We start from the raw sequence: 72,089 nt of genomic DNA on the forward strand, positions 1-72,089 counted from the left end.
GAAGTTGATGGTTTAAAAAACACCTCCCTGTTTAGTTTACCAGATGCTCCACTGAGGAACCTTGTCTTGGAGGCGGTTGGCCGGAAGACGGCGGAGGCTTGCGATGTGACGGTGGCCATTTGGGAGGTATCAAGAAAATGGAATGGGAGTTTAGGTGAGCTAAAGAAATTGTATCTTTTGTGTATGTGTTTTCTATTTGATTGGTATTTATTATGGCCTTTGGTTCAATCTTGGAGAGTGAAAAGTTGGTATGCAAGATTTTTGGAACTCAACGGTTGAGATTGGGTTGTGAATTTGAGAGTAGCCAATGAGAAGAAATGCCTCTTATCCTTATCTTTGGGGCCATATCCAGAGAATCTATTTCTTAATTGCTGTTGTTTTAGAAGATTGTAAAGATTGTAGGGAACCCAAATATTTGCCATGTTGGAAAAAGAAAACACATAAAAGAAATGGATATCTGGGTCTTGCCAAATGGAATCGTTCATGTCCAATTAAAATGTGACACTTGGTTCACTATGGGGTGAAGAATCCACATCGGTATAATCCATCAGGAGATAAGAAATGTATTTATTTTTTTGGTCGAAACAAATGTATCTGGTTGCATTGATCTGTGGTGTTGCATGGATTTAGTTGCAGTTTAGTTATTTGATTGCATTAACTTAATAATTAGAGCGAAATTTTGCATATATAATAAAGGCCAAATACATATGCAGCCCTCCAAACTTGTCACATATTTTCACTTAGACACTCAACTAAAGCTTGTCCCTGTTGAACACTTGAATTCAAGCGTTATGTCATGAGCTGCTTTCCAGACACGCCCCATGACCCCTTGGTCGCGCCCTATGGCGGCCTAGCAAGCCTCACAATGCCTAGCACCATGGTCGGCCCCGTGGTCTTGGCTGCGCCAAGTGACAAGCGCGCATGCGCCTCTGTCGCCCCACCGATGCCTCTCGCCAGCGCCCAGTGGCTGGCCAATGACAACAGCGTCGCGCGCCCTGACAATGCCGCGCGCGCAGATCCTGATGCCTCGCCAGGGCCCAGCTGCAAGCCCATTCCAGTAGCGCCTCGCGCACAGACCCTGATGACAAGCACCAGCGCCCAGCCTCAGGCCAACACAACAAGTGTCGCGTGCGCCCACAGCACCGCGCACGCAGACCCTGACTCGCAAGACAAAGTTACTACCATCGGACTTGGTTCTACCTTGTAATAAACTATGTCCTTTTCATTGTAATTATAGGCTAGTTTACATCATTTTCATTCAGTGTGCTTCTACAGCTTTATTAGGACTAGTCATGCAACTTTGGTTTATTTTTTTTTAAGTATTATTAAGGGGGATCAAACAATCAAACATTTTCAAGCAAGCAATTTTCTGTACTGATGTCTCTGCCCCTCGACACCGCATCTTTTGTAATCAGCATTTCATTCATCAATAAAACCATCATCATCATTCAAAACCCAATTCTCTCTCAGCTTCCGCAATTGCTCGTGACATTGGTTTTCCCGCACGACACTGACAATCTAGTCAAGCGTGTGGAGGGGACCTCATTGGCGAACAGCAACCGCACTGACATCGGTTGCTTAGCCTTACGTTGCCCTTCCAAAGAACATCAGGAAGGCGTTGCGTAACAGTTGGTATCAGAGCCTAGGTTCGACATCGGACGAGGGGACACATTTGCCATCATCACCATTTCTGACCATGGTGAATCATAGGGAGCGTCTAGCATCCCTAGAAGAGACGGTTGACCGATTACGACCCATCGTGGATACGGTGCCTGATCAAAACAACAACCTAGTGCAAAGGTTGGACGACCTGGACCGCCGAATGCGGCAGGCCGAAAATGACATTGCAAACATCAGTCGTGACTCTGACGACGACCGACAAACGGCAGCCATCGAAACTGCCAATATTCATGGCAAATTTGAGGACCTCCAATAGGAGCGTGCCGACGATTTAGCCCATCGGCAACAAGAGGCAGACAGACTAACTTCCATGCAGCAAACCATAGACGACTTGACAAGCAAGCTCAATGTTGTCAATGTTGCCCTACAGAGCCTGCTTCGAGAAGGCGACCATCACATCAGGGGTGCAGCAAACCTCACCCCCATTCCACAAAAGCTTAAGATACCGGAGCCAAAGCCATACGACGGATCCCGGGATGCTAAAGAAGTGGAAAACTTCATCTTCGACATCGAACAATACTTCGATGCCGTGGGCCATTTGGAGGAATCCAAAAAGGTAGCGACTGCTGCCATGTATCTTCAGGGCGATGCCAAACTTTGGTGGCGGGTCAAACACGAAGCCATCAAGGCCGGTGAAGATACTCTTCAGACATGGGACGAATTGAAGGTAGCCATACGCCTGCAGTTCTTTCCCGAAAATGTGGAATACAATGCAAGGAGAAAGCTACGGGACCTCCGCCACACCAGATCAGTGAGGGAGTACGTGCGCGAATTCTCCGCACTCATGCTAAACATACGCGACATGGGGGACAAAGACAAACTCTTCGCATTCATAGAAGGTTTGAAACCTCATGCCCGTATGGAACTACAGCGACAACGGGTAGACACCCTGCCCAAGGCCATTCAAGCTGCAGAATGCCTTGGCGATTATCATTTGGGAACTCAGAACGACAGGCCCCAGCCGTCTGTCCGAGGGGGATTCAACGGGCACCATCCCAGCAATGGTGGCCCAAGCAAAAGTGGGGGAGATCGGAGTGCATCCAAAACTAAGACTCCTCCCTCCAACAGCAACAGTGCTGCATCCATCAACAACAATCAGGGGAGAAAGCCTCCCTCAGAATGCCGTCATTGCGGCGGGGCACATTGGAACAATGAATGCCCAAACATCAAGGTCAATGCTCATCAGACTGTCGAGGATGAGACAGATGCATCAGACACATCAGAAGACAACCAGGTAGGCGCCTTCAATGCAATTGTTGGCTCTATCCCTCATGCCTTAGCGGGGACCAGTGCATGTCCTCCTAAGAAAACATCAGTCCCGATCACCAGGAAAGGGAAAGAAAAGATGGACGAAGGACCTCCTAAGCAAGCGAGGACCCTAATGTTCGTCGAATTGAAAGTGAACGGCAAGCCCCTTCACGCATTGATAGACACGGGTGCCACCCATAACTACTTGTCATCAACGCAAGTAGAGCGCCTAGGTCTTGTGGTACAAAAGAGCAAAGGCCGCGTCAAGGCTATCAACTCACCACCTCAGACATTGGGTGGAACAGCTACAAATGTCCCAGTGAAACTTGGCCCATACAAAGGAAGCATCGACCTGCGCATCGCAATCATAGATGACTTCGACATCATAGTGGGTTTAGAGTTCATGAGGCCAACCAATACCATACCGGTACCATATGCCAACGTGCTCCTGATGTTGGGAGAAGACGGGGCCAACCCCTACACCATAACATGCTTTCTCATAAAGATGGCCGTTGAAAACATCTTGGCCAAGCAGTTGGAGAAGGTAGTCAATAGACATGAGCCCCTAGTTCCGCCTACCCTTCGCAGCAACAATCAGCCATCATGTCATCGACCTCAAAAGACTGGTGACGTGCCTCAGCGTGTGAAGACTTGTCAGTCATGCCACAAGGACAAGTCGGATCACTCATCACAGATGGGAACCTTGCAGCCATTACATGTCTCTCAAAGACCATGGGAAAGTGTTTCCCTCAGGTTCATCACGAGATTGCCCCAAGTCGGTAATCTTGCATCCATCTTGGTTGTCATAGATTAGTTTTCAAACTATGCAACCTTTATAGCAGCCCCGTAGAACATCTCAGCAGAAGATACAGCTCGACTCTTCTTCTCGCATATTGTCAAACATTGGGGCCTTCCCAAAGACCTGGTTAGTAGGCGCGACTCACGCTTCACTAGAAGCTTTTGGACCTATCTCTTCAGGTGCTTTGGGTCAACATTGAGTCACAATTCAGACATCCATCCATCATCGGATGGCCAGACAGACTAGTTCGATGACATGCTGGAGGAATATCTTCGCAACTTTGCAACCGAATCACAAAAGCATTGGGTGAAGCTCTTGGATGCTGCTCAATTGTGTTTCAATTCTCAAAAGAGCCATCATACAAACAAAAGCCCTTTTGAAATTGTTACTGGACAGCAACCGCTTCTCTAGCAAACGGTGAATGCATCAACCATGCCGAAATCTCCTCGAGCTGCCAACTTCTCGAGCGAATGGGAGCACAACATGGGGATAGTGCGGAGCTATCTCGTCAAAGCCCAAGAGCGGGCAAAAAGATTCACCGAATAAAATCTTTGTTTTGCCCAACATCAAACAGAGGACAAAGTAATGATATGCATCCCAAAGCGATACTTGTTTGCAGAGAGGACCCATGACCCTCGCCTGCAACAAAAATACATCGGGCCTCTGCCCATTGAAAAACGCATTGGGAAGTCCACATACCAGGTGAAAACTCCATCCTGGTGGAAGATCCAGTCTTCCATGTCAGCCACATAAAATCATTGCATCGCTATAACAACAAGCTCAAAGAACAGAGGGGCGCAGACCTCCCAACCATCAACCACCAGAACAATCATCATCATCATCATCATAAGGCTCTGAGGACGGCGCCAACTCAGGTGGGGGAGAATGTCATGGGCTGCTTTCCAGACACGCCCCATGACCCCTTGGTCGCGCCCCATGGCGGCCTAGCAATACTCATAATGCCTAGCACCATGGTTGGCCCTGTGGTCTTGGTTGCGCCAAGTGACAAGCGCGCATGCACCTCTATCGCCACAGCGATGCCTCTCGCCAGCGCCCAGTGGCTGGGCAATGACAACAGCGTCGCGCGCCCTGATAATGCCGTGCGTGCAGATCCTGATGCCTCGCCAGTGCCCAGCTGCAGGCCCATTCCAGTAGTGCCTCACGCACAGACCCTGATGCCAAGCACCAGCGCCCAGCCTCAGGCCAACACAACAAGTGTCGCGCGCGCCCACAGCACCGCGCGCGCAGACCCTAACCCGCAAGACAAAGTTGTTGCCATCGGACTTGGTTCTACCTTGTAATAAACTAAGTCCTTTTCATTGTAATTATAGGCTAGTTTACATCATTTTCATTAAGTGTGCTTCTACAACTTTATTAGGACTAGTCATGCAACTTTGGTTTATTTTTTTTAAGTATTATTAGGGGGATCAAACAATCAAACATTTTCAAGCAAGCAATTTTCTGTACTGGTGTCTCTCCCCCTCGACACCGCATCTTTTGTAATCAGCATTTCATTCATCAATAAAATCATCATCATCATTCAAAACCCAATTCTCTCTCAACTTCCGCAATTGCTCGCGACATTGGTTTTACCGCACGGCACTGATAATCTAGTCTAGCATGCGGAGGGGACCTCATTGGCGGACAACAACCGCACTGATATCGGTTACTTAGCCTTACGTTTCCCTTCCAAAGAACATCAGGAAGGCGTTGCGTAACAGTTAGTGTGCCTATTAAACACACGTTGCTGACATGATAACGTGCGTGTAACTCACTTCAAAAGAAAGCATGATGGACCAAATTTTTTTTTCTCTTTCCCTTCATCTTCTCATTTCGCTTCGCAACCACTTCCACTACAAAATTTGTTGGATTTTGTTATTAATAACAAAAGAAGTGTGAATGAAAAATGGTGGGAAAAGAAATTGAGGGAAGTGAAATTTTGAATGAGTTCACTTTATTAATGCATTTTGTCTCTCATTGGTAGAAGGAAAGAAAATCTTTGTGTATATATAGAGAAGCTCATCGTTTAGCTCTTAAAGAGCTAAGAAGAAGGCAAGCCTCGCGTCGTCGGCATCGCTCGGCTCGGCTTTGGATTTGATCGATTGATTAATCTTTTTGGACAAAATTCTTTTCAAATATTTAATTAATTAATTAACAAAAATTCAAATCACCCATGACCCGTGACTCGGTCTGGTCCGGTCTAATTTTTTCTTTCCCGTTTATTTTAAATCCGTTTAATTTTTCTGCAATATTTCCAACAGCTATGGCTGTTCTGAAACAGTGTCAAACCTGTTCCAACAGCAATGGCTGTTCTGAAAGGTTGCAAACCTTTTCAGAAACAGTACCAAATTGTCTATAAATGTTCCTTCAAATCCTAGAATATTTACTTACGAAATTTTCTGATAATCTTCTTCAGCACAAAAATTCCAGTGTGTTTTGTAGCCTTCGAGTGGTTTGCTGTTCATCGGCGTTTTTGGTGCCAATACTCCGGTGAGTTAAATCGTTCTTGAGTGGACTCGATTTGTTCCTATACCATTTTCAAAATTTATTTTGAAGTTCAAATACTATTTTCAGAATTTATTTCTAGTTACTTTCTGTTTCTATTTTTCAGAAAGATTATTGTTTAATTTATTTACAACAATACAGATTAGTAACAATCTTAAGGAAATTATTTTTATATTCTGTATTCTTTTTGTGGAGATTAAAACCTGTGTGGTTTTCTACTCCGTCTGAATTTTACTATTCTAATTTGAAGATATAAAAACTTCATTAGAGTATTAACATTCAGAAAACGATTTGAAGAACATAAAAACTTCATCGTTTTTCTATAAAACAGTATATAAAAACTTCGGTTGTTTTCTTATTACGTAATATTTATTGATTACAGTATTATTTATTGTTCTAGTTTTGCCATTAATTGAACTCTTCTATTGTTGACAGTGAGAAATGGCAATTGATAATGGAAATCCTTCTACGGCTGTTGGTGCAACGATGATAGCCTCGTCAAGCCACATTGTTGTTCCTTCGGCCGAGAAATCGGGGAAATTTTCTGGAGCCAACTTCAAAGGATGGCAGCAAAGGGTGTTCTTCTGGCTTACCACACTTGGTATGTAGAAATTCACTAGTGAAGAGCCTTTAGTGCCTGCTGCGGACATGCCGGACAATGAAAAGTTCATGGTTGTTGAGACATGGAAGCAGACAGATTTTCTTTGCAAAGGGAAGTGCAAGACAGAAGATGCATGCTTGAAGAAGTTCGTGGTTGCCAAGTTTCTAGACTATAAAATTATAGACAGCAAAACTATGGGAACCTAAGTTCAGGAGCTTCAACTTATTTTTCACGACCTTATTGCTGAAGGTATGGTCGTGAATGAAGCATTTCAAGTGGCTGGAATGATTGAAAAATTGCCTCATTCGTGGAGAGATTTCAAGAACTATCTTAAGCACAAACGCAAAGAAATAAAGTTGGAAGATCTTGTGGCACGTCTAAAGATTGAGGAAGACAACAAAATATCCAAAAAGAAGTCCCGCGGAAATTCAACGATCATGGGAGCTAATATCATTGAGGAGACTGCTCCAAAAAGTAAGAAGAGGAAGAGGTCTTCTGGACAGACTAAGGAGCAAAACAAAAAGAAATTTAAGGGCAACTGCTACAATTGTGGAAAAGTTGGTCACAAAAGCCCTGATTGTCGTCTCCCGAAAAAGGATAAGAAGAAGGGGCAAGCCAACATAGTGGAGAAGAATGATGACATTGATGATCTTTGTGCAATGCTTTCGGAATGCAACCTAGTTGGAAATTTGAAGGAGTGGTGGATTGACTTTGGAGCCACTCGACATGTTTGTGTTGTCAAAGAAGCATTTGCAACTTACTCTACTGTTGGTCCCGAAGAAGAAATTTCCATGGGAAATAATGCAACAGCCAAGATTGAAGGTTATGGGAAGATATTCCTGAAGATGACTTCCGGCAAGGTGTTAACGCTCAACAACGTTCTTCATGCTCCTACTATTAGGAAGAATTTAGTTTCTACTTCTTTACTTGTAAAGAATGGATTCAAATGTGTATTTGTTTCTGATAAAGTTGTTGTAAGCAAGAATAAAATGTATGTTGGAAAAGGCTACCTCACGGAGGGCCTTTTCAAACTCAATGTAATGGTTGTTGACAGTATGAATAAAATTTTAGCTTCTTCTTATTTATTGGAGTCAAATGATTTATGGCATATTCGTTTAGGACATGTCAATTATAAAACCTTGCGGAAGTTAATTAATTTAGAAGTATTGCCTAAACTCGAGTGTAACAAATCGAAATGTCAAATATGTGTTGAATCTAAGTTTGTAAAACATCCTTATAAGTCTGTTGAAAGGAATTCAAATCCTTTAGACTTAATTCATACTGACATTTGCGATATGATGTTGACACCATCTCGAGGTGGAAAAAAGTATTTTATTACTTTTATTGATGATTGCACTCGATATTGTTATGTTTATTTGCTTAATAGTAAGGATGAAGCAATTAAAGCATTTAAGCAATACAAGAATGAGGTAGAAAATCAATTGAATAAAAAGATCAAAATGATTAGAAGTGATAGAGGTGGAGAATATGAATCTTCGTTTGCAGAAATATGTTCGGAATATGGAATTATCCATCAAACTACTGCACCTTACGCACCTCAATCCAACGGAATTGCGAAAAGGAAAAATCGGACATTAAAAGAAATGATAAATTCTTTATTAATAAGTTCCGGATTACCGCAGAGTTTGTGGGAGGAAGCTATCCTTACAGCTAACCGAATACTCAACAGGGTACCCCACAGCATAATGCAATCTATTCCATATGAAAAATGAAAAGGAAGAAAACCCAACTTGAAATATTTCAAAGTTGTGGGGGTGTCTAGCAAAGGTACAAGTTCCTTTACCTAAAAGGGTTAAAATCTGACCAAAAACAGTAGATTGCATTTTCATTGGATATGCTACAAACAGTAAGGCATGTCGATTTTTGGTTCATAAATCTGATAATCCCGGGATTCAAGTTAATACGGTAATGGAATCGGATAATGCTGAATTCTTTGAAAGCATTTATCCATATAAAACTGAATGCGAGTCATTAAGTGAAAGACCTAAATGACCTCGGGAAGAACCAAAGAAAAATACTCCAAGTATAGAAGATCCAAGACACAGTAAACGTCAAAGAACATCTACTTCCTTTGGACCAGGTTTTGTGACATTTTTGCTTGAAAATGAGCCTCAAACTTTTAAAGTAGCTATATCATCTTCTGATTCAATGTTTTGGAAAGATGAGTCATGTTGATACCCAAATTTTTCCTGTATTTTTATGTACAAAATACCTTTCAAAATAGCATGTATATGCATATATAGGTATGTCCCAAGGTCTAATTATTTTTCCCTAATTTTTCAAGGATTTTTAAATCAATTTACTGCCCTATTTTATCAAGAAAAACCCAATAATTATCTCCAAAATTATTATTTTGGTGATTCATTAATTGGAGTCTCATGTTTACACTGAAATATGGCTAATATATTTTTTATATATTTTTTTTACAAATTTATTTGGTATTTTAAGGAAAAACATGCATAATTGTAATATTAGCCATTTTTAGGTTTAAATTCGTCTCGTGTTTAGAAAATAGGGTCTTATATTTTTAAATTGTTAATTTTATATTATAAACCATTTTAGCACTTTCAATTTGTTTTTAGAAATTCATTTACTATTTTTATAAATTAAATGGGAAAAAGGGGCTATTTAACTTATAACTAGATTTGGCTTTATAATCTAGCCTAAATTACACCAGACCCCAACCCCAAATTAAACCATCCCAAAGACCCAAGCCCAATACCTAAATCTACCCGACCCAAACCGGATTAAATCTTGGTCGTTGATCAAAATTGATCAACGACCCAGATTCACTCTTACCAAATTAAACCCAAACGACCCCCCCCCCCAAACCCCTCTCATTCCTCACTCAACTGACTCTCTTCTCTCTCTCTCTCTATCTCTGGTTCTCTCTAGAACCCTCCCCCTTCCCCTCCGCTCCGATGAGCTCCACTCGCCTTCTCTGGCCACCTCCTGGCCTGAATCCATGGTGGTCTAACCACCTACCAGCTTGCTATGGTTCCTACACGCTTGGTTACTAAAGATTCATGACTTGACCACAAAGAAGTTGGGTCCAGAGTTGTTTGATTCGAGTTCCATGGCTATCTCTGGCAAGCCATGTCTGTTCGAGCCTGGCCTCGATTCCTCCTGTTTAGATCAACGACGATCCAAGTCTTTCTCACTGTTTGGGTTCCTCTGAAACCCTAGCTTTTGAGGTTCTTCTGATTTCCTTAGATCTATTCTAGATCCATGTTTTCCCTAAGCTATTAAACGATTTTCGGATATTTCTTTCAAAAGTTATGCTTTCAAAGCCTTTATTTTTCGATATAGGGTTTTTAGATGTTTCTCTGATTTTTCTTTTTCTTTTGTGTGCTTCTTCTACTATATTTCTTCTACTGTGTTCTTTGTGTTTCTTCTACAGTGTTATCATTAAGTTTTTGCTGCCATGTTCTTATCAGTTTCCTCTACTGTATTCTTAAGTTTCTGCTACTGTATTCTTAATCAGTTTCTTCTACTATGTTTCCCATTAGCTTCTTCTACTATGTTTCTTTTACTATGTCTCGCATGTTGTTCTTTTACTATGCTTCTCATGAGTTTCTACTACTAAGAGAGCATGTTAAAGGTCTCAGTTCCTTTTTGAGACCTCTGAACCTGTTTCAATTAGTATCTTTTCCTTTAATCACTTGCCATTTTGTCTCTGCATTCGGTTAATGGCAAGAACCCTAAATTTGGGGGTTCATCCGAGTTTTGAGACCTTGGCTATGGGATTTGCTTGCTTTTCATCTTTGAACTTGTTTGATTTCAGAAAACCTAACTCTTCTGGACCTATTTCAAGTTTTCTAAATTTGTTAACTAAGTCTTGAAATCTCTGTTTCTTTAAGCGATTCTGATTTTTATAGTAAAACTCTTCTAAAGTCCTTATACTGGACCCTTTGTATGCTATTTGATACTATCTATTCTAACCTATGTGACTACCTACTGATATTGCAATGACATGATATTTTCTTTGCTCTAAATTCAACCTAGCATATTTGTGTGCTCTTTATATGTGCTGAATTTCCTTCTAAAAATGGCTTTCAAATTTTATTGATTTCAGACTTCCCTTGTATAAGTTTGATTGATTTCTTTCCTTATTTGTTGATTTCCCTATTACTTGATTTGAGTCGAAAACCTTCCTTAGCCCATTCATGAGCCAGTAATTTCCAACCTATGTCCCCTTGATTTACTGTATACTGATTGATCCTTACCTTATTTGTTTTAGCCGTGTATTTTAAAATTCTTCCCTTAATTAAAACTCCTATGTATTTACCCCTAATTGCCTACTTTGCACAAGATGTTCATTTGATTTCTTTCCTTAAATAGTTTTACCATTTGAATCTGAATTCCTTAATTAAAGGAAGTCTTGTATTGATTGATTTTTAATTGATAACCAGTTCGTTAATTTTTTTCTTACCTTATTTCTGCCTGTTTTTCACACTATAAATATCGACTCTTTCATTGACACAAAGACATCAATCTATCACTCGTAGTCTTTCTGAACTTATACTTATACTCAAAGTATTCTCTCTTATTGCTTGAACTGTGGCCTATTTACAAGACCTACTGCCTGCTTTTCTCTATTTACTTCTTTGAAACTGGTATGTCCTGATTTAAGATTTTAACTTCACAACAATGTGTTTATTTATTACTTTTTGTATCCCTGTCTATTTACTGCTTCTGTATAGTTCAACACTTGCTCTAGAATATTGATTTCTTTATGCCTGCTCTATTATGAATCCCAAACTCCTACCCCCCAATGTGTTTAAGATAAGGTTTGAGGCATGGCAATACTTCAAGTTATTGTCCATGAATCAAACTCGATCCCTTGGGATCCTAGCCTCTAAATAGTGTGTTCTGGTAGATTTGAGAGTCTGCTAGCATCCTCCATTTCTAAGCATGCTTGAAGCCTGCCCTTGCTTAAGCAATAGGCTCATTACAGTCTCCCTATTCCTTATTCCCCTATGTGTACTTATTTGTAGTTGTTTCCCTCTCCCTTTCCCCTTTCAGAATTCTGTTTCTGCACTTGCACCCTCTCTTAGTCTTTAAGTTATGTCCCCCTCTTGTGAGCCTTGCCTTGGGACCCTTTGAGCTCCCTTTGAACTTGGACACTTGAGGGCTAGCCCTTCCATACTATACTTGTCCTAATCTGATAATACATTTGGGTGTGAGCATTGTCCGGAGTCCCATTGAGGCTCTTAGGGAACTTTGACACATTCAAATGGGAGAAAGGCTTTGGATCATGATCTTTTGGAGTTGGTTTACCTCATATTTCAGACATGAAGTCTGAATCAGGCTCTCCTTTGGTTGTACTTTTATATTTTCTGATGTATTTTTTTACTTTATTCCGGGCTGTAATACGTTGTAATAAACTCTTGGGGTGGCTAGTGAAAAGGGCGGGTAACTATGTATACAAAGGGTAGATACCATGCCTATAGGTCATTTTAAATTCTGCATTCTCACGTAGATACTATGCCTATAGGTCATTCTAAATTCTACATTCTTACATAGATACCATGTCTATAGGTATTTTGAATTCTGCACATTCAAATGCATATTGAAAGCATGCCTATAGGGGATTCTGAATGTCCATTTTCACATAGAAATCATGATCATAGGATTACTACATTCGTATAGATATTATGCTCATAGGTTTTAAACAAATGCTCCACCTAGATATCATGCTCATGGGTTGTTCTGCCAGCTAGATACCATGTTTATAGGTTAAAACCAGTCCTATGCATTTTAGATATCATGTCTCTAAGGCTTCTACATTTTTACCATGTCTACAAAACGCTTAAAATCAACTACGCATAGAAAGCATGTCTATAGGAATTCCTAATCGAATCTGAATTGCTTCATTCACGTATAGAGCTAAAACCAGTAATAATAAGTACCATTAGTTGCAGAACTTATAACCTTCATTAAAACTTGCCTTTTCTTTTGACTGCCATATTCAGTTAATTTTTTTAGACCTTGTTATTTCATTGCTTTCTGAATTCAGTAGATGTCATGTTGATAGGATCCTTGTCCAACACTTAGGCAAGCCTTAGGGTAAAGTTATAAACTGAATCTGTTCTATTAACTACAACCAGCAGGCAAGCCTAATTTAGGCTTCTTATCTGAATTATGTAATAAATCAGTCTGCCTCAACCTTTAAGTCCTCTCATGTTAGTATTTAATCAGGCCCTAAAGAGTATGTGTAAGTCATGCTAATTACGTGCTTCTTTGTTTAAAGGAGGTGTATCTAAGCCCTTTTTGCTTGTTATGTGCTTTCCCCCAATTTGATATACATGTTTTGTGTGTCGCCTTAGAATTTTGCCTTTGAAACTACAAATAAGCCTAATACCCCTCCCCTTTAGGATTAGTAGTCCTAAATACCTCCGGGGCTGATAGGATTGGGACGGGTAATAGCATGCAATAAGTAAAACGAGACCATTCCGCGCTTTAATACCTTAATGGGGTGGGAAGGGTAGATATGGATATGATGACCACGCGATAATGTCACGTGTAGCCCCTCATTGAGGACTGATTACCGGACATTGTGTGGGGTGATCCATATTATTAATAAACCTAGGACCCCCTTTTCCTTTGTTTCTTCTAAAGATTTCAAACTATGTCTTTAAGGAAAATCAGCTTTCTTTTAGTTCTTTCCAACTTTATTTATTTGTCAACCATTATGTGAAAATCCCCTCTTATTTGAAGTTTCATTTGCTTACATGTTATTTGCACCTAAAGTCACAACAATAGTCTGGTCGGTAACCACAGTAGTGGATCCTGAGGGGTGCCTAACACCTTCCCCTTGGGATAATTTCAAGCCCTTACCCAATCTCTGGTTACTCAAATCAAAACCCTCTTGGTCTCCTAATATACCTTAATCATTAGGTGGCGACTCTTCAATTCAAACCCAAATTCCCAAAAGGGAATGAGTTGCCCTCCCAAATGTCATAAACCCGATTTTGTGAGAAAAAGAGTGCTCGACAACATGACGACTCTGCTGGGGATCTTTTAGGCTTTTACCATTTCAGACTATTAATGTGGCTTGACATTTTCTTTATATGCCTTTATTTGTTTAATACCTTTAATCATTCAATTCCTCTTTTCAACTGCAAAACTGACTTATCTTTTGTTTCTTTCCTTTATTTCTTTTACTGCTTTCCTTTACTGTTTTTCTTTATTACTGCTTTAAATTATGAAGAACTGTTGTATTTATTGTTTTCTCAACGTGCAAATACATGATAACCTGCTTTAGTTATTGCATAAACATGTTTTCAACATCATATTCCACTCGTGCCAAACAAAATACCATAGCAACGCTTATAATGAGTGGTTGCGCTCTTCCGATGTTATCACCCCTAAATCCGGTAAAGGCATATTTGCGGTAAAACTAATCGATCAACGGTGTAGTCGACGGTTCCGCGCCTTTTTCTCTTGAGTTGCCGCACAAGGGTACCAGTTTAAAACCCTATAGAAACTTTACTCTGTTTAATTGTACATGCATCATGGTCAAACCTAGCCGAATCAGTTATGTTGTCCGTATAATGACTCTTTAAGATAGCCTTGTCCAAAGTCCATTGAGTTTCCCTAAAACCCAAACGGACACTACCATGTTTTATGCATTTATTTGGAGAACTAAATATTTTATGTCAATTATTAATATTTAATAGTCGAGTCTGGTGGGGGTAAGGGCCTAACCCTTTTGTCTTACAGAAATATGAGGCACGAAGTCCCCAAATAACACCCAAAATTGCTAAGTTGGTGGGAGGATTTTCATTCTAGTGATCAGACTCTTGTCTGGAAATACATAGGAAATCTACCTTTTCTCCTAGAAATCCAACCTAACAACAAGATCATAGAAGCTGCTACTCTATTCTGGGATTGTGATAGGTCTGTGTTCCACTACGTAGACATTCAGATGACACCCCTGTTGGAAAAAATAGGAGGATTAGCCGGTATACCATGGGAAACTCCGGGTTTGTTAATGCCGGAAAATCGCAAGGGTAGATGTTTTTTCAAAATGATGGGTCTGAAGAAGAATCCAGAATTGACATGTCTGAAGGAATCTTATGTCCCTTTCGACTACTTGTATGAGAGGTACGGTCACAACAAGTCCTACCATACCTATCCTGACGAATTTGCCATCATATCGTTAGGGCATATTCACCGAAGGGTCTTTGTATTTATGTTTTGTTTTTTGGGGTTGATAGTGTTCCCAAGGAAGAAAGCAAGGATCCATACCAGGCTAACTATGGTAACTAAAACTCTGATGGAGGGAATTAGTGAGAAACCATTCAGCATAGTACCCATGATCATTGCAAAGATATACCGAGCCTTGGAGAAGTGTTAATAAGGAGCTGGACACTTCGAGGGCTTCAATTTGCTACTCCAGCTCTGGCTCATAGAACACCTCCAAAAGGGTGAATACCGGCAAGAGATTCAGCGAAGGGACTGGGATGATCATATAACTTTCCATCATCCAAGGCGAATGAATTACATGCCCAACAAATTTGCCCAACTAGAAGACGCTAAGGGATGGTTAGAGCTATTTGAAAACCTAACTGAGGATTAAATACAATGGTTGTTCGAATGGTTCCCTACCGAGGAGTTTATCGCCCGATCAAGGGACGCGCCGTTTCTAATATTAATCGGTCTGAGAGGAACCTACCCTTATGTCCCTCTCCGAGTTATGAGACAGGCTGGTAAGAAGCAGGTTACACCAAGGGTCGATAAGATGAGTCACTTACGGGTCGACTTCCAAGCTGATGACAATCCTTATAAGTGCCAAGCTCAGCATATGTGGCATTGCAAGATCATCATGGGAAGAGATATTATCGAACTAGACAGATACCATGATTGTTGTGCTCCCTACTATTCAGGTTGGTTAGAATCTAATCACGATGATCTAGGTCAGCTAGGACTTGCTAGGGGCCATAGGATCATAGACGAGAAGGCCGAGGCACATGTCAAATACAATCAACTGCGCAAGAGGATTCAGGAATGTGAAAGCGAGCGCCGTGAGATACAAGAAGCTTACCAAAGGCTGATTGAAGAGTGGAAAGACATGGTTGTTAGTGCCAACAAGTGACTAGGATACTTGGAGCGGGGTTTAGTAGAGCTGGAAAGGAAATTTCTCAAAAGAATCGAGGATTGCCAGAACACTGAAGGAAACAGGGGCGGACACCTAGCCAGAGCTTACCTATTGCTGGGACTTTGTGAGTTGGTGAAGCTGTTCGATGGAGCCAAAGATGCTGAGTCTAGGGAAGGTCCTTCTGGGACCAAGTAGATAGGAGTTTTTCCTTTTTTGCTTTACAAAATGTAATAAGGCCAATGGCCATTAGTAATTTTTCATTTATTGTTTATTTAGTGTCAAGTTGGGATTCGTCTACTTTTTATCAATAAAATGAGGCATTTAGTATCCTAAGTTCTCCAAATCAATTTGTCGCTAGGCCTACCTCGGGAACAAAGAGGTCCCCAAATTAGGACACGATTTAAATTCCCGCACTATGTGTTTTAAATTCCCACACTATGTGTTTAAATACCGCAATACTTTTTATGATCCTCACTAACTTGGTTACCTTTTATTTTATTCTTTGTTTTATTTTTATTATTCCCTCCCCAAAGGTTAGTTCGTGCACTCTGGCATCATCATCCTATTCAACAAGATCCAGGGGCCCTCTACCCACTCCTCTTCTTAGTCCTATCAGAAACAAGAACAAAGGGAAGATGGAAGATTCGAACAACACCAGAAAGGAAAACTCAACTGAACGGGTAGAGGTCACTCATGGTACTCAGGTTTCCAAAGAAAGTGCATCCCAACTCGAGCATAAACTATTGAAGTTCCAGGAGGAACTTGATCAAGTTCGGAATCTGGCGAATTACTCATTTTCCCTCACCGCTCCAGATGTCAACTTCCCAAATGCTCAAGACCCCACACCTCCACAAAATATCCCAAAGCCACTAAACCATCCCGCTCCTCACCGCCACTGCAACACCTGCCATACTTCCAACATTACTCCACCGCCCATCCCTCAACCCCAAAACTCTACAAATGACCACTTTCACACCCATCATAACACCCCCATCAACGTGGAAACCATGTCACACTCCACCCAACCCATCTCAAGCGCACCCGAGTATGATAAGAAAGACTTGCTCATCAGGAATCTGGCTGAAGAACTCAAAAAATTGACTAGCCGAATTCAGAGCATCGAAGGAAGTAAGGGGATTGAAGGGTTGAACTACGAAGATCTTTACATACAACCCGATGTCGAACTGCCTGAGAGGTACAAACCTCCTAAGTTCGAGATGTTTGATGGTACAGGGGATCCAAGAGTTCATTTGAGAACATACTGCGACAAGGTGGTCGGGGTAGGAAAGGACGAGAGGATCCGCGAGAAACTTTTCATGAGGAGTCTGAAAGGAGATGCTCTGTCTTGGTACATTAGCCAAGACCCGAAGAAATGGTCGAACTGGGTGAGTATGACATCCGACTTTATGGACAGATTCAAGTTTAACACAGAAAATGCACCAGATGTGTTCTACATCCAGAACCTAAAGTAGAAGCCCACGGAAACATTCTGCGAGTATGCTACTCGCTAGAGATCAGAAACTGCTAAGGTCATGCCTGCTTTAGAGGAGGAACAAATGAACAAGTTTTTCGTCCGGGCCAAGGACCCGCAGTATTATGAAAGGCTAATGTTGATTGAGAACCATAAATTTTCTGACATCATCAAGCTGGGAGAAAGGATCGAAGAAGGCATCAAAGGTGGTATGGTTACAAACTTTGAAGCCTTACAAGCCACCAATAAGGCTTTACAGTCTGGTGGTACGTCCAAGAAAAGGGACGTAGGCGCCGTAATGGTGGCATAGAAAACCAAATCCCCTATCAAATACCAAACCTATCCAATGCCTTTACTCACATATCAGCCTACTCCGAACTACCAGACACCCTCACCCTCTTACCAAACTCCACCACCCACTTATCAATCACCTCCACCTCCCATATATCAACCTACCTCACCAAGATATTCCCAACCTGCACATGCCTACCAAGCCTACAATGCTCAACCATCCCACTATCAATCGCCTCCCACATATCACAACTTTCCTAGACTTCGACCAAATCTTGACCAAAGACCTCCCAAACAGTATACCGCCATTGCTAAACCCATTGACCAACTGTACGAAAGGCTCAAAGTTGCTGGTTATGTCACCCTTATCCCTGCCATAACCCCTGAGAACCCTCCTCAATGGGTCAACCCAAACAAATCCTGTGCATACCATTCTAGCATGAAAGGACATACCCTCGACGAATGTCGCTCCCTGAAAGACAAGTTCCAGACCCTAATTGATAACAAGATTATTGTGGCAAAGGAGCCTGCTTCGAATATCCGCAATAACCCTCTACCAGACCACAAGGGTGGAGGTGTTCACATGATTGAAATAGAGGATGATTGGGACCCCAAGGGATCGATCGGTTTGATCACAGAAGGCGACGATCCAAAAAAGCCAATAGTCACCCTTAATCCAATTGTAGTCCAGATTCAGCCTTCTAGGGATGCCTAGATAAAAATGTTCATGTCACTTGAGTTTGAAGCACCATCCTCTGCAAAGACGCCAATGCCTATTGAGGTCGAATTTATGTCACCAGCAAATGCATCTACACCTTTCAAAATTGCAGTTTTACCGCCTAAGGTGCATGCTCCGTTCGGAGTAAAGATAGTCACGCCAATTTCGGTGGCAATGTCTGCCGTAACACCATTCCATGCAAATGCCATACCTTGGGACTACACCCGAGGCAAGAAGAAAAGGGAAGGTCAAGTTCAGGGAAGCCGTTGCGGCACAGGATATGACAAGAACCGATAGGGTTTATGCCCCGAAACATTTGGCTAAGTCAAGCAAGCAGGCCTCTGGTCGGCCAACCATCACTGAAACCAGGCCTGATGATCTCTGGAGAAAGATACAAGCCAAGGCATACGCGGTCATTGATCAGCTGAACAAAACGCCGACACAAATTTCTATCCTAGCTTTGCTACAAAATTCCAACGCACACAAGAATGCCTTGTTAAGAGTGCTGAGTGAGGCATATGTACCAAGCAACATCACCAGAGGAGATATAGCAAACATGGTGGGGCAGGTATTGGAAAGTCACAAGATCACTTTCCATAAAGATGAGCTGCCATCCGAAGGGTTGAGTCATAACAAGGTGTTGCACATCATTGTGCAATACGAAGATTATTTTATCACTAGAATCCTAATCGATGGAGGGTCCAGCCTCAACATTTGTTCGTTGGTAACACTCAGGAGATTGGGAAAGGGGCTGCATGAGATCAAGGACGGGGCCATCAATGTCAAAGCTTTCGACAGTTCCCAAAGGTCCACCATTGGGGAAATCGGCCTGTGTTTGCAAATGGGGCCTACTAGGTTCGATGTTGATTTTCAAGTGATAGACGTACCACATCTTACAATCTGTTGTTGGGATGACTATGGATTCATGTCGTTGGGGCCGTCGCATTAACACTACATCAGGTAGTGAAGTTTGAGTGGAACTACCAAGAGGTGATCATTCACGGCGACGGTAGCAATCCCATATACAGTCGCTAGACCATCCCAGCAATCGAAGGCAGAAGAAAGATAGGCGGGGAGACCTATCACCACATTGAGCGAGTCAACGCCGTTGACAAGGACAAATAGTGGGACAACAAAATTGAAAGCATATTGAACTGGAGCGGATACAAACCTGTCAAGGGACTTGGCAAGAACCTCCAAGGAATCGCTAAGCCTATAAAATTAAAGAAACATGGCACCACCTTCGATCTAGGATATAAGTACACTTGGGAGGAATTCAATAATTGGTCGCCACCATGGCGCGGTCCTTACTATCCGCTGGAGCAGCCAATACCATATTTGGAGCAGACTTTCCTGCTAGCCGATGTTATTTATGGGGAAGAAGAAGAGGAAGCACTGGCAGCAGTGAGGAATTTGTTCTTAGAAGACGATGATATGGATTGTTGTGTTGTTTTCGAGGAGGAAAGGGAGGAAGGCCCTTCCATACAGGCAGTAATCAGAGGAGCCCGCCTCAATAACTGGACCATCAGGACATCCAGAGCCCGATGAGCCTCGGAGTAGCAAGGCTGAACAAACATCATGCACTATCTTTTATTTTTACTAGTTGACTTTCCTTTCGCATTTTAAATTTCGCAATAAGATCTTCAATGTTCAAAACAGTCATGGAATTTATCAAAGCATTTCGATTTTCCTTACAAATCTTACTCTTATTATTTTCTCTCGTTACTTTACTTATACAGCATTACTATTACTTGTCTTGATGGACTGATGACTGTGACGTGCAATGAGACAACGCAACAAACGGACATAGATTCAGAGGAAGATGATATACCAGAAGAAATTGTTAAAGAAGTCGAGAATTTCGAGAAAAGGCCTAAGTCCAACCTAGACGAGACTAAGACTGTTAATCTGGGAGATGTAGAAAATGTCAAAGAGATATGAATTAGCGTTCATTTGTCACCGTCAGAAAAGGAAGGGTACACAAAATTTCTAAGGGAGTATGAGGACATATTCGCCTGGTCGTATGATGACATGACTGGTCTGAGTACATCCATTGTGGCTCACAAACTGTCAACCGATCCAGCATGGCCGCCGATAAAGCAAAAGCTCAGAAAGTTTAAGTCTGATATAAGTTTGAAAATCAAGGAGAAAGTCGCTAAGCAAGTCAAAGCCAAGGTTCTCAGGGTAGTAGAATACCCAACATGGTTAGCCAACATTGTGCCAGTACCAAAGAAGGATGGGAAGGTCAGAGTCTGTGTCGACTACTGGGATCTCAACCGGGCCAGTCCGAAAGATGACTTCCCCTTGCCAAACATACACATCCTGATCGACAATCGCGCCAAGCATGAATTGCAGTCATTTGTAGATTGTTTTGTGGGGTATCATCAGATCTGGATGGATAAAGAAGATATTGAGAAAACGACTTTCATTAAGCCGTGGGGGATGTACTGTTACAAGATAATGTCGTTCGGATTAAAGAATGTTGGGGCCATCTACATGAGGGTCATGGCCACCATTTTCCACGATATGATACACAAAGAGATCGAAGTATATGTAGACGATGTTATCATCAAGTCCAAGAAAGCCACTGATCACATGGAAGATTTGAGGAAGTTCTTCAACAAGCTGCGAAGGTACATATTAAAACTAAATCCCACAAAGTGTGCATTTGGGGTTCCTGCCGAAAAACTACTTGGGTTTATTATGAGTCGTTGAGGAATAGAATTGGATCCATCAAAAGTCAAAGCTATTTAAGAATTACCACCGCCAAAGAACAAGAAGGACGTAATGAGTTTCTTGGGGAGACTCAACTACATCAGCCGGTTTATAGCACAATCTACTGTCATCTGTGAGCCAATCTTCAAAATGTTGAAGAAGGACGCCGCTACCAAATGGATTGATGACTTCCAAAAGGCCTTCGACAGAATCAAAGAGTACTTGTCAACACCACCAGTTCTAATCCCGCCCGATCCAGGTAGACCTCTATTACTCTACCTTACGGTACTGGACAGAGCTTTCGGTTGCATCCTAGAGCAACATGATGAGACGGGGAGGAAGGAACAGGCCATCTATTACCTCAGCAAGAAGTTCACCTCGTACGAGACCCCGTATTCTCTGTTAGAACGCACTTGTTACGTTCTGACTTGGGTAGCTTAGAAGTTGAGGCATTACTTCTGTGCCTATACTACATATCTCATATCAAGGATGAATCCTTTGAAGTACATCTTCCAGAAGCCCATGCCCACTGGAAAGCTAGCCAAGTGGCAAATCCTGTTGAGTGAATTTGACATTGTTTACGTAACTCAGAAGGTGATCAAAGGACAGACACTAGCAGATCACCTTGCTGAAAATCCCGTGGACGGGGAGTACGAACCCCTAAAAACGTACTTTCCTGACAAAGAGGTATCATTCATAGGAGAAGATATTGTAGAATCCTATGACGATTGGGGAATGTTTTTCGATGGAGCAGCAAATTTCAAAGGAGTCGGGATAGGAGCGGTCCTAGTATCAGAAATCGACCAGCATTATCCGGTGTCTGCCAAACTCAGGTTTCCTTGTACCAACAATATGGCCGAGTACGAAGCATGCATCTTATGGCTCAAGATGGACATTGACATGAACATTCAAGAATTGCTAGTAATTGGGGATTCAGACTTGCTTATACACCAGGTCCGAGAAGAATGGGCAACCAAGAACACCAAAATAATCCCTTATCTGCATCATGTACAGGAGTTGAGAAAGAGGTTCACAAAGAAAGAATTCCAGCATGTCCCTAGAGTCCAGAATGAATTTGCCGATACATTGGCTACCCTATCATCCATGGTACAACACCCAGACAAGAACTTTATTGATCCCATTTCGGTAAAGATCCATGATCAGCCAGCTTATTGTGCTCATGTTGAGGAAGAAGCAAACGTAAAACCTTGGTTTCATGATATCAAGGAATATTTGACGAAAGGAGAATACCCAGAACTTGCAAAACCTACTCAGAAACGCCCACTTCGGAGGTTGTCCAACAATTTCTTTCATAGCGGAGGTATCCTGTATAGGAGGACACCTGATTTGGGATTACTAAGGTGTGTTGACGCAAAAGAAGCATCTAAACTGCTAGAAGAAATCCATGTTGGGACCTGCGGTCTACATATGAACTGTTTTGTCTTAGCCAAGAAGATACTCCGGGCTGGTTACTTCTGGATGACTATGGAAATGGACTACATCTTGTATTTCCGAAAATGCCACCACTGCCAGATACATGTAGACATGATCAAGGTACCCCTAAATGATCTTACTGTAACAAGCTCACCATGACCGTTCGCCGCTTGGGGAATGGACGTTATTGGACCAATCGAATCTGCCGCGTCCAACGGGCACAGATTCATCCTAGTAGCAATCGACTATTTCACCAAATAGGTCGAAATATCATCTTATAGAGCAGTAACTAAGAAAGTTGTGCCGGATTTTGTCCGCGACCGCATTATTTGCTGATTCAAGATTCCAGAGTCAATCATCACTGATAATGGCTCCAATCTCAACAGTGACTTGATGAAAGCTATGTGTGAAACCTTCAAGATCAAACACAAGAATTCTACAGCCTATAGGCCTCAAATGAATGGAGCCATAGAAGCTGCTAATAAGAACATCAAGAAGATACTAAGGAAGATGATAGAGAAGCATAAGCAGTGGCACGAGAAGCTATCATTTGCTCTACTAGGGTACCGCACCACAGTTGGCACATCAATAGGGGCAACCCCTACATGCTGGTATATGGCACAGAAGCGGTCATTCTCGCTGAAGTAGAAATCTCTTCCTTGAGGATCATACAGGAAGCAGAGCTCGACGATGCAGAATGGGTAAAAAGTCGATATGAGCAGTTAGCCCTCATAGACGGAAAGAGGATGAACGCAGTTTGCCATGGTCAACTTTATCAAAACAGGATGTCCAAAGCCTTCAACAAAAGAGTCAAGCCGAGACAGTTCACACCGGGGCAGCTGGTATTAAGGAAAATTTTCCCGCATCAAGATGAAGCCAAAGGGAAGTTCTCTCCCAACTGGCAGGGTCTATACATGGTTTACCGGGTTCTGACAGGAGGAGCCCTCATACTTGTAGAAATAGATGGAGAAGTCTGGCCAAAGCCAATTAAGTCAGATGCAGTCAAGCATTACTATGTGTAATCTTTATACCTTCCTATACGATGTAATTTGAACTACGCCTGACCTAATTCCCATTTAAGAGGGGATACGTAGGCAACCCTATGGGTTCGATCACAATTCAATAAAATTTCTATTTTCCCCCGCTATTGGAAACTGGGGCAGAATTTTGAGAAGGACCCTCAAAATTCCGAAGTTGATTTCAGCCAATCATCACAAACAACAGTCAGAAACATCAACCCATTAAACTGGGGCAGAATTTTGAGGAGGACCCTTAAAATTCCATACCAAGAGAGGTTGCAATGTCCTGAACCACATCACAGCTGTCGATTCATCTAAAAGTTGTTTCTTAATCATATACTTATATCGTATTTTTACAAAATCATGAATGTTTATTACTGAAATTACCTTGTTTAGAAATGCTACCCCAATGATACATACAGTCTCACCAGATCAAAGTCAAGCGGGTCAAGCAGAGCCAGCGGGGATATGAACTAACCTCCCCCCTCTACAAAACTCATGATTTTTCTTTGGATGCAGGTACTTGAGTTGCAAAATTATCAAATATGCCATACACTCATGAGACTTACACTATTCAAAAATACAACTCTCATAACTATTGCACTTATTCGCGGTTGCTATCCGCACACAATAATGTCCCCAGTAGGCACAATGTCCCCAGCAACCACAATATCGCAATCAGCTATCAGCTAAGAAAACTCTATATCTTTCATTTCTTGCATAAGGCTACTATTCTGCCTTCCGAGGTTAAGCTCTACCTCCATCTGTATTCTTTCATTGCATAAGACTACCATTCTGCCTTCCAAGACTAAGCATTGTCTCCATCTGCATTTCCTGCATTGCATAAGGCTACCATTCTGCCTTCCAAGACTAAGCACTGTCTCCGTCTGCATTTCCTGCATTGCATAAGGCTACCATTCTTCCTTCCGAGACTAAGCACTGTCTCCATCTGCATTTCCTACATTGCATAAGGCTACCATTCTACCTTCCGAAACTAAGCACTATCTCCATCTGCATTTCCTGCATTGCATAAGGCTACCATTCTGCCTTCTGAGGTTAATCTCTACCTCCATCTACATTCTTGCATTGCATAAGGCTACCATTTTGCCTTCCGATGTTAAGCTCTACCTCCACTTGCATGGCTAAAAGATCGCCACCTTATTTATACTTGCATGGCTGAAAGATCGTCGTTTTATTTACACTTGCATGGCTGAAAGATCGCCACATTTACACATGTATGGCTGAAAGATCGCCGCGTTATTTTACACTTGCATGGCTGAAATATCGCCGCTTACTGCATTTGCATGGCTGAAAGATCGCCACTTCATCTACATTCGCATGGCTAAAAGATCGCCACCTACTGCATTGCATGGCTGAAAGATCGCCACCTACTACATTGCATAGGCTGAAAGATCACCAAACACTGCATTTCATGGGCTAAAAGATTGCCAAATTGTCCAAAGGCGTCATTGTTTGAAGGCACCATTTTCATAGCCCGAGAACACCATGACATGGCTTGAGGACTCCTTTAATCTTTTGCATATCATTTTTCAAAGGCATCATAGTTCGGAGGCATTATTCTCATAGCCTGAGAGCATCATTTCATGGCATGCAAATCCTTTATCATACGCTTCACGACCCAGGACGTCATGGTCTGAGGACGTCATCCTAACCGTCCAAAGACAACATTCATGGTCCAACGGGAACTTGCATCATGTTTAAATTTCTTCACAATATACGCTTGTATTGCTCATTTGCAGGTAAACCGATGAGCAATGGCCATCTCGGCAGGAGCGATCCCGCTCCAGTTCCCACAACACTATTAGACCTTAACCATTCAGTCCAGCCCGAATATTGCGTCCGTTCTTGAAAGATCTCCATCGGCATACTCCGCCAACGGATCCTGAACTACATATGGTCTGATTCCTGTAAGACCAGGGATATGTGGGCAGCTCAGAAGCCAGGGCATAGCCAAACCTCTTCAAACCATTTCGTTCGGTCAAAATTGGCCATCATATCTTTACCCGATAACTCTTTCATCCTTCCCGGGTAAAGAGGGACAGTTGTTGATACCCAATTTTTTCCTGTATTTTTATGTACAAAATACCTTTCAAAATAGCATGTATATGCATATATAGGTATGTCCCAAGGTCCAATTATTTTCCCTAATTTTTCAAGGATTTTTAAATCAATTTGCTACCCTATTTTATCAAGAAAACCCCAATAATTATCCCCAAAATTATCATTTTGGTGATTCATTTATTGGACTCTCATGTTTACACTGAAATATGGCTAATATATTTTTTTTATATTTTTTTTACAAATTTATTTGGTATTTTAAGGATAAAATTGCATAAATTCAATATTAGCCATTTTTAGGTTTAAATTCGTCTCGTGTTTATAAAATAGGGTCTTATATTTTAAATTGTTAATTTTATATTATAAACCATTCTAGCACTTTCAATTTGTTTTCAGAAATTCATTTACTATTTTTATAAATTAAATAGGAAAAAGAGGCTATTTAACTTATAACCAGATTTGGCTTTATAATCTAGCCTAAATTACACCTGACCCCAACCCCAAATTAAACCAGCCCAAAGACCCAAGCCGAAAAATCTACTCAACCCAAATCGGATTAAATCTTGGCCGTTGATCAAAATTGATCAACGACCTAGATTCACTCTTACTAAATTAAACCCAAATGACCCCCCCAAACCCCTCTCATTCCTCACTCAACTGACTCTCTTCTCTCTCTCTCTCTCTATCTTTGGTTCTCTCTAGAACCTTCCCCCTTCCCCTTCGCTCCGATGAGCTCCACTCGCCTTCTCCGGCCAACTCCTGGCCTGAATCCATGGTGGTCTAACCACCTACCAGCTTGCTGTGGTTCCTACACGCTTGGTTACTAAAGACTCATGACTTGACCATGAAAAAGCTGGGTTCAGACCTTGTTTGATTCGAGTTCCATGGCTATCTCCGGCAAGCCATGTCTGTTCGAGTCTAGCCTCGACTCCTCCTGTTTAGATCAGCGACGATCCAAGTCTTTCTCAACGTTTGGGTTCCTCTGGAATCCTAGCTTTTGAGGTTCTTCTGATTTCCTTAGATTTATTCTAGATCCGTGTTTTCCCTAAGCTTTTAAATGATTTTCTGATATTTCTTTCAAAAGTTATGCTTTCAAAGCCTTTATTTTCTGATCTAGGGTTTTTAGATTTATCTCTGATTTTTCTTTTTCTTTTGTGTGCTTCTTCTACTATGTTTCTTCTACTATGTTCTTTGTGTTTCTTCTACTACATTTCTTCTATAGTGTTATCATTAAGTTTCTGCTGCCATGTTCTTATCAGTTTCCTCTACTGTGTTCTTAAGTTTCTGCTACTGTGTTCTTAATCAGTTTCTGCTACTGTGTTCTTAATCAGTTTCTTCTATTATGTTTCTGATTAGCTTCTTTTAATATGTTCCTTTTACTGTGTCTCGCATGTTGTTCTTTTACTATGCTTCTCATGAGTTTCTACTACTAAGAGAGCATATTAAAGGTCTCAGTTCCTTTCTGAGACCTCTGAACCTGTTTCAATTAGTATATTTTCCCTTAATCACTTGCCCTTTCGTCTCTACACTCGGTTAATGGCAAGAACCCTAAATTTGAGGGTTCATCCGAGTTTTGAGACCCTTGGCTATGTGATTTGCTTGCTCTTCATCTTTGAACTTGTTTGATTTCAGAAAACCTAACTCTTCTGGACCTATTTCGAGTTTTCTAAATTTGCTAACTGAGTCTTGAAATCTCTGTTTCTTTAAGCGATTCTTATTTTTCTACTAAAACTCTTCTAAGGTCCTTATACTGGACCCTTTGTATGCTATTTGATACTATCTCTTCCAACCTATGTGACTACATACTGATTTTGCAATGGCATGACGTTTTCTTTGCTCTAAATTCAACCTAGCATATTTGTGTGCTCTTTATATGTGCTGAACTTCCCTCTAAAAATGGCTTTCAATTTTGATTGATTTCAGACTTCCCTTGTACAAGTTTGATTGATTTCTTTCCTTATTTGCTGATTTCCCTGTTACTTAATTTGAGTCGAAAACTTTCCTTAGCCCATTCATGAGCCAGTAATTTCAAACCTATGGCCCCTTGATTTACTGTATACTGATTGATCCTTATCTTATTTGTTTTAGCCGTGTATTTCAAAATTCTTTCCTTAATTAAAACTCCTATGTATTTACCCCTAATTGCCTACTTTGCACAAGATGTTCATTTCATTTCTTTCCTTAAATAGTTTTACCGTTTGAATTTGAATTCCTTAATTAAAGGAAGTCTTGTATTGATTGATTTTTAATTGATAACCAGTTCCTTAATTGTTTTCTTACCTTATTTCTGCCTGTTTTTCACACTATAAATATCGACTCTTTCATTGACACAAAGGCACAATCCATCACTCGTAGTCTTTCTGAACTTATACTTACACTCAAAGTATTCTCTCTTGTTGCTTGAACTGTGGCCTGTTTACAAGACCTACTGCCTGTTTTTCTCTATTTACTTCTTTGAAACTGGTATGTCCTGATTTAAGATTTCAACTTCACAACAATGTGTTTATTTATTACTTTTTGTATCCATGTTTGCTTACTGCTTCTGTATAGTTCAACACTTGCTCTAGCATATTGATTTCTTTCTGCCTGCTCTATTTTGAATCCCAAACCCCTATCCCCCAATGTGTTTAAGATATGGTTTGAGGCATGGCAATACTTCAAGTTATTGTCCATGAATCAAACTCGATCCTTTGGGATCCTAGCCTCTAAATAGTGTGTTCTGGCAGATTTGAGAGTATGCTAGCATCCTCTATTTCTAAGCATGCTTGAAGCCTGCCCTTGCCTAAGCAATAGGCTCTTTACAATCTCCCTATTCCCTATTCCCCTATGTGTACTTATTTGTAGCTGTTTCCTTCTCCCTTTCCCCTTTTAGAATTCTATTTCTGCACTTGCACCCTCTCTTAGTCTTTAAGTTCTGTCCCCCTCTTGTGAGCCTTGCCTTGGGACCCTTTGAGCTCCCTCTGAACTTGGACACTTGAGGTCTGACCCTTTCATACTATACTTGTCCTAATCTGATAATACATTTGGGTGTGAGTATTGTCTGAAGTCCCGTTGAGGCTCTTAAGGAACTTTGACACATTAAATGAGAGAAAGGCTTTGGATCATGATCTCTTTGAGTTGGTTTACCTCATATTTCAGACATGAAGTCTGAATCAGGCTCTCCTTTGGTTGTAGTTTTATATTTTCTGATGTATTTTTTTACTTTATTTCGGGCTGTAATAATTTGTAATAAACTCTTGGGGGTGGCTAGTGAAAAGGGCGGGTAACTATGTATGCAAAGGGTAGATACCATGCCTATAGGTCATTCTGAATTCTGCATTCTCACGTAGATACTATGCCTACAGGTCATTCTAAATTCTACATTCTCACATAGATACCATGTCTATAGGTGTTTTGAATTCTGCACATTCAAATGCATATTGAAAGCATGCCTATAGGGGATTCTGAATGTCCATTTTCACATAGAAATCATGATCATAGGATTACTACATTCGTATAGATATTATGCTCATAGGTTTTAAACAAATGCTCCACCTAGATATCATGCTCATGGGTTGTTCTGCCAGCTAGATACCATGTTTATAGGTTAAAACCAGTCCTATGCATTTTAGATATCATGTCTCTAAGGCTTCTGCATTTTTACCATGTCTACAAAACGTTTAAAATCAACTACGCGTAGAAAGTATGTCTATAGGAATTCCTAATCGAATTTGAATCGCTTCATTCATGTATAGAGCTAAAACCAGTAATAATAAGTACCATTAGTTGCAGAACTTATAACCTTCGTTAAAACTTGCCTTTTCTTTTGACTACCGTATTCAGTTTATTTTTTTAGACCTTGTTATTTCATTGCTTCCTGAATTCAGTAGATGTCATGCCCATAGGATCCTTGTCCAACACTTAGGCAAGCCTTAGGGTAAAGTTATAAACTGAATCTGTTATATTAACTATAACCAGCAGGCAAGCCTGATTCGGGCTTCTTATCTGAATTATGTAATAAATCAGTTTGCCTCAACCTTTAAGTCCTCTCATGTTAGTATTTAATCAGGCCCTAAACAGTATGTGTAAGTCATGCTAATTACGTGCTTCTTTATTTAAAAGAGGTGTATCTGAGCCCTTTTTGCTTGTTATGTGCTTTCCCCTAATTTGATATATATGTTTTGTGTGTCGCCTTAGAATTTTGCCTTTGAAACTACAAATAAGCCTAATACCCCTCCCTTTTAGAATTAGTAGTCCTAAATGCCTCTGGGACTGATAGGATTGGGACGGGTAATAGCATGCAATAAGTAAAATGAGACAATTTCGCGCTTTAATACCTTAACGGGGTAGGAAGGGTAGATATAGATATGATGACCACGCGATAATGTCACGTGTAGCCCCTCATTGAGGACTGATTATCGGGCATTGTGTGGGGTGATCCATATTATTAATAAACCTAGGACCCCCTTTCCCTTTGTTTCTTTGTTCTTCTAAAGATTTCAAACTATGTCTTTAAGGAAAATCAGCTTTCTTTTAGTTCTTTCCAACTTTGTTTATTTGTCAACCATTATGTGAAAATCCCCTCTTATTTGAAGTTTCATTTGCTTACATGTTATTTGCACCTAAAGTCACAACAATAGTATGGTCGGGAACCACACTAGTGGATCCTGAGGGGTGCCTAACACCTTCCCCTTGGGATAATTTCAAGCCCTTACCCAATCTCTGGTTACTCAAATCAAAACCATCTTGGTGTCCTAATGAACCTTAATCATTAGGTGGCGACTCGTTAATTCAAACCCAAATTCCCAAAAGGGAATGAGTTGCCCTCCCAAATGTCATAAACCTGATTTCGCGAGAAAAAAGGGGGCGCGACAAGTCAATAGTGAGATTTAATCAATTTTGGATAACCATACATGGGAATTGGTTGATCTTCCTCCGGGAAATAAGCCTTTAGGTTCGAAATGGATCGTTAAACGAAAAATTAAAGTTGATGGTACTATTGACAAATATAAGGCAAGACTTGTTGTCAAAGGTTATAGACAAAAGGAATGTCTTGATTACTTTGACACTTACTCGCCAGTAACAAGGATAACATCTATTAGGGTGTTAGCGGCACTAGCGGCCATGTATGGTCTTGAAATCCATCAAATGGATGTTAAAACAACTTTCTTAAATGGAGAATTGGAGGAAGAGATTTACATGGAACAACCTGAGGGTTTTGTGGTTCCTGGTAAAGAAAAGAAAGTGTGCAAACTTGTTAAATCGCTTTATGGACTTAAACAAGCACCCAAACAATGGCATGCAAAATTTGACCAAACAATATTGGCAAATAGATTTAAAATCAACGAGTGTGACAAATGTGTTTACATTAAAAACACTCCAGGTCATGAAGTCAATGTTTGTTTATATGTTGATGACATGTTGATAATGAGCAAAAGTATGACAGATATAAATGCTACAAAACGCATGCTGGTTAGCAAATTCGACATGAAAGACTTAGGAGTTGCTGATGTGATCATAGAAATCAGAATACACAAAACTCCACAAGGTCTAGCATTATCACAATCTCACTACATTGAAAAGGTACTTGACAAGCTCAAGTATTTGGATTTCAAAATTGCCAAGACTCCAATTGACGTAAGTTATGCACTTCAAAAGAATGAAGGTGAAAGTGACTCACAACTGGACTATGCAAGAGTATTGGGAAGTTTGATATATATCATGAATTGTACGCGACCAGATATAGCATGTGCTATTAGCAAACTGAGTCGGTTTACAAGTAATCCCAATCAAATACATTGGATGGCAATGAAACGAGTTTTGGGATATCTGAAACATACCCAAAATTATGCTTTGCATTAATTATAACAAATATCCTTCCGTAATTGAGGGATATAGTGATGCAAATTGAATCACCGGATCATCTGAAGTTAAATCCACTAGTGGATATGTTTTCACAATTAGGGGTGGAGCAGTGTCTTGGAAATCATCCAAACAAATGTGCATCGCCCGTTCTACAATGGTATCTGAATTCATAGCTTTAGATAAGGCCGGTGAAGAAGCTGAATGGCTCCGGAATTTCTTGAAAGATATTCCATTTTGGCCCAAACCTTTGGCACCTATTTGTATACATTGTGATAGTCAAACGGCATAGGTAGGGTAGGGAGCGTTATGTATAACGGAAAATCTCATCATATTCGACGGAGACACAATACCGTTAGACAACTACTCTCTAGTGGTGTTATCACAATTGACTACGTAAAGTCAAGAGATAACGTGTCGGATCCACTTACAAAAGGCCTATCTAGAGAGGCAGTTAAAAGATCATCAAAAGGAATGAGGTTAAAGAACTAGGACAAGTCATCATGGCGGTAACTCTACATAGCAGACTAGAGATCCCAAGAGTTAGGTTCAAATAGATCAAATAAAGTTATGAATGACGGTTCAACATTATCAAATAACTCAACCCATTCTCGTGATGAAGACAATGTTAAAAAACGAGGTAAAGCATTAAGGCTTTTTGATGAGTCAATAAAGCTTAAAACTTTTTAATAATTTGCTAAGTCTGGCAGGATATGACCATCTTTAGGATTACACGTTTAGGAATCACTTATGTGAGTGTGAAGTGTAAGACGCTTCAAGGAGAATGAAAGTAAAGGCCTATTCTCTAAGCACTCACGAAATTAGGCGGTGTTCATGGCTGAAACGAACACAACCGTGAGAACTATAAATGGTTAAGGATTGATTGTGTGACTTATGTTGTCTAGGTATACAACAAAGTTCGACGGTTCAAAGATATCAAATCTACCGATTGATAGAGTATATCCGATATAAGTTCACTACGGAAAGTTCAAAGGGAAACCTACTTATCCAGATGCAATTAATTCTTGCATGTGAAACACACACTCGTCCGTGCATTCCTTTATGTTTATAGCTATTCCCCATTCATGTGGGGGATTGTTGGATTTTTGTTATTAATAACAAAAGAAGTGTGAATAGAAAATGGTGGGAAAAGAAATGGAGGAAAATGAAATTTTGAATGAGTTCACTTTACTAATGCACTTTGTCCCTCATTGGTAGAAGGAAAGAAAATTTTTGTGTATTGTTGCTCCCAAACGTACACGCAAGTATACATGGTCGACAAGTAATATAGGATTGTAAGTCCAGATATTGTACTCACAGGGACTTGTGATTAACTATCAACTAAATTAAACCCAAACAATTAATCTATTCAAGCGAATCCTAAAGTATGAATATTTAACTAAAATTAATCTAAAGTAACAAACTAAGAGATTAAAGAAAACAATTTGGGGAATTATAAAGACGAATTAAATGTGAATGAATATTCTAGAGCTATGGGTTAGCTAACAATCCCGTTGAGTTTTTCACTTAAGTCGTCTAATTAATTTATCTGATTTATTGATTGACGGGGTTAATATTGCTCGTAGCCTTCTCCTGAAGTACAACTAGCCTATTCAAGCTAATCTAACGCCTATATTCCTATGGAATTAGAATTAACAAAAACGCATTTATAATTCCCGTATAATAGCCAAGCAAGGCGATTGGGTATATTCCTATCCTAACTGCAAATCCGCTCCCCCTCAAAGTTAAGATCTTGCTCTACTCAATCTTATATGCAATCTAGAATTCTCTCTCCCGAGTTCAATCCTAGGTTCGTAGATAGTATTCAATTGGTGATCAAGCAATCAAATAATTAGACGTAAGATTGAATAAATAAACCAATATGATAAAATAATAAGAACAATTCAAGATTCAAACGACAACATTCATGTAGCACCCAAAACTCTAGAACAAATAAACTATGAGATTAAAAGAAGAGAGGAGAAGAAAAACTAGTTAGAAGCCTCCTCCAAGCATGGGTTGTGTTGCCCCACGTGAATTCTCCTTCAAAGTCTGTTCAATATCACCAAAGTGGCGTCCTCCTCCCAAAAAAATAGGTTTAGTCTTGCTTTTATACATGTTGGGTAGGTCTAGGGCCGAAATAACCTTGTCCCGGGCGAAATTGGAGAAAATTCACGTCATTGGCGCCCTGGCTAGCGCCAGGCACCCTCCACGACGCTCCAATATTTTAGCTTCTGTTTCTGGCACCACAAGTAGGGCTGGGCGCCACCTGTGGCGTCCAAATTGGCAAGTTTCCCGGTTTCGTTCGTTTTGGCTCAAATCTTACGCGTTTCGCCCCCAGTTGCTCCCGAATCATTCCTACATATAAAAACACATCAAATTAACATAAATCAACACATTTAACATCCCAAATTCACGAAACAAAAGTAAAATATGAGGAGATATACATAGAAATATATATGCTTTAAGCTAAACATCATGTATATATAAAGAAGCTTATCTTTTAGCTCTTAAAGAGCTAAGAAGAAGGCAAGCCTCGCGCCGCCGTCGTCATCGCTCACTCGGCTCGGCTTCGGCTTCGGCAGATTTGGATTTGGTAAAAGATCGATTGATTGATTATTCTTTTTGGACAAAATTCTTTTCAAATATTTAATTAATTAATTAAAGAAAATTCAAATCACCCGCGGCCCGGTCCGATTCGGTCCAATTTTTTCTTTCCCGGATTATTTTAAATTCGTTTAATTTTTCCCTAATATTTTCAATAGCTATAACTGTTCTGAAACAGTGTCAAACATGTTCCAACAACTATGGCTGTTCTGAAAGGTTTTAAACCTTTTCAGAATAGTACCAAATTGGCTATAAATATTCCTTAAAATCCCAAAATATTTACTTATGAAATTTTCTGATAATCTTCTTCTTCTGCACAAAAATTTTAGTGTGTTTTACAACCTTCGAGTGGTTCACTATTCATCGACGTTTTCGTACCAAACGGTAAGTTAAATCGTTATATCTTGGGAGGATATATTCTAGAACCTCGGGTACTTAAGAGGAATAATTTCCTTAAGGACACACTGTGTATTCAGTGGACTCGATTTGTTCCTATACTATTTTCAAAATTTATTTTGAAGTTCAAATACTATTTTCATAATTTATTTCTACTAACTTTCTGTTTCTGTTTTTCAGAAAGATTATTGTTTAATTTATTTACAGCAATACACATTAATAACAAAATCTCCGCCTCCTACCTATTACCTCCATCACCATATGCCAAAGGGAAGCTGACAAGAAAATAAAATTAACCTGTCTATCGGGACCTGCGGGCATAAAACGCAATGTCCCCAGACAAAAGGGACGTCAGTATAAATAAAGTACCGAGTATGTAAGGCAGGAAAACATAAATAAGAATAGTAATATAAAGAGAGATAGAGGAGATACAACCTGTAACATCTGAGTGCTTGTGGGGCTAGTGACATAAAATGCATAATATATACTCATATATCTCCTTATTCAATAATATAAACAATCGAATCCGTACATCTTTTGCTTCTCACTCCTCTCTCATTGTTAGCGCCGGACTGATCTGCTCGACTGCCGACAAAACCTCCGACTAAATTACTTCCATTACAGAAAGGATCATTAGTTTGAGATTTTGCTTTTGCTTATATCATCGCTGTGTTTTTCCCTTTGGAGTTCCAGGGAAACACCCTGTTACCTCCATTGTAAATATCTCCAGCAACGTTGCTTAGTTTGCTGCATATTTTGTCTGAAAAATTAGTGTTTTCGAAGTGCCGATTTGTTGGTTTGGATGGATTCCTCATCGTCAATGGCATCAACTACTAATGTAGAGGTTTCTTCGAACTCCGCGACGGATGACGATGGTGTTCTGTCCATCACCTCATGCCACGCTAGGTTGCCTTGCATTTCCAGTCGAGAATATCCTCAGATTATATTATAGTACTGAGAGAAGTCAGCGAGTAAGCGGACATGACAAAGAAATCACCGGCGAGAATTTCCGGTGGTCGAAGGTGGTATCAAGCGGAGGTTGTTGAAGAAGCTTTTAAAAAGTACTTTTGTGGAGAAACAACAATTTTGGAGAAGCAGAAAAAAATAACTTCTCTTCGAAAGCACTTTTTTGAGAAACACTTTTGAGAAAAATATACTTAGAAACAGTTTTTTTAATCTTGGCCAAACACTAATTGCTGCTCAGAAGTATTTTTCAAATTAATTAGTCAAACGCAAACTACTTCTCACCAAAAGTACTTTTTGAGAAAAACACTTTTGAAAAAAAAAAAAATTCTTAAAATAAACTTCATGTTCATATATACAACAAAAACAAGATTAAAATTTTCAATATTGTCCTATCTTTTCTATTATTCTCTCAAGCATGCGAGCTAGATCAAAAGACTTTTCAAAATTGAGAATTTTTTTAATACAACTTAACTAGTTTTAGCAAATTATTTACACTTTTTAGATTATCAATCTATACTTACGTATATTTATTTTGTCAATTTTAAATAACTGCATTATATACAAGTTTTGTGAAAAATCAAGCTTAAAAAAGATATTTTGTTTGTTTCAAAAGGAATTGTGGGGTTCATTAATCATAGGAAGAGTGTAAAAATCATTCAAAACTAGAAAGGAAAAAGAGATGACGAACTTAATAATACAGTATAACTTCAGGGGTATCATAGCAAATATATGCCCCCTCTTTGCTGTGAATAGACCCCCGAAGTCTGTGTTACAACTATTTAAACCCATACGGCAGACTCAAAAACCCTAGCCATCAAAGTTCTAAAACTTTAAGCTCGCCGCTTCGGGTATCAATTGCACTTGTTCATCTCTGTCTTTTTTTTTCTTTTTTTTTCCTTTTGTCTCCTGAATTTTTGGTCATGTTTTTTTCTTGCATTCAATTGTGAGCTGAACCATAATCTGCCTCTGCCTATGATGGCATTAAATATACTTTGAGTATTTTTACTATGAAACAAATTTTAATCTGAGGCTTGAGGCTTTATCCGTTTTTTCATTTAGTTTTTCCATCTTTATTTGAGCCTTTTCGCCTTATTTCATGAAATCAGATAACTAATGGTGTTGATTAGTTGATTTTGCGTTAATTAATTGAGGCATCTGCTGTGCTTCTGCTAAAGAAAGGTGCTTTCTTGTTAGATATCTCAGAGAACCCCTTTTCAAAATTTTCCTTTTTTTTGGTTTAACATTTTTTTGCATTAGTCCTTGCGATGATGATAAAACAGACAGGGACATCAGCACCCTTCACAGGGGATGATGATTTGTCGATGGGAATCTCTCTGATGCTTGACACTAATGTTAATTGTTACAGTTCCTCCTGTTTTATATTTCTATTCCTGTTATTGTTCGTATCTGAGGTGTATTTATGTTTCCTTAACCTGCAAATAGTGATTAAAATAATTGCTACAATAACGTTTTTTATAAGTCTGCTTTTAAAGTTTTTTTTTTATTGGCTTACAAAGCGTTTCCTAGCAATAAATTTGTCATCTTTAGATTTAGTTTCCAAAAATGTTGCCGCACCCTTGTCGGATCCTCCAACAAATGCTTTGCTTTTGGAGGGTAGGACATGCACCCATCAACATTTTGGAGAGTCCGAAGATTATAAATCACCTCAGCAGCGTAGGCCCGTGAAATATTTGGACTTTGTTAGTTTGCTTCTTTGGTTTTGTTTATTTTAAAGTCGTGTCTTTGCTGTTCATATTATCTCTATTAACTTGCATGCTATGCATTTGTTCTTGTTTTGTTTGCCTGGAAATGATTTTTGAGGGGTTGTGTCATTCTTCATCATGTCTAAATGTGCCTATGATGTGTGCATTATGCACGTATTATCTTGATATGTAAAGATGAGGATACTAATTGTCACTACCTCTGAGGCACATTCTTTTCGGCTTTCATTTTGATCTTTTACTCTCTTGTACTCTCTTGTGGTTGGAATTCTCAGTGTTATTGTTTCTTGCACCTATTTGTCTTTTGGTTGAAGCCTGATGATTGTCAATTAAGAACGGAGATTTGAATGATGCTATCTGTTGAAGCCTTCTCATTTGTTGGGCTCCAGTGGCATCGCATGTGATCATCTTTCTTATGAATGATGAAGGCTTTTTTGAGGTCTCATACTTGTTGCACTATAAGAAATATCAGATTCAGAGCTTTCCTTTATCTTAGAATTTAGTAATAGATTTTATCGGATTTTTTCCATAAGAACGGACTGCTAGACCATAATAGATCAATATAAAACTTAATGATGGCATCATGTTATGGTAGTTATTCTTGATGCATTCTTTTAGCAGTAAGTATGTTTTAGTAAATTTCTGGAGTTTGAGGTGGGGATGGACAGCTGAATTGAGCAGGAGCTTCCATGTAAGCTGATTGATGGACAGGGGCGTATCCAGTGTTGACGCTCATAGTTTTCGCTTATACCTTGCATTTTTGCCTAAAAATTTATTAAATATGTACGAATAATGAGGTTTGAACTCATTAATTTATATGAGATGTGATAAAATTGCAAATCTGAACCAATACAATTCAAAGTCTTGGATCCGCCTATGCTGAGGGAACACTCAATAAATAGTGTCAATTCATGTCCTATAGTTACTTTCAGAGACATACTTCTGCACTTTCTGCAGTTTTATACAATGGTGGAATTTGCATATTTTGTTATAAGGCCATCGTCGGCGAAGGTCCAGATAGGCTATGATGTAAATTTTACTGGGGTCTAAGGAAGGTTGGTGAGGGTATAGTGCTCAATATGTTTCTTTATAGTATTCAATATCACAGGAATGTTTAACATGTACCGTTTCTCTTTAATGTCTATTTTTCTTTAAAATTGCTTGATGTTATATTAAACCATGTCCAAGTAAGCCTAAAAGTTGTGAAAACAGTTAAATATATTTTTCCGATTAAAGCCTCGCTGAATATTTTTTATACATTCTTTCATCTGATATAATGTAGTTTGATCTGTATTCTGCTTGGGTGGTACGTATAGCTTCATACCAAACCATTGACTATTACTCATATAGTATTCTTATAAAGGAAAATGTTTTTCAAGAAAATAATTTCTTGGAAAACAAGTAGTAATCTTATTCATTTTCTGGTATTTGGTACGTAAATTAAGAAAAATAACCTTTCAAGAATATTCATAAATAATTTAGATAAAATAAACATGAAACCATAAACTTTCGAACCATCAACCTTCTCAACTCACAAATTCATAAACTTCCGAACCGCTAAACTTTCGATACCTCCAAACTTTGAACCCGTAAATTTTATAATTTCTAAACTCGTAAATTTCTAAATACATAAACTTTCGAACTCATAACTTTGTAACTTGTAAAATTTCAAACCTTTAAATCGAAAGATGAAAAAATTAAAGAAAAATGTTTCATAAAGATGAAAAAATTAAAACTGAAATATATATATTAAATAAAAAATTACGGGTGCGGGGGAAGGGGCAGTGGGGATGGAATGGCGGGGTGGGTGGTGCAAAAAAATGAAAAAGAAACAGAAATTTGAAATTACAAAAAAAATATTTTTGTTGCGCGAGGGGAAACAAAAATTTGAAATTACCAAAAATAAAGTAAAAAAAATTATTTTTTTTTGCGGGGGGGGGGGGGGGGGTAGCAGGGTGGATGGTGAAAAAAATTGAAATTTGAAAAAAAGCCTTTTTTGGAGAGGGGGTGGGTTGGGTTAGGTGGGTGTGGGGGTGAGGGTGGGGAATAAGGTGAGGAAGGTTGAGAAAGAGTTTTGGAAAATGTTTTCACTTCTCTTGAAAGGAAAATGAATTTATAAGGAAAATATTTTCCAAAACAATTAAGCCAACCAAACATGAGAAAATTGGAAAACATTTACCTTCATACCAAACATACCCTATGTTTTAAAGCGTTTTCTTCTTTTTTGGTCTCTAAATTTTAAGTTGGTCTTTAGTTATAGGGTGTGTTTGGTATAAAGGAAAATGTTTTCCAAGAAAATATTTTCTTGGAAAACAAGTAGTAATTTTATTCATTTTTCGGTGTTTGGTACGCAAATTAAGGAAAATAACTTCTCAAGAGTATTCATAAATAATTTAGATACAATAAACATGAAGCCATAAATTTTTGAACCAACAACCTTCCGAACCCACAAATTTCATAAACTTCCGAACCGCTAAACTTTCGAAACCGCGAACTTTTGAATCCATAAACTTTATAGTTTCTAAACCCATAAACTTCCAAATACATAAACCTCCGAACTCATAACTTTGGAACTTGTAAAATTTTGAACCTTTAAACTGAAAGATGAAAAAAATTTAAACTAAAAATATATATAAAAAAAAATTCCAAAGAGGGGGTGGGGGGTGGGGGTGGGGAGATGTGTGCAGAAAAACGAAAAAGCAGAAATTTGAATTACAAAAAGAAAAAAGTAATAAAAAAAAACTTTTTTTTGTGCGGGGGAGGGGGGTAGCAGGATGGGTGGTGACAGAAAAAAAGCCCTTTTGGAGAGTCGTGGGTAGGGTGTGAGGTGGGTGTGGGGGTGGGTTGGTGAGGGTGGAGAATAGGGGGAAGGTTGAGAAGGAGTTTTAGAAAATATTTTTCCTTCTGTTGATAAGGAAAAATTTTCTTCCAATTAGAGAAAAATGAGTTTATAAGGAAAATGTTTTCCAAAACATTTAAACCAACCAAACATGTAAAAATTAAAAAATATTTTCGAAAAATATTTTCCTTAGTAACAAACACACCCCTAATCTTTTGAGATTTTCGTTGAAAGATTGAAACAAAGACATAGAATTGCCAAACATTTTGTCCCACTTAATCTAAATCTTGGAATAGGGTGATAGACAAAGAAGTGTTAATTTTGTATTTCTCGACAATCCATGATTAAAAAAAAATTATAGTTATAATAGGAACAAGTAAAATGGCAGTTAATGAAAACGAGTGGCATTATATTCTGGCAATAATTATAAGTGAATTGTTTACTTAGATTCCATTTTGGTCTTCAAATATTGTTGCCGATGATATTAATAGAATGTTCTTGTTTTATAACTTTAATTAAAACTAAAATAAAACATATTCCTGCATAATTTATACCAACATTGGTCATGCAAAGTTTGATGTGGTTAACCAAATGCCAATCAAAAGGAATATTTTCGTCTGGTATGAACCCCCCCCCCCCCCGCCCCTGGGGAGATTGATATTGTAACAGTCAGTACTAAGCACACAATCATAATCCAAATTATACATAAGATACCCCATATGGCACAGAGATGAAAATATAATTGCTAATATGTACATTCTCAAAGCAGAATCGCTTCATTCAACCAGAAATTACTGAAATTATATATTCTTTGGAGTTGGTTTTCACTCCATAAAATTAAGAAATCTTTTTTTTCCAAATCCATATTCTAGGCCATCACAAAATCTGTACCTTCTTTTACCTCCAAAGTGCTATATACTACTCCTGTAAAGGCTGATTCTTGAAATATATCTTTCCTTGTACAATCGTTTCTTGATAGTTCTCCAATTGAGGCTAAGGCTAAAAGCTCAGATTCATCTAAACCTCTTGCTGGACCAAGGCTACATCGATCTTTCCCATACTTTGCTAATGCATCTTTGAATTTCTTTATCTTCAAAAATACAAATTTTACCATGAGAAACTGTACAATATTTACTATTTCAGTTTAGTGATAAATTAAATAATATATCTGGTAAACTAATCTCTAGAGAAAGTAAAATATTAATGACCAAGTGGGGTTTGGGGAGGGTAGAGTGTACGCATACCTTACCCTTGTCTTATGATGGTAGAGAGACTGTTTCCGAAAGACCCTCAACCGAATGTAATAATATTATATATTTAAATTTTAAATATTTTTAGAGTGTATACATAGTTGGAATGGAAGGTAATAGGTCTAATTGAACCCACAAAAAATTACTGTTGTAACTTTAAAATACTTACTGTTGCATTGGTACAGCTGAAACTACAAACTTTGCCTTGTGCACCCCTATAGAATCTGAAGAAGGGTAAGACAGGTATATTAAGAGCATTGCAAATGGTTCTCCGTTCTTCATAGTTTACTTTGAGGAATATGGCATTGGGGTTTGATTCAGCTAACTGACAAATCTGCAAACATCAAGTAGCACCAGTTATAACTTCTAGCTTCTTTATTTATTTTTATTTTATGTTTAAATGGATACAATGATGATATCTATAGTAAACCACAACTTGCTTAGGATTACGGCGTAGTGCATTGCTATATACCATACCTTAGGATGTAAAGGCTTGCAACCTCCACAGCCAGGAGAATAGAAGTCAATTATGACCAATCTATCACCAGCTTTTAATAATAAATCAACAAGTTGTTGTGCTGAATTAATATCTACCATGTTGGGTTTATGGCTCTTCTCCCACCATCTCTTACCACTGTCAACACATATTGATTCTTGTTCCTAAAATGATTAGGACAAAACACTTTATGATTTGACATCAACAATGAACAACAAGAATGAAACATGAAAACACCAATATAGTGACTAACAATAACAACACAAGTCTAGTGTAGTTCCACAAGTAGGATCTGGGATAATAACATGTACACAGACCCTACCCCTACCTTGAAGGTAGAGAGTCTGTTTGTGATAGACTCGGCTCACGAAAAACAAAAAGACAAGCAGTAGCACCAAGCAGTAACAACAATAGAATAATAAGAAAACTTAGTGAAAGGAACAATATAGTGACTAACACACTAACAAAATTTACATACATTGACACAAATGGGTTGTGGAAATGCAACATTCCAATGGCTATGAACTGATGCATAATCCAAGGGTTTGCTTAGAAATTCTCTGGATGCTAAACCTTTAAGTTGCAGAGTAGCATTTGAAGAACAATGACTAAGAGACATTTTGGTGGCTCTGGAGTTGAAACAGGGGCCACAAACATATAAACCAGTATTTAAAGCACAAGCCATTGTCACTAAAAATCCTAGGAGTTTGTCAAGGTTGTAGCATCTACAAAATAATTCCCACCAAATACCAATTAGAGACCTTCACTTTGGAGTAAAATAGTAACAAACTTCTTAATAGAACAGAATAGATATGGAGCATGTAAATTGCTGTTTTATCCCGTAAATCTATAGAACAAGAATCCAAGTAAGAAATAATCACGTTTTTGAAAGAAAAAGCAAAATTGTGAGCTAAAAATATGCTCCTTTTGACCAGTGTATATCTTAGTGACTAGAAGAGAAGGAAGGTCGAAGAAAATTGTGGCTCTCTTCATTTTAAAGCTTCCAACGTAACGAGACAGAAGATGAGGAATTAATATTAATATAAAAAGAAGTTAAAATAATTTTACTTTTACGCACAGATAGTGTAAATCTTTTTCTTTATTAGGTGGAGATAAGCGATATTTAAGCTGTGAACATTATCCATTAAAATTTAATATCCTTTGTAGGTCAACACAAAGCTCCTATAATTCTGGTTCTGAATAAAAAGTGGGGTAAATATTTGATCCAATTTGGGATGAGGGGAGTAATGATTATAGGAATGTGCTTGCGTGTAATTGAGTTGGCATATTTGTTCTTGTCAATTTTTGGATTATTGAATATTGAATATTGAATATTGAATGAGATGCAAAGAATCCGATTATCAGTTAGGCATTTTTGGCAGTTAGGCACTTTAGTTTCACCGCGTAGCTCACTGTCTCTCCCACTTTTGGTATATTTGGATAACATCCTGTAAACAAGCTTTTTACATTTAGTTATGTAGTTTACACCCTTTTTTTTTCTTCCTGAACTAACTTGATTTCACGATACACTTCAGCAATAATAAAGCTTGACAACTTTGTTTTCTTCTATAATTCTCCTTGTTTCATTAGTCTATGTGACTTGCATTGTGGGTACTTCAAATGGTCCATCCATATATATCTTGTTAATTACTAATCGCTTGTTTGGTCAATCTTCTAAAATCAACTTATTTTAAAAGTACTTTTTTTTTCTTTAAAATTATTTAGAAAAAAATATTTTTGGTGAGAAACAGTTTATATTTGAGTAATATTAATTGGGAAAAAGATATTGTACAACTGCTCTCAAAATATAGCCGAAAAAATGTATATTGTTTGTACATATATACATTCTGTATGTTATATACAAAAATTATACAAATGTTATACACTTTTTTGGCTACCGAATGTAAATAGCTTCTGGCATGGGCTAAAAGTAATATTTTTCCCAATTAATTTGAAAAGCATTTTGAGCAGCAATTAGTGTTTGGCCAAGCTTCTAAATAGTATTTTTAATTGCATTTTTTTCTCAAAAATATTTTACAAAAAAGTGCTTTGCGAAGAAGCTACTTTTTTCTGCTTTTGCTTCTACTCATGCATTTTTTTTCTTCCCAAAACTTGGTCAAACACTTTTATTAGGAAAAAAAAATACTTTTAACAACAATAAAAAGAAAAACTTTTGGCCAAAAAGAAGCTTGGCCAAACACTTTTAACTTTAGAAAGAAAAAAAACACTTTTGATATATAACAACAAAAAGAAAAACTTTTGGCCAAAAAGTGTTCTTGATCTATATAATGATCTTGATCAGTTCTTATAAAGTAACTTACATGATAAATTTATTTGAGGCTAGTCCAAAACAAATAAGTAACTAATTTTTTCAAAAAAAAAGAAGAAGCACAAAATCAGTGCATAGATCAAGCATAGCATGAAAGAGATAAATTAAAAGATAAAGTTAACAAGTCTAGTCTCATGGATATTTGGTTTAAATCATTGATAAAAAGGTTTTTGCCCATGGTCTTCAAGCAGAGTTTTCTCTTGAAATCTGTTGTTTCTATTCCTAGTTTATCCGATAAGAACTTGTTGAATCCTTGACAATATACTTCCACTTATGAAATATTATTAATGATAGTGTTTTTGAGACACCTCAAGCTACGAATATTTCCAAGAATTATCAATGTTTGTTTTAATCTGTTATAGAAGACAAATTATCTTATTCTCTAGGTTATTGATCTCGATTTCTTACGAACGATTATTTGTATTTATCATTTATTTTACCTGACAAATTTTACACCGACTATTCTAAAATTTAACTTTTTCTTTTTACTGCAGCGGTGGTGGGAAATGGATTCATAGCAAGGGGCATAACATTTGAAAATTTTGCGGGACCAAGCAAGCACCAAGAAGGTTACGGGTTCACGAGAACCCGTAACCTTTGCTCTAGATCCGCCCCGGCGTATATCCGAGAAATACAAGTAGTTATTGCTTTCCTACATTGCTGGAAAGCGAATAATTAGAAAAAAAATCATATTCATTCATGTATTTCTTCTCTCTTACGTAGTTTAAGAACTGCGACGATCACTAGACAACAGGCCCATTAGCTCAGTTGGTTAGAGCGTCGTGCTAATAACGCGAAGGTCGCAGGTTCGAGACTTGCATGGGCCATTCTCTAATGTGTTTTTGAGTAGCAAATACTTGGTTGTATGTTTTCTTTAGGGTCTATTCCGTAGTTTGCTCGCAGTACTTCGTTCATATTCTACCTTGGAAGTAGTTTTCTAACTATGTTATCTTGCTACTACTTGTTATCAGTATCCCTTTCATATTATCTGTTGCTATCTTCGATTTAGTTTTATAATTATTGTCTTGCTATTACTTGCTACCAGGGCTTCTCTCACCTTCTTTAGCTGAGGGTCTATCGGAAACAATCTCTCTATCCTTCCAAGGTAAGGGTAAGGCTGCGTACATCCTACGCTCCCCGGACCCTACACTACTAAAAAACATTTGTTTAGCGACGCAACAATACCGACAGACTTTTTTCCGTCGGTATTCCGAAGGACTTTCTGACAGAGTCTCTTGATACTTTTGAACTTTTTAATTTCTAATTTTTTTAAAAAAGAACCGACGAGCTTCTATTTACCGACGGACTCCCTCGAAACATTTTGTATTTATATTTTTGAATTATTTTTTAGGTACCGACGGTGTCTCTCGGTACTTTTAAAAAAATAAATGAAAAAGAAAATAAAGTTATCTACGTAGTTAATCCTACTGCATTTAAATAATAATTTAATTTTTGTTCTTACAGTACCGATGGACTTCCATCAGTAATTTAAAAATATAATCTTATAGATAATTATTTTGTATTTTTTATTACACAATACCGAAGGAGGCTGTCAGTAAGTCCCTCGATAAGTATTTACTTAATTATCTTAGTGGTTGATTAGCCTATTTATTGAAATTTATACTAAGTGGAGGTAATACACTACTTAAAATTATATTAGTGGCAATTAGCTTAGTAATTTATAATCACACAAAGTAAAAGTGAATTTGTAATATCCTTAACCACATAGGTTAACCTATACATTAATAATTACACACTAAGAAGAAGTGTATTAGTCGCTTTCGTAAGAAATATTAGTGATGGTTTATCTTATAAATTGACAATTACTGTAAGTAGAAGTGTATTCATGCACGGTGTCCTTAAGTAACGTTAACAATTAGTGAACTAGTGATATCCTTATATAAGTGACGTTAGAGATTGATTAGCCGATACATTGATAATTATACACTAAATGGAAGTGTATTAATGATATTTATGAGAAATATTTGTGATTGTTTATCTTTAGTTTGATAATTAAAGTAAGTGGAGGTTTATTAGTGGTATCGTTAAGTAATATTAGTGGTATTCTGAAGTAACGCTAGTGATTCATTAGCATATAATTGATAATTATACTAATTAAGTATGTATTAGTATAGTCTTAAAAACTATTACTGATTCATTAGCTTATGCATTAAGAATTACACTGAGTAGGAGTGTATTAGTAATATCAGTAAGAAATGTTAGCGATTGATTAGCTTATAAATTGATAATTACATAAAGCAGCATATTAGTGGTATGCTTAAGTAATGTTAATGATTAATTAGCCTATCTATTAGTAATTACACTGATTAAATAAAAGTTTATCAGTAGTAGTCTTAAGAACTATTACTAATTGATTAGCTTATACCTGAGAAGTGTTAGCAATTAATTTGGTTATAAATTGATAATTACAAAAAGTAGACACGTATTAGTGGTACTCCATATATAGACATATATATATATATATATATATATATATATATATATATATATATATATATATATATATATATATATATATATATATATAGAAGTGTATTAGTAGTATTCTTAGTTCTCACACTCATCAGAAGTGTATTAGAAATATATCAGTAAGAAATAATAGCGATTGATTAGCTTATAAATGGATAATTACAAAAAGTAGATGCGTATTAGTTGTATCTTTAAGTAATATTAATGATTGATTAGCCCAATATTAGACTAATTAAGTAGACGTGTATTAATAGTATTCTTAAGAACTATTACTGATTAATTAGCTTATATATTGAGAATTACACTAAGTAGAAGTGTATTAGTAATACCAGTAAGAAAAATTAGTGATTGATTAGCCTATACACTGAAAATTATATTAAGTAGAAGTGTATTAGCAGTATTCTTTAAGAAATATTACTCATTGTTCAGTTTATAAAGTGATAACTATTGTTGTTTCTTTAGGGTCTATCTTCACTGTTTGTCTTGTTGGGAGTTAAGATCTGGGCTTCTCTTTGGTCTGGAAGGTAACTAGTCTTCTCCTAAATTTTTTGTTTAATGTATCCCTGAAATGTTCATCAAATTTGTAGTTTTTCTTTCGTCCTGGTAATTTGAGTTTTATGATACTGATTTTTGTACGTCCTTTGCTTATGCCATGCTACTTATGTTTTACAATATTCACTGTCAAGATATAACCATGATATATTCTTTCAAAGTCTTTTGCTCTTACTGTGCCTTATTTACAGGTTTTGTTGCTAAGTTAATGATAATCAATTTTTCATGTTACACGTGGCATGAGGACCAGCATCTCCTAGTCTGTAATTCCTTATTTCAGTGTGTTAACCCCATTTACTTATGCAAATAAGGTCTGCACCTTTGACCCCTTTTTTGTCATTAAATCTCTTGTTTTGTATGTGGGAGGGCTTTTGTGTAATGCTTATAATCTAATACTTCATTGCTGCTATAATAATCTCTTGTGATGTATCATGTATGATCATAGGCATTTTCTGTACGTCCATATCGAATGAATTTCAACTTGACCAACATAAATTTCTGGATAGGCCAATCAGTGGCGAATCCAAATTATCGTATGGGTGGTCAGTGGCATACATAAGATTTCTCGTAAGCAATGTCATACTTTAAAAGTGAACAAATAAACAAAACATTACTAACAACATCATATTAAAAAAAACACAACTCAAGTATATTATTACAACTCTTTTCAATGAGTTTCGCTTTTTGAAAAGTATTCAAAAATAACCTCATTAGAAATAATACTGAATACTATTTTTTCTATATAAAGTACCTAATAATGACTAAAAGTTCATTATTTATTTGATTCGATAAATTGTTCTTAATCAATTTCATTGGTTAGAAAGGTGATAAGGAAAAAGAAAAAGAATATATAGTACAACGACTAAGCAAGGAAGCAGCAACATTCTTCTCTGATTTAAAATTTTGGGTGCACCCATTCACCGGAAAAATTTATTGACTTCTTTTATAGTTTGAACACCTTTAACAAGATTTTTGGCTACCTTACTGAGGCCAATTATCAAATAACCAAATCCTTCTATATGCTCATCCTACCAATCTCGTTGGCAAGCAAACATATGGTTCTAACTATAACATATGGCATGATTGTTCCATAGAGTTTTTCAGGTGATCATCCGTACAAGTTTTATGCATGATTCTCAAATTGTCCTCTGGTTAAGTTAAGGTGAGGCTGCATTTATGCTATTTGGGCTATCAAAGTTAATAGTTTTCATAAATGTTCAGGCCCAAAATCTAGGTGATCAAAAACTGAGAGGTGATTATGAAATGACTGTCAAGTGATGAAAGTCAATCTTTCCCTTTAAAAGAGGGCAATCACCGGAAACATTGGCAACAATTCAAGGTATTAAAAAGTGATTTAGTTAAAGAAAATATTTTTTTTTACAGTCAATTTCGATATTAATATCCGTCTTCTTGATTTGTACCAAGTTGTATCATGTATCTTTAAAACCACATCTAAATTCAATTGTTATCCAATTTTAGGGTAAACAATTTGGCGCCCACCGTGGAGCTAAGGATAATAGTGGTTACTCTGTACGAACTTTCATAACACCATTATTTTTCACTTGTTCTTTGACGTATCTTTGATTCTAGGATCAGAATGTCGAACTCTCAGTCAGCACCCCTTAACGTCGACAACGGTTCTGGACACCGCGGCGAGAAAGACAACATAGCACCAGGAAACGATGTACCCCCGGTCTGCCTCGATGGAGTTTCGGCTGTAGATCCAATAGACGTCAGCTCACATATAGGCCTCAATGCTAATTAGGCAGTCGACCCTGAGGGCAGCATCCACGGGGACAACCGATTAGCCGCCCAAAGTGCACGCGGAGGCGAGGACGGCGAGGTCAACTTGCAAGTGATCCTCGAAATGTCGTAGGCCCAACATGCAGCAATAGCCTCCAAAATCAGAATCACACACCGAGTAGGGTCGAGCTCGAGCCGTCCCAGGAAATTATACACAGGGTCGAATCAGTTTCAAGGAAATCGAGCGATAAGGAATCGAAGACCAATCATGTTATCATGAAAATGCTTGAAGAATTGACAAAGAGGATCAAGTAAGGGGAAAAGAAGATCGAGGAAAACGACAAGAAGGTGTAAACTTATAACTCCAAGGTCGATCAAATCCCGGGAGCACCACCAATATTGAAGGGACCGAATTCCAAAATATTCATACAATAACCCTTCCCACTGAGTGCGGCTCCGAAGCCAATCCCCAAGAAGTTCCGCATGCCTGAAATTTATAAATATAATGGGACGAGTGATCCGAACGAGCACGTCACCTCTTACACATGTGCTATCAAAAGGAATGACCTAGAGGATGACAAAATCGAGTCTGTCCTACAAAAAAAGTTCGAAGAGACCCTGTTGAAGGGTGCTGTGATATGGTACCATAATTTACCGCCTAATTCTATTGAATCATTTGCTATGCTTGCAGATTCTTTTGTAAAGGCACATGCTGGGACCATCAAGGTCGAAATCAGGAAGTCGAACATTTTCAAGGTAAGGCAAAAAGACAACGAGATGCTCAGAAAATTCGTGTTCGATTCCAAATGTAACAGATGCACTTGCCACTGGTCGCTGGCGATTGGGCTATTCAAGCTTTCACTCAAGGCCTCAACGTTTGAAGTTCATTGGCTTCACAATAGTTGAATCAGAATTTGATAGAATACCCAGCTGTCACTTAGGCCGATGTGCACAATCGGTATTAGTCGAAGATTAGGGTCGATGACGATCAACTTGGGGCTCCTTCCGGGTCCATTTATTCTATCAGACCCGTCGATAGAGTTAAGAGGGATATTGATCGAGAACCAAGGTCGAACAGAGATCGATACCAGCCATATAATGGATATCGCAGGAACAATAAACGTGGGCGGAATCCTATACGGAATGAAAGAAGAAGTGATCGAGGTCAGATCTCTCGAGGGCTCATAAGCAAGAGCGGCTTCGACAAGCCTATCGGACCCAGTGAAGCACCCCGGCTATGAGAATACAACTTTAACGTCGATGCGGCCACCATCGTGTCGGCTATCGGACGCATCAAGGATACCAAATGGCCTCGACCTATACAAACCGATCCGGCTCGAAGGGATCCCAACCAAAGGTGTGAATATCACAGAACCTATGGCCATAGAATGGAAGTTTGTCGGCAATTAAGAGAGGAAATGGCTCGGTATTCAACAACGGGCATCTTCGGGAGTTCCTAAGTGACCGAGCTCAGAATTACTTCAAAATAAGGACTCCAACAAACAAAGTGAACAAGATGAACCCCAACATGTCATCCATATGACCATCGGAGGATTCGATGTCCCTCAATGTCCAATGTTTAAACGCACCAAAGTGTCAATCACGAGGGAAAAACGAACTCGAGATTACGTGCCAGAAGGGACTTTGTTTTTCAATGATGATGATGCATAAGGAATCACACAGCCCCATAATGATGCACTGGTAATATTTGTACTCATGAATAAAACTCGAGTTAAACGTGTGCTAGTTGATCCAGGTAGCGCGACCAATATCATTCGATCAAGGGTCGTGGAACAACTCGGCCTACAGAATCAGATCGTACCTGCTGCCTGTGAGCACGTGATTTTTGCCCTATGTGAATACTCCTACAAATTAAAGAAACAAAAATTTTCCAATTATTTGCAATTTTATAGGATTTTCTTGGAATTTGTGTAATTGTTTGCATTTTCTGTGCATGTTTATTTTTATTAAAATCATGAAAAATACAAAAAATGTCATGCATTGCATTTAGAGTTTGTTTCCATATTTTTAGGATTAATTAGTTAATTAATTGTTCTACTAAAATGAAAATCACAAAAAAATAGTTCATTTTTGCATTTTTGGCTTTAATTTTCGATTAGTAGTTTTTCTCTTTTAATTTAGGGTAGGTCAATTGTCATAAAATTTATAGTTGGATAATTAGCTTAATTTTTATAATTTGGATTAATTTAGGAATTTAATTTGGGATTTTTATTAATTAATGAAAAGAAAAGAAAAGAACAAAAGAAAAAGGATTAATAATTAAAAAAGAGAGGTTTGTTTTAGACTTGAAATTGGGCTGGTCCATACCCAAATCTTACCCCAAACCCGCCCCAAATCCAGCCCAAAGTTAGCCCACCCGGTCCAGCCCACCACTTAACCAAACGATCCCGTATTCCCACTTTCAATCTTAGCCGTTGATCATCTTAAATCTAACGGCTGGGAACTGGATGGTTGCTTAATATATATATGTCCTACCGAGACCGCCCCCCCATTCAACCCTCTCTCATTCCCTCCCCTCTTTGTTGGACCAAACCCTAGCCGCCCTCGTTTCCACGTCGCCCCCAAAATCCCCAAACTCCATCGGCTGGTGACGTAACCCCAATCGACCCCAAGTTCATACCACACAATCACCACCCACCCCTGTTTTCTAATTCATCATGACTTTCCCCAAAATCCTCACCCATTGTCCCAATTCCAAACCTGACCCAGAAATTGAAAACCCAAATTTGTCCCTTTTTCGGAGTTTTAAACAGATTTTAAGGTTGATTTTGAGTCGGATTTTATGCCAATCGATTGTTCTCATTAAGAACAATCGATTAGCATCAATTTCAGCTCGTTTCAAGGCTCACCAAATTTCATTCAAAGTCAAAACGACCGGCCAAGAGGATGCATATTGACGAGGTGGAGTAGGTTGAAAAACCAGGTTGGAAACTTTTCTTTGATGGAGCCGCTAACATGAAAGTTGTCGGAATAGGGGTCGTGCTTATTTCTGAAACAAGGGATCACTACCCTGTTACAACCTAACTTTATTTCTATTGTACCAACAACATGGCTGCGTACGAGGTATGCATTTTGGGATTGAGGTTAGCGGTAGATATGGGAGTTCTGGAAGTCTTGGTCTTGGGAGACTTAGATCTTTTGGTGCACCAGATTCAAGGAAAATGGGAGACTCGGGATTTAAAGCTCATACCGTATTGGCAATGTTTGCATGATCTTTGTCAATGATTTCGATCAATAGAATCAGGCTTATTCCAAGGATCCATAATAAGGTTGCCGATGCTTTGGCTACTTTGGAGTCAATGTTGCACCATCCGGACATAGCTTATGTAGACCCTTTGCATATTCAAGTTCATGATCAACATCCCTACTGTAATGTGGTTGAGAAAGAACTTGATGGTGAACCGTGGTTCCATGATATAAGGGAATACATTAGGATGGGGGTATATCTGGTACAAGCCACAGGTGATCAAAAGAGAACAATTCGACGTTTGGCTAGTGGATTTTTCTTGAGCGGGGGAATTTTATACAAAAGAACTCCAGATCTTAGGCTGTTGAGGTGCATAGATGCTAAGCAAGCCATGACTATCATGACCAAAGTACATTCTGGAGTTTGTGGGATGCATATGAGTGGGTATATTCTGGCAATGAAAATTCTTCGAGCAGGGTATTATTGGCTTACCATGGAACGAGATTGCATCAGCTTTGTGCGCAAGTGTCATCAATGCCAGGTACACAGAGACTTGATTCATTCTCCATCATCTGAGTTGCATACAATGTCAGCACCATGGCCTTTTGTTGCTTGGGGCATGGATGTCATTGGACAAATTGAGCCAACGACATCAAATGGGCACAGATTCATTCTAGTGGCCATCGATTATTTCACTAAGTGGGTTGAAGCTATGACTTTTAAATCTGTGACCAAGAAGGAAGTGGTTGACTTTATTCATTCAAACAACATTTGTCGGTTCGGAATCCCAAAGGTAATCATCATAGATAATGGTGCTAATATTAGCAGTCATTTGATGAAAGAAGTATGCCAACAGTTCAATATTACGTATCGGAATTCCACTTCGTATCGCCCCAAGGAAAATGGAGCTGTTGAGGCGGCTAAAAAGAACATAAAGAAGATACTTCAGAAAATGGTGCAAGGTTCCAGGCAATGGCATGAAAAGTTGCCCTTTGTTTTGCTGGGATATCGCACTACTGTTCGCACTTCAGTTGGTGCAACTCCTTATTTGCTGGTATATTGTACTGAAGCAGTGATACCTGCAAAAGTTGAAATTCCATCTCTTCGGATTGTTGCTGAAGCCGAAATTGATGGTGATGAGTGGGTCAAAACTCGTTTGGAGCAATTAAGTCTGATTGGCGAGAAAAAACTGGCAGCAGTGTGTTATGACCAGTTGTATCAAAAGAGAATGGCAAGATCATACAACAAGAAGGTGCATCCCCAGAAATTTGAAGTGGATCAGCAAGTATTGAAACACATCCTTCCACATCAGGCTGAAGCGAAAGGCAAGTTCGCCCCAAATTGGCAGGGGCCGTTCATTATAATGAGAGTGTTGTCAAATGGTGCTTTGTATTTAACAGATATAGAAGATAAATGTGTAGATATGGCTATAAATTCTGATGCGGTCAAAAGATATTATGTATGATTTCTTTGGTTTGTCTAATTGTTGTTTGTACTTGGCATGTTTTGAAGATTGGAATGACGAAGGCATTTTATTATGCTATCTAAACACTTTATCCTTTGTTACCCCTTTGAGCCTTATTTATTTTCTTTCATACCCCTCTTTTGGAATCAGTAGTAAAGTTCAAAAATAGGACACAAAAGGTAAATAAAGAAGAAAAAGAGGAAAAGAGAAGAGAAAAAGAGAAAGAAAAGAATGGAAAAGAGTGGAAAAAAAAGAAGAAAAGAAAAGAAAAAAGAGAGAAAGAAAAAGAAAAGGAGAAAAGTAACAACAACAAAGCAATTCCTACGACATGAACTACATTTGACCTGATTTCTTTTAAGGATACGTAGGAAGCCTCGCGGTTCGGTCCCATCAAAATAAAATTCAAAAGTCCCCAGGCAAAAAAACTGGGGCAGAAGTTGTGGTTTTGTAGAAGATCTGATTCCAAAAGTTGTAATTTTGAATCCATTCAAGTTATTTTGAGCCTTTATGATATCCTTTCTTTCTAACCCCATCCAAAAGTCCACATTGCAGTCCAAAGAAAGACCTTCTGACCAATATTTGAGAATGCCAAGTCAAGCGAGATAGAGGTACGATTCGCATCAGGGGCAACACTCCGTTCTGCACAAGGAAAATGAGCAAATGAGAGAGTCCTATTGGTGAAAACCCTCGAGAACACCGTAGAGCGATGGAAAGATGAGAGAAATCAAAATGAGAGAGTCTTATCGGTGAAAACCTTCACAGGCACCGTAAGGCGACAGTGAGTTGAGAGATAAACAATGAGAGGGGTTTGTTGGTGAAAACCCTTCAGGGCGCCTCAAGCCGAACAAGGTTGGTGACTTTGCAAAGAGATTGGAATATGGAAATCCCGGGGCATAAAGTATGACAATTGAAAGCTGATTGAACAAGTTGGGCTGATTAATCCGAAATGCATGTCATGATCATTGGTGCTTGCTGCCTCACTCAAATAAGTCTCTTTTCCTTTTCTCCCTCAAACAGTCATCCTGTTTCGAATTTTCTTCTTTATTCCTAATTCTCGAAGTCATTGCATTTCATTTCTTTTGGGTTTATCTCTCTAAGGATTTTCCAATGTCAACCTTGTTTAAGCAAGTAATAAAGGATTTCAAATCATACTACCAACTTCCAACTGCACAAAGCAAAGTGCGGCTAAAACATACCAGAAATAGCATGATGCAAAATGGAAAATAAGGTATTAGTAAAAGTTCTATTGGTCGAGTGGTTTGGGAATTTTTTGGAAGATACAGAGGTTCAGGTGGGAAGGGCAGAAATGTAAAACAATGGGTTGAGTGTAGAGCACTCGGGTCATTCAGGGTCCTGTGGTTGAAATTTAGTCAGAAAGTCAAACAATTCTTGCCCAGTTCAAAGCAGCTAGTTAGAACAAAGCACGGTAGTAGAAAGGCCACCTTCAGCAAGAATGTCGCAAACTAACCACCACATTTTCAAACTGATAAAATTTTCTTTGATTGAAATAGGGGCAGGAAATTTCGCTTGTTCAGGACCTTCCTAGATAATGAGATTTAGCTTTTAAATTCTTAGAGATTTTGGGTAACATGATTCGATTAACACTCACACATGTGCCCAGAAACCAAACTGGAGCAGAAAAGTTTCTTTATTTTGTCTATTTTGATGCAATCATGCACCCACATAGAGAACAAGGGAATACAATTCAAGTTTTGGTAATCAGGCGCCCACCTGGAGAACAAGGGAATACAATTCAAGTTTTGGTAATTAGGCACCCACCTGGAGAACAAGGGAATACAATTCAAGTTTTGGTAATCAGGCGCCCACCTGGAGAATAAGGGAATACAATTCAAGTTTTGGTAATCAGACGCCCACCTGGAGAATAAGGAAATGCAATTCAAGTTTGGCAATCAGGCACCCACCTGGAGAACAAGGGAATACAGTTCAAGTTTTTGGCATTCAGGCGCCCACCTGAAGAACAAGGGAATATAATTCAAGTTTTGGTAATCAAGCGCCCACCTGGAGAATAAGGGAATGCATTTCAAGTTTGGCAATCAGGCGCCCACCTGGAGAACAAGGGAATGCAATTCAAGTTTGGCAATCAGGCGCCCACCTGGAGAATAAGGGAATACAATTCAAGTTTGGCAATCAGGCGCCCACCTGGAGAACAAGGGAATACAGTTAAAGTTTTCAGCATTCAGGCGCCCACCTGAAGAACAAGGGAATACAATTCAAGTTTTGGTAATCAGGCGCCGACCTGGAGAATAAAGGAATACAATTCATGTTTCCACCTGAAGAACAAGAGAATACAGTTCAAGTTTTCGGCAATCAGGCGCCCACCTGGAGAATAAGGGAATACAATTCAAGTTTTGGCAATCAGGCGCCCACCTGGAGAACAAGGGAATACAATTCAAGTTTTGGTAATTAGGTGCCCACCTGGAGAACAAGGGAATACAATTCAAGTTTTGGTAATCAGGCGCCCACCTGGAGAATAAGGGAATACAATTCAAGTTTTGGTAATCAGACGCCCACCTGGAGAATAAGGAAATGCAATTCAAGTTTGGCAATCAGGCACCCACCTGGAGAACAAGGGAATACAGTTCAAGTTTTTGACATTCAGGCGCCCACCTGAAGAACAAGGGAATATAATTCAAGTTTTGGTAATCAGGCGCCCACCTGGAGAATAAAGTAATGCAATTCAAGTTTGGTAATCAGGCGCCCACATGGAGAACAAGGGAATGCAATTCAAGTTTGGCAATCAGGCGCCCACCTGGATAATAAGGGAATGCAATTCAAGTTTGGCAACTAGGCGCCCACCTAGAGAACAAGGGAATACAATTCAAGTTTTGGTAATCAGGCGCCCACCTGGAGAACAAGGGAATACAGTTCAAGTTTTCGGCAATCAGGTGCTCACCTGGAGAACAAGGGAATACAATTCAAGTTTTGGTAATTAGGCGCCCACCTGGAGAATAAGGGAATACAATTCAAGTTTTGGTAATCAGGCACCCACCCAGAGAATAAGGGAATGCAATTCAAGTTTGGCAATCAGGCACCAACTTGGAGAATAAGGGAATACAATTCAAGTTTTCGACAATCAGGCGCCCACTTGGAGAACAAGGGAATACAATTCAAGTTTCGTCAATCAGGCACCCACCTGGAGAACAAGGGAATACAATTCAAGTTTTGGTAATCGGGCGCCCACCTGGAGAACAAGGGAATACAATAAGTTTTGGTAATCAAGCGCCCACTTGGAGAACAAGGGAATACAATTCAAGTTTTGGCAATCAGGCGCCCACCTGGAGAACAAGGTAATACAATTCAAGTTTCGGCAATCAGGCACCCACCTGAAAAATCAGGGAACCCATTTCAGAATTCAATTCGCATTAGCAACAATAGAAATTCGCCTTGAGAGTACAGGTTAACAGTTCAAGATGCACAACAGAACGGTAGAAGCAGAAAGACCAAGTTTGAAGATGGTAGATAGGATTCTTGTAATTCATAGATCATAGTCTAGCCTAGTTTTTTTTTCTCGGTGTAATAAGGAGTTCAACAAGCAGTAGTAGCAGCAGCAACAGTGAATCACAGTTTCTCGGTAGTCCCAGCTACCGAAACTTTCCGAACTACACTGACCTGATTCCTTTATAGCCAATGATATGTAGGCAACCTCGGAAGCAAGGTGCGGTCAGATCTTTCAAAAATGCTTCCCATAGAGTATTCAAACGGGCAAAAATTGCTCGTATCCGCTCACTTTATCTTTGCCCGAAAACTCTACGTGTTTCCGAGCAAAGAGGGGCAGATATGAGCACGTGATTTTTTTCCTATGTGAAATACTCCTACAAATTAAAGAAACAAATTTTTTCCAATTATTTACAATTTTATAGGATTTTGTAGGAATTTGTGTAATTGTTTGCATTTTCTGTGCATGTTTATTTTTATTAAAATCATGAAAAATACAAAAAATGTCATGCATTACATTTAGAGTTTGTTTCCATATTTTTAGGATTAATTAGTTAATTAATTGTTCTACTAAAATAAAAATCACAAAAAATGATTCTTTTTTGTATTTTTAGCTTTAATTTTCGATTGGTAGTTTTTCTCTTTTAATTTAGGGTAGGTCAATTGTCATAAAATTTATAGTTGGATAATTAGCTTAATTTTTATAATTTGGATTAATTTAGGAATTTAATTTGGGATTTTTATTAATTAAAGAAAAGAAAAGAAAAAAATAAAAGAAAAAGGATTAATAATTAAAAAAGAGGGGTTTGTTTTATACTTGAAATTGGGCTAGTCCATACCCAAATCTTACCTCAAACCCGCCCCAAATCCAGGCCCAAAGTTAGCCCACCCGGTCCAACTCACCACTTAACCAAACAACCCCGTATTCCCCCTTTCAATCCCAGCTGTTGATCATCTTAAATCTAACGGCTGGGAACTGGATGGTTGCTTAATATATATATGTCCTAACAAGACCGCCCCCCATTCAACCCTTTCTCATTCCCTCCCCTCTTTTTTGGACCAAACCCTAGCCGCCCTCGTTTCCACGCCGCCCCCAAAATCCCCAAACTCCATCGGCTGGTGACATAACCCCAATCGACTCCAAGTTCATACCACAAAATCACCACCCACCCCTGTTTCCTAATTCATCACGACTTTCCCCAAAATCCTCACCCATTTGTCCCAAATCCAAATCTGACCCAGAAATTGAAAATCCAAATTTTTCCCTTTTTCGGAGTTTAAATGGATTTTAAGGTTGATTTTGAGTCGGATTTTATGCCAATCGATTGTTCTCATCAAGAACAATCGGTTAGCATCAATTTCGGCTCATTTCAAAGCTCACCGAATTTCATGTAGGGTCAAAACGATTGGCCAAACCTCGTTAAGCGTTGCCATTCGTCGACTCCCTTTATTTGCTCAAACTTCCGGCCAAAAACAGTATAAATGTTCCTTCCCTTTCTTGTTGTATTTATTTCTGTTCATCTCATCAAAACTAGTCTGTTTGTTGTTGATTATTTTAACCTCTTAAAATGGTTTATTGCATGCTAGGATTAGTACTGTTTTCTTTTTCTTCTTTATTTTTATCTGATTTTCCGGTTTGGGTGGATTTATTTGGGTTAGTCAGCAGTCTTGAATTGATGCTTAACTTATTAAAATGTTTTGTTTGAATGGTTCCGTAGTTGTTCAGATTTTCTTTCTTTGTCTTTATTCTTTTTATTTTTCTTCTTCTTCTTCTTTGTCTTTTGACTAAGTATCCAGTAAGCTTCTAAGGCATAATTTAGTTTAATTACATCCGGTTATATTTGGGCATATGCCTTGGGTTTATGGCCATCTCTGTCCTGGGCAGAAGGAGCTCATTCATGTGGGCTTGAGTCTTTGGTCAATTGGACCCATGGTTGACTCAATTTGGGGTTAAAAACTAGACTGTCAGGGGTACTTTGGGAATTTGGGTATGAGAAATCTTTTCAATTAGAAAGGAAGCTTCTAGAAGTAGGGGAAGGTTTGCATGCCAAAAAATGGGGTTCAGATATTTTTCTTTAAGGTACTTGGGGGGGGGGGGGGGTAAAGTAAAAAAGAGGAGGAGGACCTAAAGGAAACCTCATTTTCCTGAATTCTAGAGAGAAAATCAGAGCATGAAAAATAGAAAAAACGACCGAAACTTTCTACTGTAATTTTGAGCTAGATTTTTCTTTCTCTAAAAAAAACAAAGTTTGGAAGTGGTATTCTCTGGGGATTTTCTAAATTTCTAAGCTGAAATTGCTGGATTTTGAGGCTATTTGATTGTGGTTTTCATTGCTGATCTCTGCTGCTGCGCCTGTTATCTTGGTGTTGCTTTAAGTTGATTGTCAATACTCTTTGTTTATTTTTGCTGTAACAGGTATGTATTTCTGAACATCTTATGGTTATTTGAGTCATGTACATGAAACCTTTTGGCTCGTTTGCTGCTGTCACTCCCAGATGTAATAGGAGCCCGTGGATTGGTTTATAGAATTCGAGTTTATCTTGTTTTGTTTCCTTTGCTTCCATGTTTTCTTTCAGCATATTAGAAGTTTAGCTTTAAATGTATATACTAGATACCTTATTCATGTATGAATTCATTCTGTGAAGTCCTTTGAAGTGTAACTTGATTTTTTGGTTTCTCTCCAAGTATGGACTGTATCATGATGTGCTGGGAGGTTATTTGTGCATCTAGGTTTCACTTTAGGGGGTCTGGTTTGAAGCCTCTATTGGTTCTAATATTTTGTTAGTCCTAAGAATAGAGTCTGCTTATTTTATTTAGTTATGTTGGTGATGAGTCATTAATACTCTTAACAGTCAATAGATTCAAAGTTGTTTACCAGCTATGTGATTAAAGGCCTGAATACTGATGTATGAAATTGCTGTTTGAAGTTAGAACCACTGTTTATCATATATGTAAGTATGGATTTAGGCTGAACAAGTAATGACAATTATATGTGTGTGTGGAATATGATATCTAATGGAGGTCTTTCTAAGATTTGAAGTTAGAAGGCATGTTCCTGTGCTATGGTGCAGTATAAATGCAATGGTTCTGTACTAGTCATTCCAAATGCTTTGAAATAAATTGGTCAGGCGATTTCTTTTTTTGAGTACTGCAAATGCTAGGTGGTAAATGTCTACATTCATTAAGTAATCAGTGCCTAGTCAGCGATGAATGCTTTCACTAATATTTTCTTTCTCTTTATAAAAAATTGTTAAATAAGTCTTGTGTGTCCCTTTATATAGTTGTTAAATCAGTATACTCACTCGTTGCTTGAGCCATCGAGCTTTTGAGGTGCAATTGAAATCTTCGCAATATCAACGATTCTCTCAATTCAAATAGTTAAGCCATACACATCTTGCCGTGACCTCACAATAATCTCGAACGCAGGAGATGAACAACCTTGAACATCTTTAGTTTGCTGTAGTTAAATGCGATTCCCTTCAAGAAAAAATAGATTAAGGCGTGCCATCCATAATTACACAAATATTGTAACTTAGTTAATTTTATGAACATTCGTAGTTTGCTTTAGGCACGTAATTAAATCACCATAATTACTGGTATGGTTCCCGTGGCATAGTTGTGATACTTAATTTCAAATTAGTTTTAAATATGGACATCCTTAGTTTACTTTAGTTGAATACTTTTCCTTTAATGAAACTAAGGCATGCCATTCATACTATTGAATCACATAATCTATGGCCCTCATATTAATTATCTCAACTAGTGCAGAAAATGCCTTGAACTTTCGTAGTTTGCTTTAGGCGCATTAATTAAATAGTTGTCATAGCTACAGGTACGGTTCCCGTGACGTAGTTGTGATGCTTAATTTCTAAAATTCGGGGGTAAATTTATATGACCCGGCCACAATTTAATCTTGTTAATAAAATAAATATGTTGTAGATCATGGGTACGGTTCCCGTGACATGATTCGCAACATGTAATAAAATAATTAGTTGTATAACAATCGGATTACTAAACGCGGTTTAAAAGGAATAAAAATGCACATAGGTTTCAAGAATGTTGTAAAAATCAAATAAATAGGCCAATATTAACATTTGAGCGACCGTGATAAAACCACGGAACCCGGAAATGCCTAACACCTTCTCCCGGGTTAACAGAATTTCTTACCCGAATTTTTGTGTTTTGCGGACTGTAAACAGAGTCAATCTTTCCTCGATTTGAGATTTAATCGGTGACTTGGTACACCATATATCATCCCAAGTGGCGACTCTGAATCTAATAATTAATCCCGTTTCGATTGTCACTTTAATTGGAAAAAACACCCGAATACCCCTTCCGGGGTAGGAAAAGGAGGTGTGACACTGCTCGAGTGCTGAATGGATTTAACATGGCTTGTGAAACTACTAAGGGAGATATAACATTGCCAGTGAATGTGGCTGGGTCCATTCAGGAGACAAAGTTCTATGTGATTGAGGGAGACATGAGGTATAACGCCCTGTTCGAGAGACCATGGATCCACAACATGAGGGCAGTGACCTCAACCCTTCACCGGGTATTAAAATGTCCGACACCAGAGGGGATAAAGACGATTTACAGGGAACAACCCACCTCAAAGGAGATGTTCGCCGTCGATGAAGAAATTCCAATATCAATACTCTCATCAAAGTGAAATAGGAAGCCGAATAGCAATCATCAATGCTAGCCTCGACCCATCAGGTCGAACATGGAACTAACGAAGATGATGATTACGGGGTTCCTCGGTCCTTCAGAGTCCCTGATGATTCCGACGCTACCAAATCAACAATCGAAGAGATAGAGCTAGTCACATTTCGAGCATTAGCCCAATAAAAAGGTATACCTGGGAACAAGATTAACCCCCGAGCTCAGGAAAAAACTTATTCAACTTCTTATAACTAACGTGAATTGCTTTGCTTGGTCCCATCTTGATATGACAGGGATCCTACCGGAAATCACCACCCACAAATTAAGCTTGGACCCAAAGTTCCATCTGGTGAAGCAGAAAAGAAGACCCCTGTCCGAGGTCAAACACGCCTTCATCAAAGACGAGGTAATCAAGCTTCTTAAAATAGGGTCCATCCGAGAAGTAAAATACTCAGAATGGTTAGCAAACGTAGTAGTAGTGCCTAATAATGGAAATAAACTTAGAATGTGTATAGATTACAAGGATTTAAATAAAGAATGCCCCAAAGATTCTTTTCCTCTACCTAATATCGATCGCATGATCGATGCCACGGCCGGCAACAAGATCCTCAATTTTCTCGATGCCTATGCCGAGTACAACCAAATTCAAATGGACCCGGATGATCAGGAAAAGACCTCGTTCATCACTAAATATGGCACCTACTGTTATAATGTAATGCCATTTGGGTTAAAAAAATGCTGGTGCCACTTACCAACGCCTAGTAAACCAGATGTTCGAAGAACAAATAGGGAAATCAATGAAAGTTTACATTGATGATATGTTAGTTAAGTCCCTGCGAGTAGAGGACCATTTTGAAGCATTTGTAGGAAACCTTCAGTATATTGAAGAAGTACGGCATGAAACTGAATCTGAAAAAATGTACATTCGGGGTCGGGTCAGGTAAGTTCCTCGGGTTCATGGTATCTAACCAAGGGATTGAGATCAACCCCGACAAGATCAAAGCTATCGAGGACATCACAATAGTAAACAACGTAAAGGCCATGCAGAAGCTAACCGGACGCACAGCGGACCTTGGGCGATTCATCTCGAGGTCCTCAGATAAGAGCCATTGATTTTTATTATTGTTTAAGAAGAAAAATAACTTCGCATGGACTACAGAATGTCAACGGGCCTTGGAAGAGATTAAACGATACTTATCGAGCCCGTCGTTACTTTACACGTCGAGGGAAAACAATCCGCTGTACTTATATTTGACAGTATCGAAAATAGCAATAAGTGGAGTCTTAGTCCGGGAAGAACAAGGTATGAAATTTCCTATTTATTGTGTTAGTCAAACCTTAGGTGAGGCCGAGATCAGATATCCCCACCTAGAAAAGTTGGCGCTCGCTTTGATAAGCGCCTCTAGGAAACTAAAGCCATACTTTCAATATCACCCCATATGTGTTGTAACAACTTATCCACTTTAGAATATTATGCACAAACCCGAACTTTTGGGGCGATTGGCTAAATGGGCTGTAGAAATCAGTGGGTATGCTATTGAATATCGACTCCTGTCATGACCATAAACCCGAACCGATCGTGATGGTGCCTCTCGTGAAGACAAGGCTAGCCTATTAAACCCAATTCACTTTTTAAATAGTTAAATAATATAAAAGCAGTCTAAAACATGATATAGCAATACTAAGTAGCGGATAATGCCAATAAAGTGCGGAAGTACAACCTAACACAGCCCTAACTGGGGTGCCACTAGTCATGAGCATCTATAAGTCATTATACAATTATGCTAAATCCATAACTAAAACAACTGTCTGAAGGGAAATAGAAGCGATAAAGGAGTAGAGACACAGGGCTACGGACGTCAACAACTACCTCGTAATCTCCTAAAGCCCGCCTGAAGCTGGAGGTATCAGCACTCGGGAGCGGTGCCAGCTACGCTTGAATCTGCACAGAGTGCAGGGAGTAAAGTGAGTACTCCAACTCAGTGAGTAATAAATTTAAATAAATAAAGAAAGAAAACACGTAAGGCACAAGGCATTCTATAATGAAGCCGTAAAACCATTTAAAAGCAGTAAAACAGTGAAAAGTCAAGTAAAAATCCTCTTTCAACAAGTAAACAAGTAATTAAGGTAAAGTAAACAAATAGAAGTTTGCCCCTCGGGCATAGTATCGACAAATCCGCCCCTCGGGCAACATCTCAGAATAGTACCAGCCCCTCGGGAAATCACATAGAACAATACCAGCCCCTCGGGCTCAATCTCACATCACAATGGGTACCCGCACCCACTGGGGGTGTACAGACTCCTGGAGGGGCCCCTTACGGCCCAAGCGCAATAACAAGCCATCTCGTGGCATCAAACTAGGCCCTCGACCTCATATCAATCAAGTAACCTCGTGGCATATATATCTCAGGCTCTCGGCCTCAAATCAGTATTAGTGTTTCCTGACAACTAGGCCCTCGGCCTTACTCAGTCAAAAATACTCACAAGCCCCTCGGGCAATAGTAAAACTGTGTTTCTCAGCCGAAACATCATTTAAAATATCATTTAAGTCTTAAAACTAAGTAGACATGGTTGAGTATGAAAACAGTGGAAAATAACATGACTGAGTTCAAGTATAAAGTCAAACAGTGAGGAAATAGTAATGAAAATCCCCGAAGTGTTCAAATAGTTGGCACTAGGCTCAAATATGGCATTCAGCCCAAATAATAATAATAGCAAATAGTTTTCAATCAAATACGCGGTAAAATCATCCATCGGGACGGACCAAGTCACAACCCCCAATAGTGCACGACCCTACGCTCGTCACCAAGCGTGTGCCTCACCTAAATATAGCACTACGATGTGCAAATCCGGGGTTTCAAACCCTCAAAACATCATTTACAATCATTACTCACCTCGAACCGGCTAAATCTCTAGCTCGCGATGCCTTTGCCCCTTGAATCGGCCTCCACGTGCGTCGAATCTATCCAAAATCAGAACGAGTATGTCAACATATGCTAAGGGAACAAAGCCCAAGCGAAAACAATCAACAATGGTCACAAATCCCAAAATTATCAAAACCCGACCCCCGGGCCCACGTCTCGAAAATCAAAAAATTTCACATCAATAGATTCCTTATCTCCCCACGAGTTCATACATATCAAAAGTTCTCAAATCCGACCCCAAATGGTCCTTCAAATCCACAATTAAAGACCTAAGTTCTCAAGCCCTAGTTTCCCCAATTTTAACCTTTGATTTCAATCATTTCTAGCCCTAATCCATGAAATAATAGCATAGGAATGAGTTTTAGGTCCAAATTCCTTACCTCAATGAAGTTCTCTTGAAATCCCCTTCTCAAATCGCCCAAAAAACTCCAAAGCCGAAGTCTAAAATGGTGAAATATCCCAAAATTTGCGAAGAACCCTTTTTATACTTTCTGCCCAGTTGTTCCGCATCTGCGGCACCATTGCCGCTTCTGCGGTACCGCATAAGCGGTCTCTCTTCCGCTTTTGCGGAAATCACTTAATGGGCCCTTCGGCATCTACTATCCAATCTCCGCACCTGCGACTCCGCAGGTGCGGTCCAACTACCACATCTGCAGCTCCTGGATCTTCCTTTCAAATCTGCTTCTGCGGCTCCCCTTCCACACGTGCGGCGCCGCACCTGCGGTCCCCAAACCGCAGGTGCGAAAACACCAGAAGCAGAAAAATCTCAACAGCTGCAATAACCTTTCAACTTCTCCGACGACCACCCGAAATCATCCCGAGGCCCCCGGGACCTCAACCAAAAGCACAAACATAACCCAATACCTTATTCAAACTTGTTCTAATCATCAAAACGCCTCAAACAACATCAAATCTACCAAATTACATCGGATTCAAGCCTAAGTTTCTAAAATTCTTCCGAAATACGCTTTCGATCAAAAACCAAACCAGGTCCGAATGACCTAAAATTTTACACACACATCCCAAATGACACGAGGGAGCTACTGCAACTCTCGGAATCCCATTCCGACCCCTATATCAAAATCTCGCCTACCAACCGGAAATCGCCAAAATATCAACTTTGCCAATTCAAGCCTAAAACTACTCCAACCCTCCAAAACTCATTCTGATCACACTCCTAAGCCATAAATCACCCCCCGAAACTTACCAAAATCATTCCGGATTGTATCCGACCAACCCGATACCATAAAATACAGATAACGAAGCATAAAGAAGAAGAAATGAGGGAAACAAAGCGGTAACTCATGAGACGACTGGCCAAGTCGTCACATCCTCCCCAACATAAACAAACGTTTGTCCGCGAACGAATCAAGAAACATACCTGAAGCCTCAAACAGGTGAGGATATCTGCTTCGCATCTCCCGATCGGTCTCCAAGGTAGCCTCCTCCACGGGCCGACCTCTCCACTGGATTTTCACTGAAGCTATATCCTTTGACCTCAACTTTCGAACCTGATGACCAAAATAGCTACTGCTCTACATCGTAGGTCAAATCATCATCCAACTGAACCGTGCTAAAATCCAAAACATGAGACAGATCCCAATATACTTCTGGAGCATAGAAACATGAAATACCGGATGCATACTCGACAAGCTGGGTGGAAAAGCAAGCTCATAAGCCACCTCCCCAATCCTTCGGAGCACCTCAAAAGGCCCAATGAACCGAGGACTCAATTTCACTTTCTTCCCAAATCTCATAACACCCTTCATGGGTGAAACTTTCAACAGAACCGTCTCTCCAATCGTATAGGACAAATCTCAAACTTTCCTATCAGCATAACTCTTTTGCCTCGACTGCGCTATACGAAGCCTCTCCTGAATCACTTTCACCTTTTCCAAAGCATCCTGCACCAAGTCTGTCCTCAATAGCCTAGCCTCACTGGGCTCGAACAAACCAACTGGAGATCTACATCATCTCCCATAAAAAGCCTCATATGGAGCCATCTGAATACTCGATTGGTAGCTTTTGTTATAAGCAAACTCTACAAGCTGTAGAAACGGATCCCATGACCCTTCGAAATCAATGAACAAGCACGCAACATGTCCTCCAATGTATGAATAGTGCACCCGGACTACCTGTCCCTCTGAGGATGAAAAGTTGTGCTCAACTCGACCTGAGTACCCAACTCTCGTTGTACAGACCTCTAAAACTACGATGTAAACTGAGTACCTCTATCTGAAATGATAAAAACCGGAACACCATGCAAGCGAACAATCTCTAGGATATATATCCCTGCCAACCGCTCTGAAGAATAGGTACTACACACAGGAATGAAGTGCGCAGACTTGGTCAGCCGATCTACAATCACCCAAATAGCATCAAACTTCTTCAAAGTCCGTGGAAGTCCAACTACAAAGTCCATAGTGATCCTCTCCCACTTCCACTCGGGAATATCCATCTACTGAAGCAAACCACCCGGTCTCTTATGCTCATATTTCACATGTTGACAATTGAGACACCGAGCTACAAATCTCACAATATCTTTCTTCATTATTCTCCACCAATAATGCTGCCTCAAATCCTGATACATCTTCGTGTCACCCGAATGAATAGAATATTGTGTGCTATAGGCCTCATCCAGAATCAACTCTCAAAGCCTATCCACATTGGGCACACAAATCCAGCCCTGCATCCTCAAATCCACATCATCACCAATGGTCACATCTTTAGCATCATCATACTGAACTCTGTCCTTAAGGACAAGCAAATGTGGATCATCATACTGGCGCTCTCTGATGCAATCATATAAAAAAGACCGAGAGACCATACATGCTAATACCCGACTGGGCTCCAAAATATCCAACCTCACAAACCGATTGGCCAAGGCTTGAACATCAACTGCAAGAGGTATCTCCCCAACTGAAATATATGCCAAACTCCCCATACTCACCGTCTTTTGGCTCAAAGCATCGGCCACCACGTTGGCCTTTCCCGGATGGTACAATATAGTGTTATCATAATCCTTAAGCAACTCCAACCATCTACGCTGTCTCAAATTAAGATCCTTTTGCTTGAACAAATGTTGAAGACTGGGATGATCAGTGAACACCTCACAAGATATGCCATATAGGTAATGCCTCTAAATTTTCAAAGCGTGAACTATGGCAGCCAAATCCAAATCATGAACGGGGTAGTTCTTCTCATGGGGCTTCAACAGACGAAAAGCATAAGCAATAACTCTACCCTCTTGCATAAACACACAACCAATCCCAACTCTCAAAGCATCACAATACACAGTATATAAACCTGAAGCTGATGGTAAAACCAACACTGGAGTTGTGGTCAAAGCTGTCTTGAGCTTCTGAAAGCTCTCCTCACACTCGTCCGACCATACAAATGAAGCACCCTTCTGAGTCAACTTGGTCAAGGGCGATGCGATAGATGAGAATCCCTGAACAAACCAACGATAATATCCTGCCAAACCAAGAAAGCTGCAAATATATATGGCTGAGGACGGTCTGGTCCAACTCTGAACCGCCTCTATCTTCTTCGGATCAACCTGAATACCCTCGCTGGACACCACGTGCCCCAAGAAAGCCACTGAACTGAGCCAAAACTCACACTTGGAGAATTTTGCATAAAGCTTCTCCTCCCTCAATCTTTGCAACACAACTCTCAAATGCTCCGCGTGCTCCTCCCTGACTACGCAAATACACCAGAATATCATCAATGAAGACTATGACAAATGAATCGAGATAAGGCCGGAACACGATGTTCATCAAATGCATGAACGCTGTTGGGGCATTGGTCAGCCCAAAAGACATCATCAAGAACTCATAATGACCATATCGGGTCCTGAAAACCGTTTTAAGAATATTCGAGTCCCTGATCTTCAACTGGTGATAACCTGAACGGAGATCAATCTTGGAGAACACCCTCGCTCCCTGAAGCTGGTCAAATAGATCATCAATGCGAGGCAAAGGATACTTGTTCTTAATTGTTACCTTGTTCAATTGCTATAATCAATGCACATTATCATTGTGACATCCTTCTTCTTCACAAACAAAACCGGCGCACCCAAGGTGACACACTAGGCCGAATGAACCCTTTATCAAGGAGTTCCTGAAGCTGTTCTTTCAATTCCTTCAACTCCGTTGGTGCCATACGATACAACGGAATAGAAATGGGCTAAGTGTCTGGCACCAAGTCAATACCAAAATCAATATCCCTGCCTGATGGCATGCCCGACAGGTCTGCAGGAAACACATCAGGAAAATCCCTCACAACTAGAACAGAATCAATACTGGGAGCCTTAGCTCCGGCATCCCTCACAAACGCTAGATATGAAAGACAACCCTTCCCAACCATACGCTGCGCTTTCAAGAATGAGATCACTCTACTGGGAACATAATCAGTCACACCTCGCCACCCGATCCGTGACACACGCGGTATAGCCAATATAATTGTCTTAGCATGACAGTCCAGAATAGCACGACATAAAGATAACCAATCCATGCCCAAAATGACATCAAAATCCACCATGCTCAATAGTAATAGATCCACTCGGGTCTCTAGAACTCCAATAGTCACCACACATGACCGGTACACACGGTCTACAATAACAGTATCGCCCATCGGGGTAGATACATGAACAGGTAAAACAAGAAACTCACGGGGCACACCCAAATAACGAGCATAGTATGATGAAACATAAGAAAAGGTGGAACCGGATCAAATAATACAGAGGCATCTCTGTGGCAGACTAAAACAATACCTATAATAACAAGATCTGAAGCAATAGCATCGGGCCTGCCTGGGAGTGCATAGAAATGGGCCTGACCGCCCCCTGATCGACCTCCCCCTCTGGGGCGACCCCTGGCTGACTGACCTCCACCCCTAGCTGGCGAAGCAAGTGGTGATGAAGCAACTGACGCTGAAGCCAATGACTGACCCCCTCTGCTAGGATGAACTAGCAAAACGACGAGGACACTGCCTCCACATGTGACCCATATCACCACACTCATAACAACTCCCAGGTGTTGGAGAAGGGGACTGAAGGGAACCCCTCGCACTGAAGTGACTAGCAGACGCACTCCGCATAGAAGAGCCCTGAACTGATGGAGCATGGAATGAACTCTGAGCTGGAAGGACACTAAGTGATGACTAGACCTACTGAGAACTATGACCCGAAGATGCCCCATGATAACCTGGGCGAGCTGGCTGAGCAAACATGAATGAACGACCTCTGCCATGCTGAAACTAACCACTCGAAGGAGCACCACTATAGCTGCCAGATCCTCGAGGCCTCTTGGCCTCCCTCTCTTTTCGCTCTTGACGACGAACAGACTCAATCTCACATGCAATATTCACAACTTCCTTGAAAGTAGAAATAATCACCCCATCCCTAGTCATGAGAATACGAAGCTGATAAGTGAGGCCATCCATAAACCTCCCAATCCTCTCTCTATCTATCGAAACCATCCAAATAGCATGACGAGCTAACTCGGAGAACCTCAACTCATACTGTGATGCAATCATATCCCCCGGTCGTAACCACTCAAACTGCCTACGCAGCTCCTCTCTGCGGGACTGCGGCACATGCTTCTCCAGGAAGAGAATGGAGAACTGCTTCCAGGAAAGAGGTGCTGCACCAATAGGCCCACGCCTCTCAAAATCCTCCCACCAAGTGAAAGAAGCTCCTGAAAACTGATAGCTGGTAAAGGCAACCCCGCTGGTGTCCAGAATACCGGTAGTACGAAGCATCCTCTAACACTTATCCAAAAAGCCCTAGGCATCCTCGCCCTCTGCGCCACTGAAGGTCGGAGGCTGTAATCTACCAAATCTCTCCAACTTATGCTGCTCATTCTTCGGCATGACAAGAACCACATAGTCCTAAGCAGTTGCGACCAGCTTGGCTAGATGTTCCCCAACGTCTGAAATCCCTACACGACCTGCTCAGGTGTGCGAGCGACGGGAATCTGATTGCCTCTCCCAGCCTATGAAGTAGCTACGGCTGTAGTGGCCGAAACTGCCTGAGCCAGGCTAGTGCAAACTGATAAGATCTGTGCCAAGGACCCGAAATCACGATGGGCACAGTTGGAGCCTGAGATGGAGCTGCTAGAGCATCCATAGCTGGAGCCTGATCCAGAGTTGGGGCAGCTGGTGGATCCACAGGTGTTGCCCTCCCTGCTCTGCCTCTACCACGACCACGACCATGACCGTGTCCACAACCTCTAGTGGCCACAGCAGGTGGCACTGATGGTTGCCTACTCTACCCGGTAGCGCGTGTCCTCACCATCTGTGAGAGAATAGAATAACAGAAGTTTAGTACTCGGATCAACAAGTTCGCACGACAAGAATTTCAAGAATATGAAGTTTTTCCTAAAGGTTCAGTAGCCTATCGAGGATAAATATAGACGTCTTCGTACCGATCCGTGAGATTTTACTAAACCTGCTCATGACTCGTGAGACCTATGTAACCTATGCTCTGATACCAACTTGTCACGACCCTAAACCCGAAACTGGTCGTGATGGCGCCTCTCGTGAAGACAAGGCTAGCCAATTAAACCCAATTCACTTTTAAACAGTTAAATAACATAGAAGCAGTCTAAAACATGATATAGCAATACTAAGTAGCGGATAATGCCAATAAAATGCGGAAGTACAACCCAACACAGCCCTAACTAGGGTGTCACTAGTCATGAGCATCTATAAGTCATAATAAAATTCTGCTAAATCCATAACTAAAACAACTGTCTGAAGGGAAATAAAAGCTATAAAGGAGTAAAGACACGTTGATGCGGATGTCAACAACTACCTCGTAATCTCTGAAAGCCCGCCTAATGCTGGAGGTATCAGCACTCGGGAGCGGTGCCAGCTACGCCTGAACTGCACACAGGGGGCATGGAGTAAAGTGAGTACTCCAACTCAGTGAGTAACAAATGTAAATAAATACTGAAAGTAAGAAAACACATAAGGCACAAAACATTCTATAATGAAACCGTAAAACCATATAAAAGTAGTAAAACAGTGGAAAGTCAAGTAAAAATCCTCTTTCAACAAGTAAACAAGTAATTGACAGGTAATTAAGGTAAAGTAAACAAATAGAAGTTCGCTCCTCGGATACAGTATCAACAAATCCGCCCCACGGGCAACATTTCAGAACAGTACCAGCCCCTCGGGCAATCACATAGAACAATACCAGCCCCTTGGGCTCAATCTCACATCACAATGGGTACTCGCGCTCATTGGGGGTGTACAGACTCCTGGAGAGGCCCCTTACGGCCCAAGCGCAATAACAAGCCATCTCGTGGCATCAAACTAGGCCCTCAGCCTCATATTAATCAAGCCACCTCTCTCAGGCCCTCAGCCTCAAATCACTATCAATGTTTCCTCACAAATAGTTCCTCGACCTTACTCAGTCAAACATACTCACAAGCCCCTCAGGAAATAGTAAAAC

General features: G+C 39.5%; 2 protein-coding genes and 3 non-coding genes across 5 annotated transcripts in view; 3 read left to right on the plus strand and 2 right to left on the minus strand.

The window, feature by feature from the left end:
* The window catches only part of LOC104249353 (chlorophyll a-b binding protein 4, chloroplastic-like), a 3,327-nt gene extending 3,138 nt beyond the window's left edge, over window positions 1-189 (minus strand). Inside the window, exon 1 of the mRNA XM_009805766.2 lies at window positions 1-189. This exon is cut by the window's left edge and continues 81 nt beyond it. Coding sequence (XP_009804068.1) covers window positions 1-119 — 119 coding nt within the window. The 5' untranslated portion in view covers window positions 120-189.
* Window positions 190-36,457: 36,268 nt separating this feature from the next.
* LOC138872270 (small nucleolar RNA Z267) lies at window positions 36,458-36,527 on the plus strand. Its single transcript, XR_011400737.1, has one exon. It is a non-coding gene; the product is annotated as a small nucleolar RNA Z267 (small nucleolar RNA).
* Window positions 36,528-36,753: 226 nt separating this feature from the next.
* On the plus strand, window positions 36,754-36,838 carry LOC138872271 (small nucleolar RNA R44/J54/Z268 family). Its single transcript, XR_011400738.1, has one exon. It is a non-coding gene; the product is annotated as a small nucleolar RNA R44/J54/Z268 family (small nucleolar RNA).
* A 3,947-nt stretch (window positions 36,839-40,785) lies between these two features.
* Window positions 40,786-42,808, minus strand: LOC104249221 (thioredoxin-like 1-2, chloroplastic). Its single transcript, XM_009805603.2, has 4 exons — window positions 42,279-42,808; window positions 41,782-41,964; window positions 41,474-41,638; window positions 40,786-41,144 (listed from the first exon to the last, which is right to left on the minus strand). The coding sequence occupies exons 1-4, from the start codon at window positions 42,483-42,485 to the stop codon at window positions 40,923-40,925; spliced, it is 777 nt and encodes a 258-aa protein (XP_009803905.1). The 5' UTR covers window positions 42,486-42,808; the 3' UTR covers window positions 40,786-40,922.
* Window positions 42,809-44,882: 2,074 nt separating this feature from the next.
* Window positions 44,883-44,956, plus strand: TRNAI-AAU (transfer RNA isoleucine (anticodon AAU)). Its single transcript has one exon. It is a non-coding gene; the product is annotated as a tRNA-Ile (tRNA).
* The last annotated feature ends 27,133 nt before the right edge of the window (window positions 44,957-72,089 follow it).

Source organism: Nicotiana sylvestris, chromosome 6, assembly GCF_000393655.2.
Source record: "Nicotiana sylvestris chromosome 6, ASM39365v2, whole genome shotgun sequence".
Lineage (NCBI taxonomy): Eukaryota > Viridiplantae > Streptophyta > Magnoliopsida > Solanales > Solanaceae > Nicotiana > Nicotiana sylvestris.

Bases quoted from the DNA above. Each gene is read 5' to 3' on its own strand.
- LOC104249221 (XM_009805603.2), bottom strand. From the start codon at position 42,485: ATGGCTTGTGCTTTAAATACTGGTTTATATGTTTGTGGCCCCTGTTTC. The intron at 41,965-42,278 runs GTATGTAAATTT...TAATCATTTTAG, and splicing joins CACAACCCATTTGTGTCAAT to GAACAAGAATCAATATGTGT. The intron at 41,639-41,781 runs GTATGGTATATA...TGATGTTTGCAG, and splicing joins GCAAGCCTTTACATCCTAAG to ATTTGTCAGTTAGCTGAATC.